Source organism: Benincasa hispida, chromosome 1, assembly GCF_027475165.1.
Source record: "Benincasa hispida cultivar pf3 chromosome 1, pf3_genome.v1.1, whole genome shotgun sequence".
Classification (NCBI taxonomy): Eukaryota; Viridiplantae; Streptophyta; class Magnoliopsida; order Cucurbitales; family Cucurbitaceae; genus Benincasa; species Benincasa hispida.
Window position 1 is genome coordinate 78,034,993 of NC_143478.1, and position 72,089 is coordinate 78,107,081.

Consider the following 72,089-nt stretch of genomic DNA (forward strand, 5'->3'; position numbering starts at 1 on the left):
TAGCCACCTCGGGCTCGCACATTCATAGGACCACAAAGGTCATAATGTAATAACTCAAAAGGCTCTTTGGCTCAATAACCTTTTCTAGTAAAAGGTCTTTTAGTCATCTTACCCTCAAGGCAAGATTTGCACATGGTAAAGAATTATCTTCTAACTCACTCAGAAGTCCATTCTTTACCAATCTCTCAATTCTATTGAGATTGATGTGCCCTAATCGAAGGTGCCAAAGTTGGGCATTTTCTTTTGGAGAAATTCGTTGACGTTTAGTTTAAGTTACGACAGTTTTAAACAACTTTATGTTATGGAGGGAACTAATGGCTAATAGTCTTAGCACATACAAGTTACTTTCCAGATACGCTGTACAAATATTAACACCATCTTTATGAATAAATGCTTTATTCATATTAATCGAAATAGTGTATTTACATTGTAACAAGCACTTTACAGAAATGAGATTCCTCTTAAGTTCAGGAACAATATATACATCATTTAAAACAAGAAACCTACTATGTAAAGATATATGGATCCCTCCCACTGCCATAGCTGAGACGACGTGCCCGGTGTCTACTCGCATCGTCATCTCACCAGCGTCCTACTATCGCCAGGATCTAATCCCCTGAAAAGAAAAACAAACATGATTAGTGGCGCCAAAATCAATTATCCAGACAGAATCATCATTCTCCACTAAACAAGTTTCAAGTACAACTAAATCAAATTTACCTTTATCTGCCTTGGCGACCATCCTTTCCTTCAGCCAGCGAGGACAGTTTCTCTTCCAGTATCCATTCTGGTTGCAGTGGAAACATTTTCCCTTGTCAACTAACGACGGACACCTTCTTGGGGCGACAGGCGGCGGGTTAGTAGACGCCTTCCCTTTCCCCTTACCACCCTTCTTCTTCTCCCCCTTTTCAGAGTTAGAAGTAAAAGGTGCAAACTTCGTTCCTGAGGTCAAACCTCTATGGAACATCCTGAAAGATGAAGCAACATTTGCCTCAGCCTTCTTTCTCTCCTTACTTTTCAGTAAAGATTGGTGGGTCTGCAACTTGTTGAGGAGAGTTGTAAGGGTATATTTCACTTTGTTAAGAGTTACATTACTAACAAAGTGCAAGAAGCTCTCCGGCAATGAATTCAAGATTATGCTAATCTGGGTGACCTCATCGATGGTAGACCTATTCAACTCCGCCACATTGAAGTGGACCATCATGTTAAGCACATGTTCATGAACAGAGGTGCATTCTTCCATTTTGGAGTTGAATATATACTTAAGAGCCTTATGTTTGAGCTATTCAGATGGTTGTCCAAACATCCCCCGCAGGGACTCCATGATCTCATGCGCTGAGACCATGGGCTCATGCTTCTTGGGTAAGACGTCATTAAGACTTGCCAAGATATAGGCTCGGGCCTTCTTATTCGCCCGTGTCTATCGCTCGTATGCCTCTCGAACATTTCAAGTGACATTCGGAGTTGGAATAGGAGAACAAAGCTCTGTAAGGGCGAACATGAATCCTCAATGATTAGTCGGATCATGTGTTTCCATGTCGAAAAATTATCGCCAGTTAGTTTCTCAGTGCTAAGCAAAGCAATTATGGTTGTGGCCATTTTTCAAAACTTGTTGCTAAAAAATAAACAAAACTTTTATTAGATTTTGCTAAACCACATTTTAAGTACCCTAAGTGAAAGACTTCTATGGTTGTGCCCATTTTTTAAAACTTGTTGCAAAACAGTTTCAAGTACCCTAAGTGAAAGACTTCTATTTTGCAAAGCAATTATGGTTGTGGCCATTTTTTAAAACTTGTTGCAAAACAGTTTCAAGTACCCTAAGTGAAAGACTTCTATTTTGCAATGATGCCCCTGCGAGGCAGGACAAATGTCATCGGTGGGGTGATCAGATGCCCCTTCACTAGGATGAGATCTTCTCAACCATTAAGCAGAACCAACTCTTGGAATTGAACCTAATAGCCACCATTTATTTGGTCTAGAACTGTTAATCTTTAACAATTCCGCGTAAGTGTGACCCCTCGATTTCAGTGCCAGAGTCCTGCCCTAATGAGCCCACCGTAGGGAAGAAGCAGATTAGGACAAGACTAAATAACTTTATCCTCTTACAAGAGATCAAATAAAGAAACGCACAAAACTACCATCCTATAGGGGGACACTCCCAGGGTGCCTCGAGGCGATGTGCAGAAACTTTATTCAATCTAACGAGGGAGATCGAGGGATATGTTGTCGCCCTTCCTACTCCCACTTACTATGAACATTCTTTCCATCTACCTTGATATTGACCTACCCAAACACCATCCTTTAGAGGGACACTCCTAGGGTGCCACAAGGCCGAGGGTAGATCTCACGGTGTGGACTATATAAGAGAAATGTGAAAGGTTTAAATGAAGCATCATATGCCCCAAGTACCTCCCACTGAATGTTCTATCTAGGGTTCTTTAACCTAGACAATCCAACTACTGATTTTAGTTTAAGTCATGTTTTTAAGTCTGCTCATAAACAACTTTGTCTATGAAATGAACAAGTTCAAGTAGTCACATTTAAACACTTCAATAGACTGTTCTTAACTTGCATCCATGCATTAAATCTATCTAATTCACCTTTCCCAGTAGGTTCCTAAGTAGAGGTTTTACGTTTCCGTCAACTTAAATACCCCAGCCTAGATAGAACCTGCCTTAGACAAAAGGTCCCTTATAGATAAATTTACTATACTTTAACCTTTTATTAGTCAATTTAATCCTATTAAACTGATTAAAAGATTAAAGCTTAAGGGTTGCTAATCATATTAGAACCATGATCTTAGGTCTATGTCATCCAAGTTTTAAACATTTTAAAACCATGAATTAAACCTAAGTGAGCATGCATGTCTTTCTTATTGCTTTTAGTTCTAATTTCTCTTTAACCCTTAAAAAGAAACAACTAAAACACATTGCGCATAACTAGGTATTTATAACGCTTATAAAGAAACCTATGTGTCATGCTTCATGCAATGTTCGGTCATTACTATACATAACTTTTATATACACGTAATAACCAAGCAAACATGCTTTCCATACACCCTTATACTATAACAATTATAATATAAAGATGATGCATGTCAATGCTTTTTATGCATGCATAAATATAATTCTTATATTATATGATGCATGAACATGCTCTTACATAATTAAATCATGCTTATCTAAATTATAACATTTACAATAAAAAGATGATGCATGACCAATGCATAACCTAAGGTGGGTTTTACTATATGTGCACACCGTATGACATATAAATAACCATACATCTCATGTAATAAACCAAGGATTAATGGACCGGGATGAACCTTTAAAAAACCAGAATGAAATAATTCTATCTATTACATTTTCCATCGAGCAAACTGGTTCTCAGGCGAACCAGGTCTTGAACCGCCAGGAAAAGCTCCATCGTTTAGTAAATGCCGCAGGTAAACAATCACTTAGCGCACACTAGGCGATAACACAAAAAGCTAAACGATCGCTCAGACGACAACGAGGCTGCTAAGCCTGATCGTCTATGCGATCGCTTAACGCAACGAAAGAAAAATGATTTACCATGTGATTTGCTCCGCGATCATTTAGTCAGAAACTAAGCGATGAAGCTTGCTGAGATAAACGATTTTCTAGTGCGTGCGCGTGTTAAACGAAACTCGAGCATCCAATACTCAGCGATCACTTACCCCATAGTCTACATGACCCGATTAATGCTTGATCGTCTTCATCCTCGAAGAACATCAACCTTTGCTCCGAATTTCTTCATGAACAACTCAAGACTCAAACTAACTTTGAATTACAAACTTGATAACAATTAATTATGCCAAAAAACGTAGGGGCCTTTACAATTAACTGAAAATGCAAAAGAATTAATCAAACCGAGCTTTCATCCCAGAAAACTCCATTAATCCGCACATCCACAAACAATTTAACAGTTAAACAGAGAGCAGATATGCACCCACCGCGAATGTATATGCAATTCTTTGCATCAATGAAATTGGAATATCAACAACCGGGCTTTGATACTAATTGAAGGAACTCTTAAACAAGAGTATCCATGAGTGCATGCGGATCTTGCCAATTTCATTATGACCGAATTACCACACATACATTCTAACAAATAGAAATGCATTATCACACTAATTATAGGCATGCTTTAACAAATAAAATACAAAATACTGAGTGAATAACCAGTTGAAGACTATCTTCAATCGAACTCAGTCCGACGGAAGCGAACTCCTCTACACTCCTTATCACCCAGCAAACAGTCGCCTAACAACACCACAGTCGTCTAGACGAACGATAGCGTACGAACTAATAGCAACCAGAGACGACACCACCACTCGAAGCCCTTAGTATTCTCGGAGTGAGAATCCAAAGGGTAGACTTTAATGGACTTGGTAGAGGGAGGAGGAAAAGAGGATCGTGTAGTACGAACAAGCAAGTGGGAGATAATAGATGACTATCGTATAGTCGGGTGCTTGTCGTTGAGAGAAAGGCACACGATCGTGTAGGTTTTATTAAACAATCGTCTAGCAAATAGTAGGTGACCGTTTAGGTCTGCTCAGCGCGCTAAGCAATATTTTAGAAATCGCGTGCGATCTTTTAGTGTGTGGGTATGTGATCATTTAAGCGATAGGCGCTATCGTATAGGCTATCGACGTTAAGCGATTGTGAAGTTTTCACACCGTGAGTGAATTTTTTTTGCCTTTTACAAAATGAAACCAATTTTCATTTTATTCTTCAGTTACAAGAACCGAATTCAATTTTACCACTTTCGTACGATTCGGAGAAATTCTCAGACAATTGTCTCATATTTACCTATTTAATTAAATAATGAATATAATCATATTATATTCTTAATCTATAGTTTAATATCATATATCTACTATAGTAATTTCTCCTCTATTTGATATAAATCATATTTATATCTAATTTCCTCCAAAATAATGTATCTCATACTTTTAGTTAATTATATCATATATAATCGAACTACCTCTTGTCAATTTGAACATTTCAAACCGATCCAAAAACTTATTCTCAACTTTATCCAAGCTACCAAGGGGACCTTATGGACATGTGGCTTGAAGCTTCAACCGTACGTGAATAGCTGACTAAACTCTTTAGCCACGAGATCCGCCATCTATTAACTGCAAGGCATTCTACTAAAGACCAACAACTGAACTCTTCTTACCACAGATATATTTCTGTGTCCATTGGATATAACCAATCATGAGTACGATGACCCTTCACAGATGCTCGTAAGTACAGTTGGGCCAATTTACCATTTTGCTATTGTAGTTACATCTCACTCCTTAAGTACCACTGATTCCTCTGATGAATAATACAACATAGTCCAACTATGTATGAACACCTATTGGGCCAAGAGAAGGTGTGTGGCGTCTGATGCTTGATTTTATGAAGTGAAAATGTGGATGATATGTGTTGATGGAATTGCGTTATGCACTCAAGGTTCCCCAGCGGAATCCAAGTGTAAATTCCTCTGAGTTTCCTGCTAAGTCCAAGGTCGAACACAGGGACTTGTAAAAACAGATTGCGTTGGTAATTTTTATGAAAACCTTACGGTAACCAGATAAATAAATAAGTTGTTGGGTTTGTTATTTGCGTTGATGAAAAATAAATAAATGCGGTGGCTTTGAGAAAATACAGTTGTGTGATAGATGCAATGAATATACGATGAACGGGTTGAGAAAATCTTTAGCTAGCGTTACTTGGGCATGCGTCAGACTATGCGATCATGTTACAACCATACACAGCAAGTCATTTTCCAATGTAAATGTGATGCTCCTAAGTCTAGGACGCATGTGTTGAATGCAAAAGTGTCTATAGAGCTTATTCCTAAGTCTCTACTCTTGTCCTATGCGATGATGCAAAATGCATAAAGGCAAGGTGACCGCATACAATCATATCCTATCTCTAGGATGAATGCGATGCGTTAATAACAAATAATGCTCATTTCGAAGTGCCTATCTCTTGTATTATGCGTTCTAATCTGGCTTTCTCGAGCCTAGATTCTAACCTGACCTTCCCAAGTCTACATCCTGACCTTAGACTACCCTCCCGAGTATCTATAATGAACGAATGAAGCATACATAATACAAGATAACCGCAAAGAATGAAGATTCCCTAGTTGTGCTAGCTAAATGCTTCTTAACCCATTCAACTGATTTAGCTACTCATGCGTGAATAACAGATAGTGAACAGATATAGAGAAGGAAATTCCATTTTTATAAATGAGTTGAGTACAAAATGAATATGGAAGTTAAAGGTAGAGAGACTGGTAGCAATTCTTTGCTGACCGAGGCTTTTACACTGAAATCTCTATTCTGTTCTAAAGATGTTCCTGCTTCTGCAGGAATCGACCCTCTCTCTATCTTTGAAGCTTCCGGCGCTCTCCCAAGCTTACCAGAACGATCTGCCGGCACAACTTCCTCCCTCGCGTCCGCCTTAAAATGAAAGAAAACTAAGAACAAAAGTATGCGAACTGAAGTAAGAAATCTCTAACTGCTGAACCGGTTTTTCGAAGAATGCCCTTGGTATTTATAGAGCATCCATGGTGAAAGGCGGCTTCTCTCTCATGATTGTACAGATGGGACGGCTTTAATTCCTGACTGATGCGCCGAATAATTGTCACCAAAAAACTGAATGTACTTTGTGATCATTATCGGCTGTCAACTTAATTCGGATTCGACTGTCATCAGTTTTATGTCCCATCGCGCTTAATTAGCCTTTCACCCGGATGCACCCACCAAGTTGCGGCGATCCTTCTCAGGTGAATGTTTGCAAGCACGATCAACGCAAAGCCTTGCGGTAAAGTTGCGCTCGACCAATGATTTCCTATGATCGCAATTCTTGCATTACGTTAATGCATATTCTGCACAAAAATACAAAAATCAACAGTTCCAATGTGATGAACGCATGCGACCGCAATATTATGAAAATGATGCTTAATGGACGCAAGTTAACATATTTCATCAACGCAATCCAACATTGTTTAAGAACTTAGCACTATGATGACGTGCATTTCTGCCCGTTATCAGCGCCACATCGTTCAAGCCTTGGAACCAACCCTTAAGGGAGCTATCTATCTACTTGCCTCTACTTCAGAGAATGAGTGAATTCCATCTTATGTAGCTGAGTTCCCTGCTCCCAAATCAGACGAATCCCCAAAGTGGTAGGTTTAAGTTGTCGACTTAGCCACTCGAACCCATGCAAATCATAGGACCACCCTCAATGGCAGGAGTTCCCAACTTAGACAGGATTGAGGTCATGTTACCTATGGTCATCCTAGTGAAGTGAAGTCTTTGTCATAAATGGTGTTATATAACAAGACATTAACACTTCGTGGTTAGGTCTTATACAAACTCTTTGTATAGGACACCCCCGCTCGCATGTCCCCTACACGAATGATCAGGATCAGACCATCTGTGACAAGTCACAACACTTGTGACCATTCCATAAAGCGGGCCGCATTCGTAGCGTTACCAGGATAAGGTTTCCCTTCTTTATCCATATACTACAGACCATTTTGATTATCACTTAAGACATGATTCACTTGTATGTCACCGCATACATGCTTAAGTTATATTCAAATAACCAGGGATTTTAGGTTTATTGGTTTGTGGTAAAGAAAATAAAATATTTAACTGAGAAAAATCAAGAAGTGAAGTAAAATATCATATATTATACATCATAAGCTTTCGTATAAACTGTTTATAAACTACAGGACACGAGACTTTAGGGCATCAACCCCAACAGTGACCTCGTTATTTTTATTTATTTTCTTCACAAATGCCTATTTGCATCCCATAGGTTTAACACCTTTTGGTGTTCGGACTATTGGTCCAAGAACTTGACATTTTGAAAGTGAGTTTAATTCTGCCTCGATTGCTTCTTTCGACTGAAACCAATCTTTTCTATGTCGACATTCTTCAACAGAGTTTCGTTCAAGATTCTCATTTTTCAGATACAATATCAAGATCAACATTATACGCAAAAATGTTGTCAATAATTACATTAGTTCGATTCCATCTTTTTCTTGTCACGACATAGTTTATTGAAATCTCTTTATTATCTTTAGGTATTTCACCTTCCTCACTATTCATGTTGAGAATTTCTTCATGGGTATTTACATCCTCAACCAAGTTTTTTTCACTATTAATTATTTTTCGTGTTCGAGGATTTTTATCTTTGGAACCCACTGGTCTACTACGCTTCTGGCATGTTCCAGACTCATTAGCGACAACTTGTTGTGTTGGGATATCAATTTTTTATGCAACATTTGCAGGTGGTATATGTGACTTGGTTACTTTTTTTTCATCTATAAATGCATCGGTAATTGATTTGTTATATTTTGCAAATATATTATTTTCTGAACTTCAAGTTCACATTGATCTATATGGGGATCTAAATGAGATAATAATGATACATTCCATGTAATTTCTTTTTCCAACTTCTTAATTCCTCCCCCTAATGTTGAAAAATTTGTCTCATTAAAATGACAATCAGCAAATCATGCAGTAAATACATCACCCATCAGGGGTTTAAGATATTTAATAATTGATGGAGAATCATATCCAACATATATTCCTAACCTCCTTTGAGGACCCATCTTAGTGCGTTTTGGTGGAGCAATTGGAACATATACTGCACACCCAAAAATTCTAAAATGGAAAATATTGGGGTCATGACCATAAGCTAATTGTAATGGCGAGTACTTATGGTAAGCTACTGGCCTAATGTATACAAGTGACGCTGCATTATTCTTACTATCAGTCTCAATATGATAACTATTGCAACGTATATCTTTAAAACTTAGAAGATTTTTCTTTGATTGACTAGATAATAATACATTGTCAATTGTAAATTTTGTTCCTCTAGGAAAAATAATATTTGTTTTTCCAAAACCTTCTATCAAGTTTGTAGAACCTAATATTGTATTTACTTTTGCTTTTAGCATTGTCAATTTGGAAAAATATTTTTTATTTGTAATTATTGTGTGTGTAGTTGCACTGTCTGCCAGACATAGATCTTTTTTGCTCATTTTTTAAACACCCAACATATGAAATGATTCATGTTTCTTCATTAAAAGAAAATAATTATAATAAAAAAAACCACTTAAAAAACATGAAGATAGATTAAAAAAAAAAAAACATTAAGTCTAGATATTCTCAAAATCAAAATAAACACTTGAGGTTCCATTAATTACGTCAATCTTCTCTTCAAAAGATTCAAAGAAGTCCGCCACATCCAAATTTGTCATATGGGATGGGTCAAATATATCATTATCCTGGTATGCAAAATTTGCTTCCACATTTTTTCCCTTTTCCTTCAAGGAGGATTGATAGAGGTCAATTAAGTATTTTGACGTACAATAGGTACGTGATCAATACCCAGTCATTCTGCATCAGAAGCATTTATTTTCAACACCTTTTGAACTCTTATCTTGTGGAGTTTTTCCTTTGTGATCATCATTTTGTGTGATTATTTTGAAATTTGAATGATTATAACGGCCACCACGAAAAATAATAATTATTTCTTCCTCTACCACGATCATGACCTCAACCACGACCTCGACCATGATTATTAACATTCACAACATTCACTTTAGGGAATGGTGTTGTTCCAGTTGATTGAGATTCATGGTTTTTCATCAATAACTCGTTATTTTGTTCGACCACGAGAAGACATGAAATTAATTCATAATACTATTTAAAACCTTTCTCTCCATATTGCTGTTGCATGAGCATATTTGAGACATGAAATGTAAAAAATATCTTCTCTAACATATCGACATTAGTAATTTTTTCTTCGCATAACAACAATTTTGAACTAATTTTATATAAGCGGAGTTATAATTACTTACTAATTTAAAATCTTATAACCTCAAGTGCATCCACCCATAACAAGCTTTAGGAAGAATAACTGTTTCTTGATGATCATACCTCTCTTTCAAATTTCTCCAAAAGATACGGGTTCTTTTATTGTAAGATACTATATTTTCAATCCCCCAAGGATATGATGACGAAGAAAAATCATAGCTTTTGTTTTGTCCTAACTGGATACCGTATTTCCTTCTTTAATTGTTTCCCCCAAGATTCATAGCATCCAGGTGGATTTCGGGATCAAGCACCCATGATAAATAATTATTGTCGTTAATATCATGACAACACTATCATAAAATATTGTACTTATGTTAGAAATTTAATAGATATTGAATTTGCAAAATAACATTAAGTTTATTAATTATAACGAAGAGGGAAAAACCGACATATTTTTAGGACCTACCTTGAGCGGAGAAAACGACAGAAATAACATGTTGTGAAATTGAGGAACACAACGGGAACACGAATATTGAGAAAATATAATATAATAATAATAATAATAAATAAATAAAATATATCATAAAATAAAAAAGACTAAAATCATGAAATAACTAAAATTATAAAATTGGATAATGTGTAAAATATTAGAATTTTGAAGTGGAATTCTCACCAATGTATGTGTAATTTTAAGATCCACCAAAAAGTGGTAAGTAGGATGTGGACTTACATGCACACCAAGTATGAATAATTACAAGACACATAGAAAACATGAAGGGTGACACATGGCTTTGGGACAGTAAGCAATGTGTATCTATTTATTATTATAATATTTATAATAAAAAGATAGTTTTAGTAGTTGTACAAAAGAGGGATTCGCTAAATAGAGAAGTTTTGGTCAACTTTTGGAAAGATATAATATAATAAAAGGAACATTGCATTTTAAAGTTCAATGGAAAACAAATCAATATCTTGTTCAATTAACTCTATATCTTTTCAAAATAAATAAATAAATAAATAACATTAATTGAATACTTTGTGTGCTACATGTATTTCAAAAATGTATACCTGAGTTGAATTCGAGGAAAATATATTTATATTTGTTGTTCAAATTTACGAATGATTTTTTTTATTGCTATTGAATGCTCAAGTTATCTTTAGTAAACACAAGCTTTCCCCAATCAAGTGCAAGTATAAACTTTATCAGATGAGTATCATGGTTGAACTCGAGGACTTTTATAGCAATTAATTAATATTGGTCCTAACAATTTTTATAATTTAAGATTAATCAATTTTTTCTTTTGTTAATGTTTAAACGAATAAAATGAAAGACTATCTAAAGACAAATGGAAAGAAAGACAAAGTTAAGTAGAGAGAATGATAATGAGAATGCAATGCGTTGAGAATGCAAGGGGTATGCATTGAATGTGGGAATGGGTATGCATTGATGATGGAAATACAACACACATATAGTAAGCTTGATTTAAATGAATAACAATCAATGGGTAAGGTAGAGTTGAGAAGATTCATTAACATTCACTGAGTTTATACATAAGGATCCATTCACGTCTTTACTTAATAAAGTAAGGTGCCCATTTCGCAGTATATAAGCCACATTAATCTTATTTCTAAGATGCATGCTTAAGTTAAATAAACAAAAAAGTTGTCTTTATTTCTAAAACCACTACTTTTCCTGTTCAATGATTTCCACAATCACTTACTCTCTCAAGTAGTTAGTTATTTATACTTGAACTAGTTGATCATACAGATTCAAGCAATAAAATTATGCATGCATTAAACAAGATGAACTTCTAACTTATGTAAACCTTGTTGGACTATTGATTTATTCTTCCCAATCCATTAAAGACTTAGCAACTCATTGTGGAAAAAAGCAAGTACATAGATGGATGAAAGATGATAAAACTCATGATTTATATTAATAATAAAGTATAAACACACTATCAAAGTCTTGATACAAATTTGAAATAGAACAAGGAAATGGATGAAAGAAGTTTGATTAAAAAGTGGAAATGTCATGGCGCTAGTCACAACCTCCTATTTCCTTTGGCTATTGTGATCAGCTAACTACACTTGTGCTAGTGAATGGAATATGGAACTCTCCCTTGTCTCCCCTCTCTTAAAAAACTGAAGTATTTCTCCTTTAACCTAGAAGGAAGAAGAAATCTCGAGCAGAAAAGGAACTTCATAGAAAAAGTTTAAAGTATGTGATACTTGAGCTATTTATAGTTTCACTTGATAGTTTAGAGCTCTCTCTAATGATTGTTTGACACATTTTACATTAAATTCTATACTCTGCTCCGTCATTTTCTTCGTGCCATCAGTCCATTGGCTCTGTCGCATCCCTTTCACATCAACTTCCAACTTGTGCTATGATTAGACACATCACGTCCTATGCATTTTTCATCTTTTTGCAACATACTTCCTTTCAACGCATGGTTCCCTTTCTAGTGTATGGTTACATTGGTCTAGTCTTCTTATGTGTTTCTATTCTAGCATCAGCTTTCTCGATAACTTCTGATTCTTTTGTATTCCAAATCTTGCGTTTATAGAGGTTAAAACTGTAACATTTCAGGATAAATAGTTTTGCAAGTGTTATATGCAAGGATGATCTTCTTGCATTATTTTTTTTCTTAAGTTAATATATTTTCCACTAAATTTTCATAATTATTCTAATTAAGAAGCAACAATAACTTACATTTTTACAAGTTATCAATATTACATAAAATAAATATTCGAATAATTTAAGAAAAAAATCTAATTGTTTACCTATGGAAAAGATCTATTGGTTAATTTATTTTTTCTTATGTTAATTATACTTAAGTTTAGAGTTTCTAGAATCGCTGAAATTTTGGTTTTTAATACTCTTATTATTTACGAAGTAAATTTATATTGTATTCATTTAAAACATGGATAGCTTTTGACTTTTAAAATTTTGTTACGATAATAAAATACAGATTATTGAAGAAATTTATTAATGAATTAAATCTTTAGGTTTATTCAAAATTGGGAAAGAAATTCACTTGTTGGTGAATTGAGGAGGATTAATTTTAATTTGAGTCATCTGATTATCTTTTTAATTTAAAACTCTAATGTAATAATTTAAACAAAAAATATTGTTATTAATTTTTTTTAATTTTGTGATATCTCTCCCATGTTTAAAAAAAAAAAAATTATTTTTGATTTGGTTGTTTTGATTAATCTCCTAATTTTAAACTTTACTTTAAAAAATAAAAATTTTCTATTTTTTAATTCCATGATAACCCTCCGGACCTTTTATTTTAATATTGCAATTGGAAGAAGTATTTAGTGAAATATGGTAGTTTTAAAAGTATTTAGGGATTTATTGTAATTTTGCAACTTTTTTTAGAAGCTCGCGGGAAGTCAAAAAAAAAAAAAAAAAAAGGAAAGTAGTCAAGTTTTGAAAACTCGAGCCTACATAGGTCGAGACTTCAACGTTTGATAACACCATCTTAGGGCTTCAACTCTCGATCTGCTGGGAATCTTTGACCGCCTGCCCCGAGCTGCTGGAATCTCTGATCGCCTGCCTATCTCGAGACTTGAAGTCTTGACCTATCTCGTCACCTCTACACTGACCACCAACTTTTAATCCTTCCACCGACCTCTTTTAATGGTTTTATCATCTATGGGTCGAGTTTTTAACACTCGACCTATCTATTTTTAAACCCCATCACCCACTTCAGAAATCACTCTTCTCATATCGATATTTTTTCCTCATATTACTCTATGCCTTTACCTCCTTGTGTCTCATATAACTCTCTATTCCTCTCTTCTTCTCTTTCAAATTTTACTTCTCGCAAATTACTTTATCTCTTTCTGCCTCTTTATATCTCAGTTCACCTTTGTTCTTCTTCTTCTCCCAAAAATTGTTACTAAATCCTCTTTTTTTTCCACTTTCTCATCAAATTGTGTGGTTTGTACATTCACTCAACTAAAATTTCATTTTTTAAAATAATTATAAATTTTGTTATTATTCTCATACTATTATATTTTTTCTATAGTTTTTATTGTTGTTTGGGAAACAAAAAACTAAAAAGAGATAATGTTCACTCAATTAAATGTCTAATTTTTTAATTAAAAATAAATTATAGATCCATATTCTCATACTATTCTATTTTTTTTGGGCCAGTTGCATAAATAGAATTCAAGCCCAAAATAATAGAATATGTAGTACAATGATAAAATAATTGCATATATAGATCAAAAAATGGTAAAAGACTAAAAAACCCATGTCTAGACACCATTTTGTTCGCTTCTTCCTGGTTTTATCAAATTAAAAGCTATCACTGATAGCAGCTATCAATGATAACAACTGATTACTGCTATCAGTTGCTATCATTGATAGCTTCTATTAATTGCTATTGATGATAGTTGCTATTAGCGATAGCTTTCAATTTTAGAAAAATTAATACAATCTTGAAATATTAGCTTTAATTTACTATCAATTATTAGTAGCTATCATTGATTCACTTTCATCAATTGGAATCAACATTAAATATTAATACTTAAGGCTATTAGTGGCTATTAATGATAGATTTATAAATAGTGATCAACTTTGAAAGAAGACCAACAACTTTGATTACCATAGTAGTTATCACTAATAATCTTTTATCATGGCTATCATTGTTAGCAGCTATTAGTCGTTATCACTGATAGACTTCCATCAATTAGAATCAACCTTGAAATATTAACACTTAAGGCTATCAATGATAGACTTCTATAACTGGTTATCACATTTGAAAGAAACTCGATATATAGATATCACCTAAGTTTTATCACCGATATCACTAACATCACTCATATTGTGGTTATCAATGATAGTTTCTTTCACTGATAATATCATTAATAAGATGCTATCAATGATCTCATTGAATCATGCTATCAGTGATAGTTCTCTATCACCGATAACGTGCTATCAGTGGTAGCTTCTATCACCGATAACGTGCTATCGGGTAGCTTCTATCATAGATAACATGCTATTAGTATTAGCTTCTATCACTGGTAACATGCTATCAGTAGTAGCTTCTATCAATCATAGCCACTTAACACCTTTTTGCCCCTTTCTTGTCCTTCCCAAACATTTATAAGTCCCTTTTCTTTTCGATGATAGCTTCTACCACTGATAAACATGCTATTAGTGATAACTTCTAGGCATTCCACTTACATTTTAGTTCGAGATTCAACTTTATTAATTAAATTCACTAAGTTGGCTACCAATGATAGATTTCTATAAGTGGCTATTAACTACTAAAGTATAATCAAAGATCAAGCTATCAATGATAGAAAATATTAGTGGCTATTACTAATAGACTTTCATTTGCTATTTATATTTATTATTTGTTATAATAATCAAACTTGATGATTGACTTGTTGGTGTTAAGTCATTTATGAATTGAGTACTTTCAAGTTATGCATACAAGACTTAGCCTCATAATTCTTGTGAAAAAAAAAGGAAGAAGAAAAAATTCAAATAAATGAAAGAAAAATTTAAAAAAAAGTAAAGGAAAGAAAAAAAGGGAAAAAGAAGGAAATGAAAGAAAATAAAAAAAATAAAGGAAAGATGCAAAAATTGGATAAAGGAAAGAATAAAATAAAAAAAAAGAAGAAGCAAAAATCGAGAATGAAAATAAAATGAAAAAATGAAAAAAGGGAGGGAATAAGAAAAAATTGAAGAAAAGAAAGAAAATAAAAAGACTAAAAAAAGGTGTACAACAAGATAAGACAAGGGAGGGCGAAATTGAAAATTAAAAAAAAAAAATCAAAGATTGACAAGTCAACTCATCCATATTTACAAATATTTTAAAGATATAATATATTTTTAGATGTTTTTCTCTTATTCTACTATGTATTACAAATATCCTATATTTTTTGTAGTATTTGTTACCGAGTAACAAATAACAAAGAAAAGAGGGATCATTGTCACTTTGAGGAAAAAAAGTAAAATTGCTATTGAATTTCTGAGTTTAATTTTTATTATTATGTTAGATATACCATTTTAATTCCTCGTATATTGATGTTATTAGTTTTTGAATATTAGTTATATTTTGATGTTAGTAGATCTATCATGTTAACTCTTTTTAATAGTCGTTGAATTCAAGAATATTTATATATTAATGTTAGTAGTTTTTTCTTTGTGGTTAAATATTCTTATTTATATTATGTTAGATCTACCATTGTAGCGACCCCACTTCTTATGACTTAAACTAGACTGTTACTATAGACATGCATTCATATATTTCAAATCGATATTTTTTCATGATTTGGTATAACCAAATAAATACTAAAAAATTAATAGTTTTATCAAAAGTAAATAGATGAAATTTATTTAATAGGGTACCCTAAAAAAATAGAAGAAAATTAAATAACACAATAAATCATCATCCAAAAATGCAAAGTGCAAAAACTGAAAATCCTCTAAATTCAACATTTAACTAAATTTAAAATCATGAAAAATGGAAAAACATGAGCATATGCATAGATTCATCCTGGTGGCTCATTTACGGATTCGACTTATCATTCGTGCATGTGTTCTTACCTTTACTTGAAAAAGAAACATGAGAAAAAGTGAGTATAAAATATTTAGTAAGTAACCCTGCTAAGGGGGTCAGGCTAAACATATATGTCTTTTAGATACCACTCTCTAGTGGGAATGCATAAACCTCTACTTTCCATAGGATGACTATTTAGTGGATAAATGAACCCGTCTATTATAATTAGATGTGCCCACAAACCTCTGGTGAAATCTCATAGAAGATCACAAACATCGGGTGAAGTCTTGAAGTAGATCACAACCTCTAGTGAAATCTCGAAGGAGATTACTAATCTCTGGTCAATCCCAAAGGAAACAAAAACCTCTGGTGAAATCCCGAAGGAGATCACCACATCTGGTGAATCTCGAAGGAAACATAAACCTCTGGTAGGTACATAACTATGGGTATGGGGTAATTATCACTATCAAACATAACATGCACATAAAACATAGTACCACAAATATGCAATTAAACAATACACATACAAACTCGTAGCAAAACATATAAGAATTTAATTCATGCTCGTACTCATAACATGCTTTAAACATATTTAAAAATAAGCTTATTTATCCTCATGCATCTTGATACTAATAGTCTTAGAATCCTTAAATTATTCTTAAATTCTATCGCCTGACACAAAGACAATTCAAGTAATAAGATTACTTACCTCCAAAAATTTGGTCACAAATTTTAGTCCACGTGATTAGTCCTCTAAAAACCTTTGGAAGACTCGAGTCAACCCTATAACATAAATTACAAATTTTATTATCAGGCAGTTTCAAAAATAAGATTACTTACCTCCAAAAATTTGGTCACAAATTTTAGTCCATGCAATTATTCCTCTAAAAATCTTTGGAAGACTTGAGTCAATCCTATAACATAAATTATAAATTTTAATTTAGCACCCATAACCCAAACTAATAAATCTAAAATTTAAAATGATCCTTTGGGATCCAAATCCAATTAACCAAATTGGTCCAAATATCTCTAATTTAACCTACCAAAATTGTGGCTTGGTCCAAAACTAATTCCAAAACTCAATCTTGTTGGCCAACCAAACTCAATCCTTCACAACGCCAGACAAAATTCCTCCAAAGCTCGAATCTATGACCCAAACATAATGAACATTATCAGTTTTAACCCAAAATCAAATGAGTATTTAAGACCTTCAAGGAAAAATCCTAAAAGACTCAAATCTTACCCAAAAACAAATTTTTTAGGTGAAATATGGTAGTGTGGCTAGATGGCAGACAAATGGATGGGGCGTTTCAAATCCGATTCAGATTCGGATAGAAAAGTAAGCGACTAAGACCTCATAGTGCTGGTGGCTGACGGTCGGATGACGCGCGTCTAGTGGAAACTGGAAGAAGGCACGATGGAGTTGGCAATAAACAGAACGAGTGGTTGACGACGGCTGGAGCGCACGAAAAACGGTTGGAGATCAGCATCATTGTGGAATCGACGGAGGAAACCCGAAAAATAACGTGACAATCAGACGGTACAGCTGCTAGGGTTGGGTATCAATGTTGGCGGCGCGAGAAGAAAAACAGACAATTTGTACGGATGACCCATTTTTGGCCTAAAATATCAAATGACCCATTTTTTAAAAATAATATCAATTGACCCTCTGCTGACATCATCACCATACCAAATTACGTAAATTGTGCTTACAAGTGCCTCACGAGGTAAGTCTTGCTCTCATCTGATTAAACACTCCCGCTCTCGCTTGAAATTCCCTAGTTTGATGTGATTGCTCGTCAATGTACGAATGATTTGACAATTTTCACGACGGAAGCCTCAAATCAATAATACCTAAACATAATACAATGGTGATTTCTTTAAACTCTAAACTCCATTACAACGGTGATTACTTCTTTGGTTTTCGACGGTGTTTTATTGAACGAAGATTTTTCGAACGGGGATTTCCAAGACGAGGCTTTTTCATAATGGAACAGGTTTTTCAGAAAGGTGTTTCATTATTTTGAGTCTGTTTAATTATTTTTGTCGTGTTATTTCTGGAAAGGTAGCATTACAAAATTTTGTATTGGAGGAGAGAAAGTGAGAGAAAGCAAGAGTAAGAGAGAGAGCGAGATTAAGAGAGAGAGCGAGATTAAGAGAGGGAGTGAGATTAAGAAAGAGCGAGATTACGAGAGAGAGCGAGATTAAGAGAGAGCGAGAGTACACTTCAATTGCTTGTACAACTTAATGACAAATGTTCTCTTGCTTTGTAGGATGACAGAAAAGTGTCTACTTATTCGATATGGAAGTGAATGGGATGAGAATGAAAGTTCGTATATTGGGGGAAAGTTGACAGGAATCATTGTGTCTATTTCATTGAAGTATGAAGAACTTAAATCTTACATTTACAGGGTTACTAATGTCAGTTCTTCAGAGTTTGATCTTATACTGAGAGTTAAATATAAGCTTGAATATGAAGCCCCTCCACAATACAAAAGCAATGATGATGATGTTCACTTCCTTCTTTTCCGAGAAGACCTTAGTAGACTTCCATTATCTGTAACGCTGAAATCGAATCGGGATGAAAAATATTAGAATAGGGTTTGGAAATGTGAGTTATGATGATACGACTGTGGACAGACAATACGAGGAATCATATTAGTTTTGTTAGGAAGAGGATGATATCCCATTGTCTACCAACACTATACCATCAACATTATCACTAGACAACGACCGCACTAATCCAACAAGATTGAATTCAGAATTGGGCGGTACTTCAGTTGCTAGTAATGAGAAACCATCTAGATTCAATTATATGGATTGTGGTCATCCAAAGCAAAGTTGTGGTCCTTCAGTGGGTTAATGAGTAACCAACAGGATTGAATGAAATGGATAATGATCATGGAGATGTGCATCGTTCTACAGCAGCTTCAGTGGTTCCACCATCTACGTCTTCAAGTCATAGGGCAGAGTTGATTATGCCTGGTACCTCTTCATCTGGGACAAAGGACGTTGAAGTTGGTCAACTATTTTTGAGTAAAAAGGACTTGAAAATGCGATTATCTATTTTGTCCATCAACAAAAATTTTGAATTTAGGGTCAGGAAGTTAACCAAATCTTATTTCACTGTCAAATATATTGGGGAGACTTGTAAGTGGAGCCTTCGTGTGGTGAAAATGGAAGGGTCTGAAATATTTAAGATCACAAAATACTGCAGTTCGCACACATATTCCATTAGAATTTTGAATCAAGACCATAGACAAGCAATTGCTACGGTTGTTGGTCAATTGATTAAAGATAAGTTCACAGGAATATGATGTATTTATAAATCTTGTCATATCATTGAGGATAAGAGGAGAGATTATGGCGTGAACAAAAGTTATGATAAAACGTGGCATGCAAAGGAAGTCACATATGATCTCACTAGAGGTACTCCAGAATACTCATACTTCATACTACATGCTCATGAAGAAGCGTTAAAAAGAGAGAATCCAGGTACAGTCTTTGAGATTGAATTTGAAGATGAGGTGCATTTCAAGTATATGTTTATGGAATTAGGGCCTTGTATTAAAGGTTTCACAAGCTGTCGGCCTGTGATAATTATTGATGGGTCAAGCTTGGAAGGAAAATACAAAGGCACCATGTTAGTTGCGGTTTCTATGGATGGGAACAATCAATTATATCCACTAGCATATGTAATAGTGGACAATGAAACCGATCGATCATGGAAATGGTTTATGTCAAACTTGAAATGCAATATCGGAGAACCCGATAATTTGATGTTTGTGTCTGATCGATGGTATCTATCAACAATGCTATTCGTGCATTTTTTTCCTTGACATTTCATAGATTGTGCACATGGCACATAGAATAAAATCTTGTTACAAACTTTAAGGATAGCACGAACTCCATAGTTTTCGAGACGGTGCTGTCACGAAATATTTGGAAGACATCAGTCTTCAAAGGTGGGTACGGGTTTACCAAATAGAACGAAGATATGACAATATGACGTCCAATAGTGCAGAGTGTTTTAATTCATTAATTAAAGAGTATCGACTATTACCCATAATATGCTTGATTGTACATGTTAGAGGAATGCTCCAATCATGGTTCTATGAATGGAGGAATTATTGGGCATCTCGAATGACATTGCACTCTCACTACTGTGAAACCCGATTTGAAAGTGAGGTCGATAAGGGTAAAAAATATCGGGTTGAGCCTATTGATTGTTATCGGCTCCATGTGCGAGATAATCAATTGGACGGTATTGTCAACCTTCACATGAAGGAATGCATGTGTAAGGAATTTGACTCACTTGGTATCCCATGTTCGCATGCAATTGTTGCTGCCAAGGAACGAAATATACCCATTCAGAGTCTTTGTAGTCGATTTTATACAGTGGACACTCTAATAACTGCATATGCAGAGCTTATGTCACACCACGTACCAGATTACCCTCCTAACCTGGATGGAATGGTGACTGCAGCAGTTACCAATCCTTTTGCTGGCACTTACTGTTAAACCTTGCTCAAACCCTGAATATATACATAATAACTCAGAACTTAACACATTTACATTACAGGGTTTCGCAATATTGTTTATACATAGATAATACAACCTAGTGAGCACCATCAAGAATACTAATCACTAGACAGACACATGTATACTAACTAATACAGGTCTTCAATTACGCTTCCTTCAACCTGTTTCTTTAAGTGGCAGAGCAGCAGCAGAATAGTCCTTTGGGAATTGACCGCCACCTTAAAAAGAAAAACATTTGAAAACATGAACTAGAAGTCCAGTGAGGGATTTAATAAAAATATAAATCTCATGCTTAAAACGGAAAGCTTGAGAACATAAAACTGAAACTAGAGTATACCAAGCAACCGTGTACATAAAACCTTTAAAACCACCATTAACATCATTATTCCTCAGTTGAGAACGAGCATACATCGCCCTAGCTTCCAACATCTGTTATCGGCTAAAAGACCCATACCTCGGTCTCTCATTCAGACCTATCTACATACTCATGGAGTTTTCTATGTACCGTGAACACCTTAGGTACTTTTACTCAGATTTCTTCCTTACCTTTGGTATCCGGCTCACTTAAGCTATCAAGTTCTCGAAAAGCATTTAAAGAATAGTTCTCAAATATAGCATGGAAAACTCTTTAGCGTACCTTCCCTACCTTCAGTATCCCTTTCAGTATATTTAGGAATACTAATGCATGTACTTTGACAATCTTAAGTATTTAAAGCATAGTACATCAAGCTTCATACGGCCTTAGCTTTAACCCTAACGCATGCTTCATACTTTACAAAATAAGTTGGCGTAAATCATGTTGAACTAGCTTGTAAAACTATTAGCATGCGTTAGATATGTGAAACATACTTGGAAAACTCATACATTAGTAACGTCATGCGTCGATAAACATTTATAAGCATTAACAATTCTAAACTATCCTTCTAGCCTAGAAGAAGATATGACTACCTTTATCTTTAGTTGAGAGTGAACTATCAAATCAAACTCTCAATGCCAATCTTAGTCGAGGAGAACCCTTTTGCTCAAACCTTCGATGTCGTATTACCTACGTGCACGTGGTTATAACTGAGTATCGTCATACCTTAGGTACTTGATGAGGATACCTTCTCATTGTCCTTCAGTATCCTTAGGACACCTTCTCATTGTCCTTCAGTATCCGTCATATAACTAGTCATAAACATTTAGTCGAACACTAAAACTTAGTGCTCAAATCATCATACTAGTTCATTCATCATACTGGTTCATCATAAAAATGGAGTTACTTGAACATACTGATAGTATTTGGACAAGATAACATATATAAATCATTTCAATTCCATGGAAAACATGCTTTATTTAGCATGAGAAACAGTTTCCCAAATATGTTGCTTGGCACATCATTTAAACACTTAGCATGAGAAATATGTTCAAAGAAATCATAGTTTCTAAATCATTGAAACAGTAAGTCATCATATAGTCACTCATAGCTCGTTGGCATCTTAACGGATTATACGCCTTTCCTAGCTCCTCTTGGCCTGAAAGAACATAATTCCCAGTTAAACTACTTAGAATTCTTAGTAAAATACCTCAATTAATTCATTTATTAAAGGAACTTTCATCAACAAAGACAACTTTACTGGCGAGATCCCCATGAGCGAGGTCAGTGAGATCCTCTAGAGCGATATCAGCGAGATCCTCTAGAGTGATACTAGCGAGGTCCTCTAGGGCGATACCAACGAGATCCTCTAGAGATAGCGAGATCCTCTAGAGCGAGATCAGCGATACCAGCGATACTCAGCCTAATTTCTAGTGAGATTCAGCCCAATTTCTAGCAAGATTCCCTTATAGAGCGAGATCCTCATCATAAAATTAGTGAGATTTCCTTCATTAGCAAGATCCTCATCACTAAAATCTCGCTATAATCTCCACGGTGAGCTGTTTGCTTGTTCCTCCCAAGCAGCTGTCTTCTTATGCACATATTCTCTGTTACAAATTTTAAAATTCATAACTCAAAATCAAGACCCCTTTTGAAGAAACTTCCTTCTACAAACATGTTTAGAATTGATTAACAACATTACCTTAAAATTTAAGCTCAAAATTCCTCGCCATTTAATCTGAAGATTAAAAAATTCATTGTTGGCCCCAATTTAAGCAGCTACCTACTTGTTTAACAATTTTCAATTTAAACTTCAAAATTATATAACTCGATTTCCAGGCCTCATCTTATTCCATTCTACAAAGTTGTTCATAACTGAGTTAACAATATTACCTCAAATTTTTAGCTCAAAACGCTTTGTAATTCGTCCTGGAGCTTCAATTCTTCACCGATGGCCTAAATTCACCTGAGATACGAACCCTTCATTTTTATTTTGCCCCTCCGGCCTTATTTCGACGAGTTTTCCTTCCAGCAGCCTAGCCATAGAAAGTAGACACACAGAGCTTTGGAATGCCACTAGAATTACACAAATAGCCTAAGTAGTTTGTCCAAACCGACCTAATGAATTCAACCTTTTTACTTATATTACCGCCCAAAATCCAGCATGAACCCTCATCGTGCCACCTTGCCTACTATTGGTGATGAAGGCTAGAATTTAGCAAAACTCCTTTTTCTAACTTCACTCACAATATTACTTCAGCGCTACACCTTATTAGATGGCATGGTCTTATACATATGCTTATTATGCATTCCATCATCAAACATGACTTTCTTTAGCCTTGCCGAGTTTTGTTATACTTTTACACTTAGCTACCCAAGAGCCTATTTCTTCTTGCTTCCTTCTTCTACCCTTCCTAAGGCATGGCTTCATTTAGCTCATTAGAAGACATCACATTACTTACTCTTACTTGAAGTAATTAGGGTTTGGGTTTTACAGCCTATAAATCCACTTGGGCACATATCTGAATGGAAGAGACCTTCTGGATATATAGAAAAGACTATCCTTCCTCCGAAGTTCGTGGCACAAGCCGGACAATAGAGAGTGAGAAGAATACCATCTAGAGGAGAATTTCGTAGACAAATGAAATGTGGTCGGTGTGGGAATTATGGGCATAACCGCCAAAATTGTAGCGAACCGCTCACAACCGTGCGACGTGCTGAAAATGCCAAAAACCGTGACATAAACACCTCTCATCTAGTTTAGTTTATAACTAACTTGTAACGTACATCATCTTGTAACATACTCTCATATTATCTTATAACGGTCTGTTGGTATGTGTTATAAATACCATTGACCAGGCCCCAAAGAAGAGTTTTTCATACTTGTAACATACTTAATCTCGTAACATACTTTCTGTAAACAAAAAACAATAACAAGTTGGAGTATTTCTATAATAACAATCTTCATCTTGTAACATACTTTCTATTTTTTTCATAGTCTTGCTCTCTCTCAAAATCTCGCTCACTCAATGTTCGAAGTTTGAACCTTGAACTTTGATATAATGTTTTATATACCATTGATATAATGAAAAGAGCAGTACCTCAATTATACATGTTTTGATAAAATGTATAATATTGAACTTTAAGCTTCGAACTTTGATAAAATTATTTTATACATGTTTTACATTCGTAAAAAAATACATGTTTTTACATACACAAAAAATACAATAAAAATACATGTTTTATACATATAAAAATACGGAGTGTTCGCCCACAATTGACACACTAACTGCATCTTATATTCACTAATTTTCTCATGAGTGATTACGGACGGATCAACACCAGTCACCAGATGTTCTAGTAATTTTATTGCAAAGATGCCACAATCAAGCGACCCGTGCTGTATGTCGACGTTCATAGGTCATGAGATTTTCCAACAGGATGTGGATAGGTCCGGCTTTAAATGATCCACATCACAGTAGTGAAGTAGGGATGCTACTGTGACAGTCAATGGCTCCAGCCAATTCACCAATTTTGTATGTGTCTTCATCCTCTCATGCTAAGGCAGCCTCTAGTCTCGTCTTATTCTTTATTGGTTTAAATACCCTACCACGAGAATTAAGGCGAATCTGCTAAATAAAATGAGAAGTTAAGCAACGAAATATACCATAGTAAAATGACTCTGCACAACAAAATATATCAAAATTTACCATTACACCAATTGGCAAGATGGTGAACTTGTGCATGCACATGTCAGACCGAATATAAAAGTTTTCTTTCATAAAATGAAATAAAGTATTGTCTGCACAAAAAATTACTATGTTAGTAAAAGTACAAGATATCCAACTATAAAAAAGTCAAGAATAGGAAACTTACATTGCACTTGACCCACGAACTCGAGGAAATCAATTCCTTGAAAATTTGTTTGGCAAGTGATTTAAAGAAATTCTCTTGAACCTCGTTGTCTGTATTCTCATCTGAGATCCAGCCCATCATTTCTGTAAAGATATTGTGTGGAACTTCATGTGCTACGTTGTACACGACAATCGCTCGGGATCGTGACGTAGCGACACTTGGGAGAGGATGCTTAACCACACTTTTCTTCTTTACTTGAGCTGAAGGTGTATATTTATCAATAACTTTCCTCTTACGAGTAGTTCTTCGAGATTCCTACATAAACAGATAACAAAAATTACTCATCAAGAAATATAAAAATATAAACAAAGATTACTGATCAATAAATTACTCCCTAGTGTAACTCCTTCTGTGGTCGTAACAATACCAAAAGTGTCGGCCTCTGGGATGTTAGACATGTCGGCCTCTGTATGTGGCATGGTGAGTAAGTCAGACATGTCGACCTCTATTTGTGGGACGTCGGCCTCTATAGGTTCGACGTCAGTGGGTGATGTTGTGGTGGTATCAGGCTCTAGAGGGGGAATGGGAGTAGGTGAAGTGGTGGTATTTTGAGGCTTTACAGGGGGGATGAAAGTATCAAAGGAAGTCACATCAGTGGAATTGGGATCCCAAGATGGGATGGGTGATCTTGTCGTCTTCTCATTCACCGTGGACCCTTCAATTAGTAAAGTAAAATGATGAGTTCGCAAACATGTAAAAACTAAACACGTAAAGACATAAAATGATAGTAAATGCAAACCTTGCACATAGACCGCAATAGTGATAGGATGGCCGACAATTATCCTTTCATGTCTGTCATGTTTTCCTAAATATTGGATACACAACTATCTAAACTCGATATACGACAATCCAACCTTGATAGCGAGCTGTCAATGGTCCGTAGGTACGAATAAATAGAATCGTTGGGATTGGCTCCCTCCCCGCGGGCAGCATACTCAGGACACTTCTCATCCATAGATCGCTTTCTATAAGAGTCCGCAAGATGGACATTAGGTGGGTTCAACTCGTCCTCATCTCGTAAGTCCCCTACCACATCATGGAACATATCATCACTAGGTGTGTATGTCCCTTCTTCCACCCTTCCACATTTAACATCCTCGTGCTCAGAATGCTCGTGCTCATCCCCTCCCTCCACCCTTCCACATTCATCATTGTTACCTCCACGATGATCATCGTTGTCACTTTCAAAACTACTGCAACTACTCTACCTATTGCCACTTTAAGCACTATCATCATGGGCACCTAGATCAAATATAGGTCGTCTGTCCACTGAGGTATCCCGAAAGTCCCTCTCAGCGTCTGTCATGACAATACCCTCTTTAACCTTTATCTGCATTAACAACTCATAAACTGACAAGTGTCAATTTAACAACCAAATAAACATATTATGTATAAAGTAAATGTATATTGTTAGTCTCGAATATCTCTATCTCGAGTACTTTGAATGACACTAAGTGGGAGCATGACCATCGTAATATGTGAGGCAAAGCCACCTTGCTTCTTCGCTCCGTAATGTTCCCAGCTATCGATGTAGCTAAAATCTCGTACGTCCATACCTAAATAAAATTTAACATATATTAAGAACAATAGTAATGTTAAATCAAAAAACACGATTATTATGTTAAGCAAATTTACCTAGAACACTTGTGGAAATCCACACAAAGAGTACTTCACGACGTAGTTTTTATTTGCTTTCACCTTCGTCTTGTATAGACTACTCTTATCATTCAATGCAGTCTTTAGGGCATCGAGTGTCCTCTCCCAAATAATGGTATCCCAATCAAGACTGTTGTAATATTCTATGTTTTGAACGTCCTTAAAACGTTTGAGGTCCACTGCATTTTTCTGTTTGTTCTTTCCCATCATTGCTAACTCAGTATAGTAGACTAATGTGATCTTCACAGCATTCTCATCATTTTCAAACTCCAACTCCTTGTATTTTTCTTCTAGTAGATGGACATGTAAGGTGTCCTTCGTCACTCAATTACCAAAATACTTGATTGCAAGTTTATACGAGGACTGCTCATTATGATCCACTCGCGTAAGGGATCACCACAAACCAGTCATCAACAAAAAATCATCATTCGAAAATGTGACGACCTTTCCACAAACAGAGAATGACATTGAGTCAGATCTCATCCTCTTCACTTCTCTCTAAAACATATGATGAATAATTGGGCTGTTAAACACCATGTCAACATCTACAAATCGCCCAAAAATTGTTCTCTTGAACATCTCTAACTACCTTGGGGTAAGCTTCTCCTTCACAATCTTATTTGCATTAGCAATGTGGGCCAAGCTCGTTACTTGATCGAAAAATCGGTCGACTACGGGTATTTTAAAACGTGTTGCCATCTTAAATCACTTCTACATGAAATAAAGATTCAATCAGTAAACTCCTTTAGAAAAAAGTTTGTAAAAAAATAACTGGTATCGCTCTCGTTGCTTTCGCTCTTGCTGGTACCGCTCTCTCTGGTATCACTCTCGCTGGTGTCACTCTCTCTAGTAGCGCTCTCTCTGGTGTCGCCCTTTCTGATATCGCTCTCGCTGGTGTCGCTCTTTCTGGTATCACTCTCTCTGGTGTCACTCTCTCTAGTAACTCTCACTTATCTCGCTCACATTTTCTATTTTTACTCGTCTTCAACTATAGAACACATCGAAAACCAGAAAAACAAACAAACAAAAAAAAAATCATAGGTTCACAGTATTTCTAAACCCCAGAACGACCCACCTTTTTGGTGTTGCTCTCTCGACTATCGCTCTCGTCGATTTCACTCTTACTTATCTCGCTCACAAACTCTTTTTACTCGTCTTCAACCATAAAACACATAAAAAAAACCACAGGTTCACAGTATTTCTAAACCCAGAACAACCCACAAAGCCCCATTACTGATCAGTTTAAGACATTTTCAAGTACAGATTGAAAGATTTACCGATCAGATTCGATTTGTTGGCAGCAATGGAATCGTTTGCAAGCCCAAATGATGGATTCTAAAGAATTTTTAGTTTATGAGCGATACGAAGTTGTTACGCTTGGGAAATTTGAATGAAGAGTTTTTAGTTTGGGTTGGTTTTCAGTAAAAAGTTGAAGATGAAGAGGTAAGGGTAATTTACGTAATTTGGTATGACAATGATGTCAACAGATGGTCAATTGACATTATTTTTTAAAAATGGGTCATTTGATATTTTGGGCCCAAAAAAGGGTCATCCGTACAAATTTTCCAAGAAAACGAAGACAGTGGGTCTGACACGTTAGAACAAGAGGGGAGAGAAAAAGAAATTTTATTTTCTTTCTTTCTTTTCTAACTTCCTCTTTTCTTTTCTTTTTCTTTTAAACACTTATAAATAAATCCTAACTAAACCACTTATTTATAGCAACTAAAACCCTTTCCTTTTCCTCCTCCAAATCCAAAATATTTTTACATTTAAAATCCCAAATCCTTTTGGAAAAATAATTCCAAATCAATTATCTCAAATAAATCTATTTAATTCTAATTATCTTCTCCAAATTACTAAATAAAACCAGATCTTCCAATTTTAATTCAATTTTTCGAAATAAATTAAAATTGAAATAATTTGACATAAATCCAAAATTTTCCTTTAATCAAATCCAAATTCCAAAATTCTTCTCTGAGCAAATATTAAATTGAATTATCATTTTACAATAATTCAATTTAATCTCCAAAATTCAAAATAATTCTCAAGTATTACAAATAACCGAAATTAAATTACATAAAAAATGGGGATATCACAACCATGTTAGTGTTTTTTTTTTTTTTTTTTTTTTTTTTGCATTTTAAATAATATTAGATTTTGTTAGTATTAGTTTTATTTTTTTAGTTTTAGTGCATTTTAAAAGTTTAGTATTTTTTTTGTTATTTAATAAATTTTTTATTATATATATTTCTTATAATATTCGATTGATTTAGTATTTAATGTTGATGTTCAAAGTTTTTTTAATTAATTTTTTAATATTTGTTTATATTGTTGTTCGTTTTTATTTGTATTTAAGTTTGATAATTAGTAAAATAATGAGTAATGTATTGCTTTTTTTTTTTTTTTTTTATAAAACGGCGGACAAATGTTTGAGATTTATGTTGTTTACAAATGGTAATGTGATGGATGGTGTTGATGGAGTTGATTATAACTAACCATTTATGTGGGGATTTTAGCATAAATGTGAACAGTGGACTTGTTTTTTAACAATTCGTTGAAATGGTAGGGATGACACTTGGTGTAGATATGAGAGCAAATCAATTAGAAATAGTATATAGATATCCTAATCTAACACCATCAAGATTAGGAAGGTTTGTGTCATTCCCTATTCCTAATGAACAAGTAATGAACTTGATGTTTTCAATCGCGATGCCACTCCCAAATTTAGTGCATTTATATGTTAATGTGAGTCGGTTAGGGTTGGATATAAACTTGAATGCACAACCTTTTAGTCAGTTTGAAGATTGGACTCAATGTATTGACCCTGATCCTGAATCAGTTGCACCACCCTATGACTATGAATATATGGTGGCTAACAATCAATACAAGAATTTTAGAACAGAAACAGACGATGAATTCGAGGAGTTAGTCTCCAATAGGATATCCTATTAGAAGGTAATACTGAACTTCTACTATATGATATTGACCGAAAAACTGGATATTGGTCTGAAAAAGTTACACATTTAGTAGTGTGATAGCACTATCGTGCAAGGTTTATTGCAACAGGGTATCCAAAATTGGGCAATTTGATAAGGATGCAACTCAAAATTACATCAATTGGTACAATACTATTACAAGTGTTGGGTTGTATGTCCTAAAACTCACAGTTTGTAAAGTTAAACATTTTCTATTATCAATAAAGATGTTATTCGACATTTATTCAATAAAGTTGTTACTGAATTTGTGAATTGTACTTATAAAGACTAAAATCCAATAAACTAAAGATCCATGGCTATTATATGAATACTTGAACTTTATGTGGAGACATAAAGATGAATCAAGTTCGAGAAAATAGCCAAAACGGTCTATAGTATACTAATAAGGTTGGATGCCTTATTCTGGTAACACTATCGGATGCGACCCACTCTGTTACAATTTGTTGTAAAGTGCTATAAACGAAGTGATCCTGATTTGTTCATGTACTGACATGAGAAGTGGGGGCATTCTATGCAATGAGTTTGTGTAAGATCGGACCAAGAAATAAGTCACTCTTACTTTATAACGCTATTTACTGTTTAAGACCGACTATTTCGCTTAGATGGCTTAGGTAACTCGATCTTAATCCCGAGCTAACTATGAATTTCTGTTTATTTAGGATTATCCTTTGATCTGCATAGGTGAGCGTAGTCCAACTTCACTGCTCAATAAACCTCTCATTTTGGGGATAAGACCGAATAGATAATTGGGGACATAGTTCTGCAAGATGGAATTCACGCCTACCCGATTTAAGTGATAGGAGGAAGGTTGTTCTCTTAAGTACTGAATCCAAGTCTTAAACAAGGGGCCCCACTCTCTCATTGACTCGAGAGGGAATCAGTTTAGTGATTGGATCACAAACCAATTGTTCATTAACGAATCAGTCGAACTTAAAAAGCAAGATGTAATTTCGGGAGTAAAACAACATTTGGCCTAGCCGTTATTAGGAACAACTTGTGAAGGGTCGACTTACTGATTATGGTTATATCAAGTGGACACAATATATCTACAGTGAGAGGAGTGTAACTACTGGGCTTTAGTGGGGTGACCCGTAGTTAACAAATGAGGTTAATTAGGTGTAAAGAGTTTAGCCAATTAATATTGAATCATTGGAGTCCATGATCTGTAGGTCCATTAGATCCCCTACTAGCTCACAAAAGGATTAGCCTTAGAATAGCGTGATAAGTTAATTTGAATTGTTCAAATTCGAATTAAGGGAATTAGTAATTATATGTAATATAATTTCACGTTTAATTATGGAATTAAAAAAAATTGGAAAATCGATTAATACTTAAATATAATTTTAATATTAATTTTAGGAATATGGATTCATGGTGGTGGAATTGGTGATAAATTAATTTAATATTTAATATTAAATTAATATAATTAATTAAATTATTTAATTAATTATTAATTTTATTAAAAAATTAATCATTGAATTAATTTTTGTAAAATTAATAAAATTTTTAGTTTAAATTAATGAATAAAAATGAGAAATTAGTTTTGATTTTGAAAAGTTTTTAAAAATTAAAAAGGAAAAAGAAATAAGTTTAAAAATTGGAAAATCCCAAAGGTGGGATTTTCCCACTTTCAAGCACCCATCTTATTCATCCTTCCACTATCAATTCCAGCTCAAATTTAAAGGTGGAGTTGGAATTATTTTAGTGATTTAATTTTTGCATGAAGGGTCTGTATAAACATTAGATTTTGAGTGAAAAATCTCATGCAACATATTAGATTTTTGTTCAAACATTTTGCTGAAGAAGAGTTCTTTAGCTACAGAAAAACCAGTGTCCTCCATAAAATTTCCTTTAATTCAACTTGTTTTGAGTCATACAACTCAATTTAAGGTTCCTAGATGATAGTAGGGAAGCTCTAGTGGTGGTTCATGAACATAATTGGAGAAGATTGCGACTGATTATCAAGTTTGAAGAAGATCTTCAAAGGTATGTCTGAAACTTTTTTTATCATTTGATGTCATGCTTACTATAGAGCTAAAATTGATGAATTTGAGTGCTTAATGATTGTTTTCTTCCGCTACACATTTATAGAAACTAACAACAAGGTGCTTCATTACTCGTCCGAGAGCAGCTACAAGTCATTTGGTACATAATTAAATATTGTCTAATTATTTTTAATTTAAATTTATTTTAAATATTGTCTAATTTTTTTTTTATTCACAGAGGTCAAACAATAGTCATCTTCGTGATGTTGCAAATGATCCAAATCAGGTCCTTACTATATGTAGTAATAACGAGAGCTCTATGAAGGAGATACATTATATGTACAATATACTTATTTCTCCTCCACTAATTCCTAGGCGTAGGGGACATGCTCGAGTAAAAGAAGATGAGTTCGATGAGGTTGACCACAATGAGAAAGAATTACCTCCTATGACACAGATGTAGAATCAAACTGGTTTTGCTAGTCCGATGATGATAATGCCACATTTTGGTTTAGGATATTATGATTCTAAGGCCTTCCATCATCTTCGTACATGCATGGACATGAACGTGACCGTGGGGAACATAATGAATATTTATACTATAAAGTGCCTGTAGATGTACAAGTGCCAGTAGAGTAACATCAAGAGGAACCAGAGCAACCTAGAGTTCAAAGTCGACGACAACAACTAGCTCGAAATTGACGACGTCCGCCTTGTAGGACACATTAATTTATTATTATTATTTTTAAATAAATGAAAAACATTAAATTATGTTATTGAATTTGCATTTTATTATTTTCCAATTATGAATCAGAGTTGTAATATGGAAGAATAAAAGATTGAGAATTTTTTCTTCTCTATGATGTTTCTTAGAGTTAATTTTATGTATTATTAAGAAATACAAGGGTAAGATTTTCTTCCTATTAAGAAATAGAACGGTAAATTTGCATAAGATATTTTGTTTAGGGAAGGTAAAAGATTAATATTAAATAAAGAAAAAGAAAATAAAAAAGGGTCAAGTGTTCAAAACTCGACCATGTGTTGGTCGAATTTTGAACACTCGACAAAGAGAGGGTCGAGTATTCAAACTTTGACCTACATCAATATAAAAAAAAAAATTGTACCAGTCAAATCTCAAAACTACAATATTTCTCTATTTACTTTCAAATCTACAATATTTCATTAATTATTTATCAAACCTACAATATTCATCCAATTTTACCTAACCCTCCCTTACTAAAAGAAATATTTATTTTTTAATTTATTTTGAATGTGATGATTTGATCATACATTAGTTTCAAACTTTAACTTAAATTAAGATTACTTTTCTTTGTGATAATCTTCTCGTAGTTTTTTTTTAAAAAAATTTAATCTGAATGATGTGATTGTTCTTTTAAACTCAAACTTTAATCTATTGTTTATTTTTATTTTTTGTATATATATATTTTAGATTTGGAATGATCTTCTCTTGATTTTAAACTTTATTTTAAAAATATTCTTCTTTGTAGGAAGACAGAAACCTTGAAATATTATCTTTGTCAATTTTGGTGCGCATTGGAAAGTGCAAGGAAGAATGCAAAAAGGAATATAGATGGTTGGCGTTCTTAATAAAATCTTTTATTATAAGGAAGAAAGAGAGAGGCTTAGTTGTAAAAAAATTAAAACAATAAATACAGTAGACGACGAAGGATAACAAATGCAAATGAAAAAAAAAAAAAAGTTGAAAGCAAAGAGATACTTGATGCACAAAAAGCTTATGCCAACTTTTATTGGAAAAAAAACTTGGAAGCTCAAAGAAAAAAAACACAAAAAATGGGAATAATGTTGATGTTAACAATTTCGTTTTTTAAAAAAACTTAATGTGTGCACGAAGCTACAAAATATATATAGAGAGAGAATTAAAGCAAAATAATTCAAGATTAAACAAGAAGAAGAAGAAGAAATGCCGGGTTTAATTTAGCCTTTATAGATGAAATTCAGATTTCAAATACTAACTTCATTTTATCTTGAATCAAATTTTTGAATTAGTTAATGTGATGATGGAAAAGAAATAAAAACAAAAAGTTTTTAAATTAAAAAAATCAAATCTAGATTAAAAAAATACAATAATAAATAAAATTGAAGATATTAAAATCATGGATACATCAAGAGTGATTACAAACTACATGGGGTGACATGAAGAGTGGGGTCATCCTGTGCAATGAGTTTGCACAAGATCGGACCAAGAAATAAGTCACTCTTGCTTTATAACGTTGTTTACTGTTAAAAACTGACTATTTCCAAACGATGACCTAGGTAACTTGACCTTAATCCTGAACTAACTATGAACTCCTGTTATTCGAGATTATCCTTAGATTTGCATAGGTGAGATTGGCTCAACAGCGCCGGCTCAATAAGCCTCCCATTTTAAGGGTCAGATGGGATAGATAGCTGGGGACAGGGTGCAAGATGGAATTCGCTCCTACCAGCTTTCAGGGATAGTAAAGAGGTTGTTCCCTTAAGTGCTGACTTTGGGTTTTGAACAAGAGGTCTCACCCTTTCATTGGCCCGAGAGAGACTCGGTTTGATGATCAGATCACAAACCAATTGTTCATTAGAGGATTAGTAGCACTTAAGGAACAAGAGGTAATCTTAGGGGTAATACAACCTTTTGACCTAGTTGTTATTACGAATAACCTCTGAAGGGTTAACTTATAAATCATGGTTATATCGAGTGGATACAATAGGTCTACAGTGAGGGAGGTATAACTCTGGGCTATAGTGGAGTGATCAGTAGTTAACAAATGGAGGTTAATTCGGTGTAAAGAGTTTAGCCAATTAATCTTGGATCATTGGAGCCCAAGATCTGTAAGTCATTAAGTCCCCCTACTAGCTCACAAACGGATTAGCCTTAGAGTAGCGTGATAAGTTGATTTAAAACGTTCAAATTAGAATTAAGGGAATTAATAATTATATGTGATATAATTACACGTTTAATTTTGAAATTAAACAAAATTGGAGAATCGATTAATATTTAAATATGATTTAAATATTAAATTCATGAATGGGGATTCATGATAGTGGATTGGTGATTAATTAATTTGATATTTGATATTAAATTAATTAGAATTAATTAAATTGTTGAATTAATTATTAATTATTAGTTTTATTAGAAAAATTATTTATTGAATTAATTTTTATAAAATTAATAAAAATACAATTTTAATTAAAGAATTAAAATTTTGGAAAAGTTTCAAAACTGAAATAAAAATTGAAAAATAAAAAAATTGAAAAAGTGGGAATTTCCCACTTCTTCAACCTAGCAGCTCATTCATGGTTCCACTATTCATACAGCTCAAATTCTCAAGCTTGAGCTGGAATTCATGCAAAAGGTTTGTTGTTTAATGTCATGCAATATAAACTTCAGTTTTGAAGTGGAAATTGGTGATGCTTTGATGAGATTTTTATTGAAACATTTGTTTGAAGAAAATCCTCATTCTGCTGAAAAATAGAAAACCTTTCTCATCCATTTCCCTAATTTAAGCTTATTTTGCGTCTCACAACTCAATCTAAGGCACCAAGAGAATAATAGGGAAGACTTTGTGGTGGTTTACATCCAGAGAAAGAAAGGATTGCAGCTGGAAATTGTGATTCAAGAGGCACTTCAAAGGTTAGTGTTGAAACTCTATTTTTAGTTTATGAGCATGCTTAGTTTGAAGCCAAAATTAATGAATTAGAATATTTAATGGTCCTTTTTTCTTCCCTTGCTTGTTTCTGTATTCTAACAATTAGTATCAGAGCAACATTTAAGCATTCAATTCGGTTTAATTTTGGCTTGGTGGGTGTTTTTCACAAGTTGTATGAAAAAGATGAATTGATATGATTTTTCTGAGTTTTGGCATTGTTTTCTCTTCAATTATGTTGTAATTCTTGTAATTGACTCTTGTTTGATGGGCCTTAATGTGTGTTTAAGTGTCTGTAATTCGATTGGAGTCATTAGAGTTGCAATTAGGATGTTATTAAAGAAAGAAGTGAAGAAGGTCGAGCAGCAGGAATTGGATTTTCAACCACTGCCCAATACTCGATGCTCGATGCCCCATACTCGATGCATGATGCCATACTCAATGAGCAACTTGATGGTATTTTGTGAAATACTCAATGCACGATACCATTCTCGATGGTACTTGATGCTCATACTCGATGGTATTTTATGAAATACTCGATGCATGATGCCATACTCGATGGTACTCGATGGCATATTCGACGATATTCAGTGAAATACTCGATGCACGATCGCATACTTGTTGCTTGAGAGCATACTCGATGCTTGATGCCATACTCGATGGTACTCGATGCTTGAGGGCATACTCGATGTTTGATGCTATACTTGATGGTACTTGATGGTTTTTGCCCGGTTTAGCATAGTTTTGAGCATTGGAGGTCCAGTTCGAGAGGTTCGGGTCCGGTTCAAGGCGGTTCGAGCGATCCAGAAGTGTTTTGGAGCTAGTTTTTGCTGAATTTTGTAATAATTAGGCCTTTGTTTGCTTGAAAATGCTAAAACTAAAACCATATCAGTTTGTGTTTAATTATTCATGCATGTGATATATGTTATAATTAAATAAATCTTGTATGTGCATAAAGTATTCCATGTAGAGTTAAAATCCCACCATAGGAAGCATGTTACATGCATTGAAAGTATGTTATAAAGTATTATAATATATAGTATGCATGTATAGGGTTTTGAATGTTTTAATATAAATGTTATATTAAATGTTGAATGCTTTTGATGTATGTTATGAATGCTTAACATGTCTAAAATTTTGTAAGTTGTTCTAAAATTGGGCTAGACATTTAAAATCCATAACAAAGATAAGTTGCATGTTCATGTAGGTTAATCACCTATTTTAGTAGTTAAAATAGGTCAACATCTTGTAAAATATAGTTACAAACTCAACCGATATATAATCCTATCTAAGGTTGGGGGTATTTAAGTTGACGGTCTACAGAACACCTCCTACCTGGGGATTATAGCCGAATAATTGAGCATTGCTAACTAGTTTTATGAGCAATACATGAGCGGTATGAGGTTTTAAAACTGATTTATCACCTAAACATCATAGGTTAAATCCAAATATAAATGTTATACTTAGATAAACACCTAAACTTAGGTTGTTTAATTAGTCGGAACAAACTTGAGTAAAGAATATACCTAAACAAAAATTAGGACACTTTAGTGGAAGTTTAATAGCATATATAATATGTTATTAAAACAATTCAGTGGGAATTTAAGAATGCTTCAGTGAGAGATTAATAACGTATACAATAGGTTATTTTTAGCTCTCATGTCCCTAAGAATTCACAATCGAGATTCATGTTTCACTTCGTGTCACCCTGGGAGTGACTTCCATTCGGAAAGTGTTGGCATGAATCTAGATCAGGTGAATAGAGGATGTTGTTCACAGTAAAATCAAAAGTGATGTTTTAATTTTAAATCTCACGTCCTAAGATGTTCACACCGTAAGATTCGTGCAACACTTCATGTCGATTATACCTCTATTGCTCCATTCAAAAGTGTGTGCATGAGATCAAGATCAAGGTGAATGAAAGGAAGTTGTTCAATGTAAAATCAAATATACGATACATTGATTTCAACTTTTACGTCCCTAGAAAGTTCACACTGTGAGGTCCATACAATGCTTTGTGTCTATTATACCTTGATTGCTCCATTCGAAAAGTTTTTGTATGGGTCAAGATCAAAGTGAATGGGGGAAGTAGTTCATAGTAAGTGAGTGAAGGATATGTGTCAATGTGTCCTGCAGTCTCTTTCGTTTGTTTGGACTATGAGATTCCTATGTTGTGCCTGCTTGTCGTTTGTATGTTGGCCTTACAAGTCGTTTAACGATGGCTATCCTCTCAAAGGGTTGTAACATAGGATTCGGAAAACTCAAACTCCAGAAATAGATAGGATTTCTTTGGTCGTTTTCCAACTTTGACTTTCCAATTTGGTAGCATCGTTGGGGCTGACTTATGAGGTCTGAAAATGGAGGGTTACACTTACGGAATTACTAAAGTGTTAGTAAGTTTTGACAAAAAACGGTAGCTAAATGACTATCGGAATATGAGTTATTCTGGAGATAGTATTTAGTCAAGATTGTCTTGCTTTAGTGAAGGAGTATTTGACTGCCCCTCGGTAGCACTTATTCTGACTCACTATAGTATCATTGCAAAAATAATTAATTTTGGGTACATTATTACTTTTCTAAAATATGATTGGGTTTAAAGCAATTCACTGATAAAATTTTTTTATATTTTCAGAATGACGAGTTCTTTAGTACAACTATTGGCTTCTGATAAATTTATTGGGGATAACTATGCTACGTGAAAATCAAACTTAGATACAATATTGGTGATAGATGACCTAAGGTTCATTTTAACAGAGGAGTGTCCTCCCGTTCCTAGCTCAAATGAAAACCAAAATGTTCAGGATGCATACGACAGATGGATTAGGGATAACGAGAAAGCTCGTGCCTATATTTTTGCCAGCATATCTGATGTATTGGCCAAGAAACATGAGAGCATGAGTACTGCCAGGGAGATTATGGAATCTATGCATGGGATGTTTGGACAACTGTCCTTCTCCCTAAGGCATGATGCAGTCAAATATATTTCAACTGTTGTATGAAAGAATGGGCCTCTGTTAGAGAACATGCCTTGGACATGATGGTCCATTTCAACGTGGCAAAAGTAAACGGTGTTGTCATTGATGAGAAGAGCCAAGTTAGTTTTATTCTATAATCTCTTCCGAAGTGTTTCTTGCAGTTTTGTATGAACGCACTGATGAATAAAGTAGAGTATACTTGACTACGTTTCTCAATGAGCTTCAGGCTTACTAGACCATGATGAGAGCAAAAGAACTGGAAGTAGAGGTAAATGTTACTACTGCAGAAAAAAGAGAATCGACCTTTGAAAGGCCTAATATTGCTTCTTCTTTAAAGAATAAGAGTATTCCAGTAAAGAACAAAGGGAAAGGAAAAAAGAAACCTACTGGTAGAAAAAGCAAGGCAAATGCTGTAGATAAAGGAAAATTTTTTCACTGCAGTAAATAAGGGCACTGAAAAAGGAACTGTCCACAATACCTTTCGGAGAAAAAAGCAGAGAAAGCAAGACAAGGAAACTAGTTCCTTGTAAAACTCCAAGTTTTGAACAAGAAAGAATTTCTCAGAACAACCAGTGGGAGATGCAGTTGCTGTTGAAAGATAAACTTGATTGCTTTTGTTATTGTAATGAAAGTTATTTTATCTTTTGTAAAGAACATATTGTATAAACCTTTTGTTATAAATGAAATATTCATTAGCAAAAGTTGTAATTGTTCTACCCTATAGAAACTTTTGTTAGAACCAACCAAGTTAAAAGCCATTTGTAAATATTTAGATATTTAAAAACGACTAGAAATCAATAAAGGCAAATAGTTATTTAACCTAAGTAATAAGTTTAGAACACTCGAAGAGTTCAAGGTGTATAAAACTTATTAGGTAAAATAAATCTAAAATACTTCGATAGGATGAAAGTAGAGAAAATAGAGAGTTTAAGATTTCTAGAGCTATTTTGATAGAACATGAAATCCAGTGAAAACTCTCTACACCTAGTTGCCTTAATTGTTTTGAACATCATTCCAATTTTAAGATATTTTCTAAAACTCCATATGAGACGTGGAGTAATCATAAAAGCTATTTATGATATATGAAAGATGTTTACGTAATTCAAAAATCTATAGAATAGATCGACACATATGTTAGTGTCGAAACCTTAAGTATTGGAATACTGTTTAAATAACATGCCTATCTGTAGGCAACCTAAAAGTACTATATTTTTCAAAAAGGTGAAAATTAAGTGTTTGTGTTGACAAATACCTAATTCTCTGAAAAAATATACGAGATCACCATGTATTATTTGTATTCCATAAAAGCAAGTGTATATCAATAAGAGTGATTGATCAAAGCTGATATTGTAACAAAAGTTGTTTAGACAGGTCAGATATATCTTACTCAAAGAGTTGAGGGTACCTTGATGTAATGGGAGGAATGCATGACAACCTAGCCATTATTTGAGTTTAGTGGAAACCCAAGTCACCAAATCTCGGTGACAGCATCGAGAAACAAAGAGTTGTGAAAATAAGATGCATTCCCTATATGGTTTAATGAGAAATCAATAGTATACTAAAATGTTTACATCAATCCTTTAGGCTAAAGTGTTTGAGGACTACCTAGTGCGACTAGCATTACAAGTTGAATAATCTAGGGAAAGTGGGAGGAAAACCCACGGGTATGTGATACCTAAGGATGAATATGTAATACCTAAAGGTAAATCATGGGTATGTGATGCCCTAATTTATTGTATTTCTCCGTAAAACTCAAAAACTCAGCATTATATATTCATATGTATGTTACCGCTGGAGTTTTAGTCCAAGTGGGAGTTTGTTGGGTTTTATGTCCTAAAACTCGTGGTCTGTAAACAATAAACTCATTCTGTAAATCAATAAAGTTGTTATTGAAGTTTGATTCAATAAAGTTGTATTGAATATATGAATTACTTATTTCATTTTAGAAATAAATCCAATAAACTAAAAGATCCATGATTATTACATAAGTACTTGAACTTTATGTGGAGACATAAGAGTGGATCAGGTTCAAGTAAATAGTCTAAATGATCTATAGTATATGAACAAGGTTGGATGCCTTATTCTGGTAATACTATTGAATGTGACCCACTATGTAGTTGTTACAAGGAATTTTTAAGTGCTACAGACGAAGTGATCTTGATTCGTACATGTAGTGACATGAGGAGTGTGGGCATCCTGTGTAATGAGTTTTCGCAAGATCGAACCAAGACATAAATTACTGTTACTTTATAACGTTGTTTATTGTTAAAGACTGACTATTCCAAAACTATGACCTAGGTAGCTTGACCTTAATCCTGAACTAACTATGAACTCCTGTTTATTCGAGATTATCCTTAGATTTGCATAGGTGAGGTTGGTTCAACAGTGCCGGCTCAATAAGCCTCCTATTTCAGGGGTAAGATTGGGTAGATAGCTGGGGACATAGGGTACAAGATGGAATTCACTCCTACCCATTTTCAGGGATAGTAGAGAGGTTGTTCCTTAAGTGCTGACTCTGGGTCTTGAACAAGGGGCGTCACCCTCTCATTGGCCTGAGAGGGACTCGGTTTAATGATCGAATCATAAACCAATTGTTCATTAAAGGATTAGTGGGACTTAAGGAACAAGAGGTAATTCCGGAGGTAATACAGTCTTTTCACCCAACCATTATTACGATCAACTTGTGAAGGGTTAACTTACTAATCATGGTTATATCGAGTGGACACAATGTATCTACAATGAGGGAAATGCAACTCTGGGCTTTAGTGGAGTGACCCAGTAGTTAACGAATGGGAGCTAATTCGGTGTAAAGAGTTTAGCTAATTAATCTCAGATCGTTGGAGTCCATAATCTATAGGTCCATTAGGTCCCCCTCCTAGCTCACAACTGATTAGCCTTAGAGTAGCTTGATAAGTTGATTTGAAACGTTCAAATTATAATTACCGAAATGAGTAATTATATGTGATATAATTACACGTTTAATTTTGGAATTGAATGAAATTGGAGAATCAATTAATATTTAAATATGATTTAAATATTAAATTCATGAATAGGGATTCATGTAGTGTTATTGGTGATTAATTATTTGATATTTGATATTAAATTAATTAGAATTAATTATTAATTATTAATCTTATTAGAAAAATTAATTATTGAATTAATTTTTGTAAAATTAATAAAAACTCAATTTTAATTAAAGAATTAAAATTGAAAAGTTAATTTTTCATTTTAGTTTTGGAAAAGTTTCAAAATTGAAATAAAAATTGAAAAATTAGAAAATTGGAAAAGTGAGAATTTCCCACATCTTTAACCTAGAGCTCATTCATGGTTCCACTATTCTTACAGCTCAAATTCTCAATCTTGAGTTGGATATCATGCAGAAGGTTTGTTGCTTCATTGTCATGGAATATAAACTTTAGTTTTGAAGTTGAAATCGGTGATGCTTTGATGAGATTTTTGTTGAAAAATCTATTTGAAGAAAGTCGTCATTTTGCTGAAAACCAGAAAACCTTTGTCCTCCATTTTCCCAATTCAAGCTTATTTTGAGTTCCATAACTCAATCTAAGGCACCAAGAGAATAGTAGGGAAGACCTTATGGTGGTTCACATCTACAGGAAAGGAGGATTGTAGTTAGAAATCATGATTCAAAAGGCACTTCAAAGGTTAGTATTGAAACTCTATTTTTAGTTTATGAGCATACTTAGTTTGAGGCCAAAATTAATGAATTAAAATGTTTAATTATCCTTTTTTCTTCTGCTGCTTGTTTCTGTATTCCAACACATATCTGTAGTGAGAAGAGTGCAAGCGTGGATCTTTATTGGAATGTACCCATAGTTAACGAATATTTATTATTTGGTTAATGCGTTTAGCCAATTAATCTCACATCGTTGGAGCTTCTGATTTGCAGGTCCATTAGGTCCCCTTCCTAGCTTGTAAAGGATATTGAAATAATTTTTCAGTTAAATTGAATTTGAAATGTTCAAATTCAGAATTGGAAATTTTTTTAATATATGTTGATACATTTTAATATAAAGTTTAATTTTAGACTTTATTATTAATTTTCGATATGATTCAAAATCAATAAACGAGAGAATGAAATATTTGAAAGGAGTTCAAATATTAATTTTATATGAATAAGATTCATATTGAAAACTATAGGTTAAAAATAATGTGCATTAAATGCGCATTAAAACTATAGGTTAAATAAGAGAAATGTTTTTTAATATGATTCAAATGGGAAATTAAATTAAATATGTGATATTTAATTGGATGATTAATTAATTGAAGAATTTTAAATTTAATTAAATTGATTAAATCAAAACTATAGGTTAAATTTAATGTACATTAGATGCACATTAAAACTATAGGTTATGTGAGAGAAAATCATTTAAATATGATTTTTATGTGAGAGAAAATCATTTAAATATGATTTAAATGATCATTTAATTAAATATGATTTAATTAATAAATTTAGTTTAATTTAATTAGATTTTATTTAATTTAAACTAAATAAATTAACTCCCTATTGTAGGGAAGTTACGAGAAAACTTGTGATCAATCCCACGTTTTTCTCTTACTCTCTCACCATTCTTCTCTCTCTAACAAAAGGGTTTTGTTTTGCAGAGGAAGAGGAAAGGCTCTGAAGATCTCTCTGTGTGTTTTCTTTTTCCGGTGAAAAGAAAGAAAAATCGTTATGTGATATTCCCAAATCCCAAAAGAGAGAATCCCACAATTCCCTATAGCATCAGTTTCCTACAAAAATAGGGAGGTTTCCAAGTGGTGGTGCCGAAACCCAATTCAACAGAGAAATTCTACAGAATATTCAAAAGGTTTGCAAGGTAGGGTTTATTCTCCTGTATAATTAGTCTTTTTGGGAATTGCATGCTTAATCAATATTACTTTTTATTCCAATGCAAAATTGTTTTGTTTTTAAATGCATATTTGAATGGTTCTGTGCTTTGGCTTCCGTTATACTTTAGGGTTTTCACCCCTTCAATTGGTATTAGATTAGAATAATTACTTAGTTTATTTTAAAATAGTTTTGGTTTAGTGACTGGATCACAAACCAGTTGTTCATTAGAGGATCAGTAGGAACTTGATGAACAAGACGGAATCTCGGAGGTAAAACAGACATTTGACCCAGCCATTATTATGAACAATCTGTGAAGGATCGACTTACTAATTATGGTTAAATCATGTGAACATAATATATCTAAGGGGAGTGTAACTATGGGCTTTAGTGGAGTGATCCATTAGTTAACGAATGAAGGTTAATTCAGTATAATGAGTTTAGCCAATTAATCATAGATCTTTGGAGCCCATGATCTGTAGGTCCGCGAGGTCCCCCTACTAGCTCGTAAATGGATTAGCTTTAGAGTAGCGTGATAAGTTAATTTGAAACATTCAAATTAGAATTAAAGAAATTAGTAATTATATGAGATATAATTACACGTTTAATATTAAGAACTAAATGAAATTGGAGAATTAATATTTAAATATGATATTTGAAAGTGGATTTGTGTAAAATTAATTTAATATTTGATATTAAATTAATTAGAATTATTTAAATTGTGTAAATAATTATTTATTAATTTTATTAAAAAATTAGTTTATGAAATTAATTTGTAAAATTAATAAATTTTTATTTTTGAAATCAAATGTGATTTTAAAATCAAATTGGAAAAGTAAAAAAACACATAAATGGAATTATGAGATTTTCCATTACACATTCAAGTTGCTCACACAAAACCCATAAACTAAGGCTTCAATTACTCCAAGCATGAACTACATCTCATGCAACCATCTTCTTTGCATGATAGTCTGCAATATATTGAGAAGATTAGAGTGAAATTGAGGCAATGTAATTAATAAAATTTTGCTAAAAATTCGTGTTGAAGAAGGAGTTCTTCAAGTGGGTTGCTGTTGTGAGCTCTTACCAAAGTTCCCTTAATTCAAGCTTATTTTAAGTCCTACGACTCAATCTAGAGCTCCAAGAGAATAATGGGGAAGATCTTGAGGTGGTCTACAATAAGATTTGGAGAAGTTTGCAGTTGGAAATCGAGATTTCAAGAGTTCTACAAAGGTATGACTTGAAACCCATTTATTTCTGCAATAGCATGCTTTAGTTTCTGCCAAAATTAATGAATTACAGTACTTATTGATTCTTGTTGCTTTCACTGCATGCTGATACATTCTAACAGCTGATATCAGAGCAGTTGTATAAGCATTCAATTCGGTTTAATCTTGGTGCGGTGGGTGTTTTTCATGAGTTATATGAAACTGGTGTACTATATGGTTTTCTGAGATTTGGGATTTTATCTCTCTCTAATTTCTCGATTAAATTTGTAATTGGCTCTTGATTCATGAGCTTATATGTGTTCTTAAGAGTCCATAATTTATTTGGAGTCATTAAAGTTGAAATTAAGATGTAATTGAAGAAACAAGTGAAGAAGGCCAAGTTGCAGATTCCAGTTTTTCCAGCCTCTGCTCAAATATCGTCGTTGAGGTTTATATACTAGACGATCGTCTAGCTACGAACGCTTACGATGTGAAGAAAAGCTAGACGATTGTATAGCTACGGGCGTTGGGTGTTGACGTGTTGTACCTGCAGGAGCTAAACGACGTGTTGAGGCGCTATGAGATAACATTACACGATCGTGTAGCTTTGTGTGGGAGCTAAATGATGCGTTGAAGTGCTGTACGATCGCACTACACGATCGTTTAGCTTTGTGCAGCAACTAAACGATGCGTTGAAGTGCTATGCGATAACGCTACACGATCGTGTAGCTATGCATGCGCTAAATGATCAACAAGAGGCGCTATACGATGGCGTTGAGCGATCGTGTAACTCTACCTGACGCTAAACGATGGCACTGTACGATAGATGGAAGACACTACTGGATCGTGTAGCTCTGCTCGACACAAGACGATCGTGCTAGACGATAGACACCAGTGCTACATGATGAAGCCTTAGCGAGATTTTGAGCTTGGACCGAGAACAGCCGGTTCGACCGATTTTCTTAAGGTCTTGTCTGGTTCAGACTTTGCTGGTCCAGTTTGGACTTTTCCAGTTCGGTTTGGAGCGGTTCGAGTGGGTCGAAAGCGGCTTTGAAGCTATTTTGTAATAATTAGACTTTTGTTTGCTTGTTTGTGTCAAAACTAAAACCATATCAGTTTGTGTTTAATTATTTATGCATTTGATGTATGTTATAATTAAATAAATCTTGTATGTGCATACAATATGCCATGTAGATTTAAAATCCACCGTAGGAAGCATGTTACATGCATTGAAAGTATGTTATAAAATGTTATAATATATAATATGCATGTTAGGGTTTCTTGTATTTAATATAATTGTTATATTAAATATTGAATGCCTTTGATGTATGTTGTGGATGTTTAACACGTCTAAAATTTTGTAAATTGTTATAAAATCGGGTTAGACGTTTAAAATTCATAACAAAGAACAGTTGCATGTTCACATAGGTTAACCACTCGTTTTAATAGTTAAAATTATAAAACTCGGGTTATAAACTCAACCAGTATATAATCTTGTCTAAGGCTGGGGTTACTTAAGTTGACGGTCTACGAAACACCTCCTACCTGGGGATTATGGCCAAATTATTGAGCGTTGTTAACCGGTTTTATAAGCATACGTGAGCGGTGTGAGTTAATAAATCGGTTTATCACCTAGACATCGTAGGTTAAAATCCAATTATAAGCGTTATACTTGGATAAACCACATAAACTTAGGATAGTTTGTTTAGCCAAAATGAACCTAAGTATAAATACCCAATTAATAGAACACTTCAATAAGAGTTTAATAACTTCTATATGATAAAGTTATTAGAACACTTCAGTGGGAGATTAATAATTACGATACGTTATTTTTAGCTCTCACGTCCCTAAGAGTTCATAATCCAGATTTAAGCGGTATTTTGTGCCACCCTGGAAGTGACCTCCATTCGGAAAGTATTTTTTAGCATAAATCTAGATTTTGGTGAATAAGGGGAAGTAGTTCAAACATAAGTCTATATATGATATATAGATTTCAACTACCACGTCTCCACATAGTTCACATCATGAGATTCATATGATATTTCGTGTCATCCTGGAAGTGACCTCCATTCAGAAAGTGTTTGTATGAGTCAATAACAAGGTGAACGGAGGAAGTAGTTTATAGTAAGTGAGTGAAGGATATGTGTCAACATATCCTGTGGTCTCTTCTGTTAGTTTGGACTGTGAGATTCCTATGTTGCTCTTGCTAGTTTGCTTTAGGCGGCCCTTTGCTAGTCGTTTAACGACGGCTATCCCCTCGGAGGGTTGTAATATAGGATTCAGAACAACTCAAACTCCAGAAATGGATAGGATTTCTTAGTTCCATTCCCAACCTTGACTCTCCATTTTGGTAGCATAGTTGGGGCCGACCTCTGACGTTTGAAAATGGAGGGTTACACTTGTAGAATTATTAGAGTGTTAGTAATTTCTAATCGAAAACGGCAACAAAACGACTATAGGAATAAGAGTTATTCTGGAGATAATGTTTGGTCAAAATTGTTTGCTATAGTGAAGGAGTATCTGGCTGCCGCTCGGTAGCACGTATTCTGATTCACTATGGTATCGTTGCAAATAAATAATGGTTATAGGGTACATTATTACCATTTTTGCTAAAACTTGATTTTGGATTTAGTTACAATTTGCTAATTAGAATTTCTTTAAATTTTATCAGCATGTCGAATTCTTCTAGAATACTCTTTTTCGAATTAGATAACAGTAAAATCAAATCAACAAATAAATTACTAGCAGTTGATAACACCAAAAGAGTTTTAATAGAGGATTGTTCTTTATCTCCCAACTCATCTAAAATTTTGAATAATATAGATGAGAATGCAAAATTCAAACAACAAGATAAATATGATTTACTTGTTATCGAAGCATGTTTAGTGGAAAACTATAAAACCTGGATAATTGATTCAGATGCCGCTAATCATGTTTGTACTCTCTCACAGGAAACAAGTTCCTGGAGACAGTTGACAAAGGGCGAAACAATCTTTAAGGTAGGAACCGAGAAGGTTGTTTCAGCCAAAACAATGGGAGATATGAAGTTATTTATAGGAGATAAGTACATTTATTTAAAAAATGTGTATTACATTCATTCTATGAAAATGAATCTAATATCTATCTCTTGTTTGTTAGAACAAAGTTATAAAGTTTATTTCGAAAATGATGAAGTGTTCATCAATACTAAAAGTAAACAAATTTGTTCTGCAAAATTAGTAAATAACTTGTATATGTTAAAACTGACTGAGGTTAAAGCCGTACTGAACGTAGAGATGTTTAAATTGCTGAGACTCATAAGAAAAGGAAAATTTCTCCAAATGCCTATCTTTGGCACTTGAGACCGAGTCACATATATCTCAACAGGATTAAGAGACTGGTTAAGAACGGTCATCTAAATAAGTTAGAAGACAGCTTATTACCACCTTGTGAATCTTGTCTTGAAGGTAAAATGATAAAAAGATCTTTTTCTGGGAAAGGTCTTAGAGCCAAAGAACCCTTAGAATTGATACACTCAGATTTTTGTGGTCCTCTAAATGTTAGAGCTAAAGGAGGGTATGAATATTTCACCAGCTTTATAGATGATTATTCCAGGTATGGGCATATTTACTTAATGCACCAAAAGTTTGAAACTTTTGAAAAGTTCAAAGAGTATAAGGCTAAGGTTGAAAACCAATTAGGTAAAAAGATTAAAACACTTCGATTAGATCAAGGTGGTGAGTATATGGACTTGGAATTCTAGAACTATTTGATAGAACATGGAATCCAGTCTCAACTAATAGTCCCTGGAACACCTCAGCAAAACAGTGTGGCAGAAAGGAGAAACAGAACCTTGTTGGACATGATTCGTTCCATGATGAGTTATCCTCAGTTACCAAATTCTGTTTGGGGACATGCAGTTGGAACTGCAGTGTATATTTTGAACATGGTTCCTTCGAAAAGTGTTTCCAAAACTCCTTACGAGCTCTTGAGAGAACGTAAAGAAAATTTACATCACTTCAAAATTTTGGGTTTCCCAACACATGTGTTGGTGCAAAATCCTAAAAAGTTGGAACACTGTTAAAAAGTGTGCCTATTTGTAGGCTACCCGAAAGAAATGAAAGGTGGTTTCTTTTATGATCCTCAGGAAGACAAGGTATTTGTATCGACAAATGCAACCTTCCAGGAGGAAGACCATATGAAGAATCATCAACCTCGTAGTAAGCTAGTAATAGAAGAAATTTCCAGAGAAACGACAAATGTATCAACAAGAGTTGTTGATAGAGTAGGTCTATCAACAAGAGTTATTGATGAAACTGGTACTTCACATCCTTATCAAGAGTTGAGAATGCTTTGTCGTAGTGGGAAGGTTATGCAATAGCCTGACCGATACATGGGTTTGACTGAAACTCAAGTCATCATACCAAATGATGGCTTAAAGGATCCATTTTCTTTCAACCAAGCAATGAATGATATGGATAAGAACCAATGGATTCAAGCCATGGATCTTGAAATGGAATCTATGTATTTCAATTCTTTCTAGGATCTTGTAGATCAACCTGAAGGGGTAAAACCCATTAGTTGCAAATGGATCTATAAGAGAAAACGAGACCAAGCTGGTAAGGTACAGACCTACAAAGCAAGACTTGTGGCAAAAGGGTTTACCCAAAGAGAGGGGGTAGACTATGAAGAAACTTTCTCTTCAGTTGCCATGATAAAGTCAATTAGGATACTCTTGTCCACAGCCACATTTTATGATTATGAAATATGGCAAATAGATATCAAGACAGCTTTTCTGAATGGCTATCTTGAAGAGAGTATCTATATGTCTCAACTAGAAGGGTTTATTCAACAAGATCAAGAGCAAAAGGTTTGCAAACTTAATTGATCCATTTATAGGTTGAAACAAGCATCTAGATCCTGAAATATGAGATTTGAAACTGCAATCAAATCTTATGGCTTTGAACAAAATATTGACGAACCCTGTGTATATAAGAAAATCGTTAACAAAACTGTTGCTTTTCTGGTGTTGTATGTTGATGATATTCTACTCATAGGGAATGAAGTAGAATTTCTAGCTGATGTTAAGAGATGGCTGACTTCATAATTCCAAATGAAAGATTTGGGAAAAGCACAGTATGTTCTTAGGATCCAAATAGTTCGGAATCGCAAGAATAGAACATTGCCATTATCTCAAGCATCTTATATAGACAAGATGTTGTATAGGTATAAAATGCAAAATTCCAAGAAAGATTGTTACCTTTCAGACATGGAATTCACCTGTCTAAGGAACAAAGTCATAAAACATCTTAAGAGGTTGAGGTCATGAATCGAATTCCATATGCATTAGTAGTAGGGAGTTTAATATATGCAATCTTGTGTACTTGTCCAGATATATGCTATGTCGTTGGAATAGTTAGTAGATTTCAGTCCAGTCATGGATATGTACATTAGACTGCTGTTAAGAACATTCTCAAGTATCTTCGAAGAACGAGAGATTATATACTTGTATATGGTGCTAAGGATCTGATCCTTACTGGATACACTGATTCAGACTTCCAAACCAATATTGATTCTAGGAAATCAACTTCGGGGTCAGTATTCACTCTGAATGGAGGAGCAGTTGTGTGAAGAAGCATCAAGCAGAGTTGTATTGTTGACTCTACAATGGAAGTAGAGTATGTAGCTGCAAGTAAAGCAGCAAAAGAAGCAGTATGGCTCAGAAAGTTCCTGACTGATCTGGAAGTAGTTCCTAATATGCACCTGTCTGTTACTCTCTATTGTGACAACAATGGAGCAGTTGAAAATTCAAAGGAACCTCAAAGCCATAAAAGAGGAAAGCATATCGAGCGAAAGTACCATCTCATCACGGAGATTGTACACAGAGGAGACGTAATTGTCACGCAGATAACTTCATAAGACAATTTAGCCGATCCATTTATAAAGGCCCTCTCAGCTAAAGTGTTTGAGGTTCACCTAGTAGGACTACATCTACGAGTTTTTCATCACTAGAGCAAGTGGAAGAATTTATGGGTATTAAAATGCCCTAGTTTATTGTATTTGTACGTTTTTGTTCTCTCCGTGTAAACTCAACATTGTATATATTTGTATATATTGATCCACTGGAGTTTTAGTCCAACTGGGAGTATTGTTGGATTTTATGTCCTAAAACTCGCAGTTTGTAAAAAGATAAACATTTTCTATAGTCATTAAACTGATTATTGATTTTATAAATTGTATACATAAAAGTCTAAATCCAATAAACTAAGATCTATGACTATTAAAGTGTTTATTGATCCTTGTTGCTTCCGCTGGAAATCGAGATTTCAAGAGTTCTACAAATGTATGACTTGAAACCCATTTATTTCTACAATAGCATGCTTTAGTTATGCCAAAATTAATGAATTAAAGTGTTTATTGATCCTTGTTGCTTCCGCTGCATGTTGATACATTCTTACATTTGAGTCTTGAACTGTATGTAGAGAAATATAGGGATCAATGTTCAAGATACAGTCTAAAGGGTCTATAGCGTAGGGATAAGATTGGGTACCTTATCCTGGTAACACTATGGATACGACCCACTATGTATTTGATACAAATTCAATGATCCAACACGTTCATGTAGGAGACATGCGAGTGGGGCTATCCTGTGCAATGAGTTTGCACAAGACCGGACCGTGAAATAGTAACCATTAGATGTAACTCTGTTAATTAGTTAGGTTTCTATTCCTATAGGATGACCTGGACGACTTAGTCTGACTCCTGAGTATATTATGAACTCTGTTTCATGAGGGATTGTCCTTTTATTTGTATGGGTGAGAGTGGCCAGTTCACCGATTCAATATGCCTACCATTGGAGATAAGACCGAGCGAGTAGCTGGGAACATAATTATACAAGATGAATTTCATTCATTCTTGACTTCAGGGTAAGTAGATGAGTGTCCCCTTAAGTGGTGTCTTCGGGACTTGAACAAAGGGTTGTACCCTCTCATTGGCCCGAGAGAGGATTATGTTTAATGGTTGGACCATGAACAGGTTCTTCATTAGAGAAGCATTGGTATTTAAGGATGTAGAGATAACCCAAGGGCAAAACGGTAATTTGATGGAGCTGGTGTTACGAACACTTGTGAAGGACTAACTTGTTGTTATTGGTCTATATCTTGGACACATAAACATATATGTAGTGAGAAGAGTGCAGGTGTGGGTCTTTAGTGGAGTGTACCTGCAGTTAACAAATATTGATTAATTTGGTTAATGAGTTTAGTCAATTAATCTCACATCGTTGGAGCTTCTGATCTGCAAGTCCATTAGGTCCCCTTCCTACCTTGTAAAGGGTATTGAGGTAATTTGTCATTAAATTGAATTTGAAATGTTCAAATTCAGAATTGGTAATTTTTTTCTAATATATGTTGATACATTTTAATATAAAGTTTAATTTTAGATTTTATTATTAATTTTGGATATGATTCAAAATCAATAAATGAGAGAATGAAATATTTGAAAGGAGTTCAAATATTAACTTAATATGGATAAGATTAATACTGAAAACTATAGGTTAAAAATAATATGCATTGGATGCGCATTAAAACTATAGGTTAAATAAAAGAAATGTTTTTTAATATGATTCAAATGGGAAATTAAATTAAATATATGATATTTAATTGGATGATTAATTAATTGAAGAATTAATTAATTAATTTTGAATTTAATTAAATTTATTGAATCAAAACTATAGATTAAATTTAATATATATTAGATGCACATTAAAACTACAGGTAATATGGGAAAATCAATTAAATATGATTTAATTAAATTTAGAAGAATGTTGAAGCAACAAAAGATAATCCTAATTTTCAGTGAATTTAAAATCTCACGAACCCTAAAAAAGACATACGTACACATATCGAGAAGTTTAGGGGTAGTTAACCAATTTGACCAAACACATTTACTTCTTTTATAGTACCACATAACATTAATATATTAAACCTTATTTTCCTATATATCATATCACACCAAATTAAGGTCTTCTTTTTACATTTAAATCATAGGTAGAGAACAATGATTCAACCTCACAAATACTCCTAAAATTATAAATATATACAGATGAAATAATTAGATATATATTGTAACTTTTCAAAATAATTAGGAAAATATTGTAGTTTTGAAAATAATTAAGAAAATATTATAGTTTTGGTGATTTGAGAGTGTGAAAATATAATAGATTGAGTATCTATAATGGACCTTTTGGCTAAGGTTGGTTCTGGCTAGGCTGGAGTACTTAAGTCGATGGAATCGTCGTACACCTACCTGGGAACTTACCTGGAAAGGTGAATTAGATAGATTTGTTACATGCATGCAAATTTGATGAAAGTCTGTTAAAGTGTTTAATAAGACTTGAATCAAACTTGTTTAATCATAAAAAACAAGTGTTGTTTTTTAGCAAATTAAACAATCACTTAGTTAAAATCAGTAGCCAGATTTTCAAAGTTAATGAATCCCTAAGTACAACATTTAGTGGGAGGTAATTGGGGTATATGATACTTCACTTTACCTCTATACATTTCTCCCTAAAAAGTTCACACCGTGAGATCTATCCTTGGCCTCGAGGCACCCTGGGAGTGTCCCTCTAAAGGATGGAATTTAGATAGGTCAATACCAAGGTGAATGGAGAGAGTGTTCATAGTAAGTGGGAACGGCACGTGTGACAACATATCCCTCGGTCTCTCTCATTAGGTTGGATAAAGTTTTCGTGCATCGCCTCGAGGCACCCTAAGAGTATCCCCTTAAAGGATGGTTGTATTTGCATAACTCTTTATCTGTTCCCCAGAAATGGATAGCGTTGCTTTAGTCTCTTGCCTAATCTACTTTTTCCTTACGGTGGGCACATCAGGGCATGACTCTAGAGCCTAAAATGAGGGGTTACACTTACACGAAATTGTTAAGGTTGTTAACAAATTCTGGACCGAACAATGGTAACTGTTAGATTTAGTTACAAAGAGTTGTTTCTGTCTTATGGTTGAGATTGTCTCATTCTAGTGAAAGGGCACTTGATCATCCTACGGTGACTTTAGTCCTACCTCACTCAAGCATCATTACAAAATAGATGTCAATTAGGGTACAATATAACTATTTTGCTAAAACTTAATTGGTGTTAAAAGTGGTAATGCAAGTAGACCTATTAAGTCTATTTTTTTGTCAGCAACTTTATTATTGTGGCTACCGCTACTCTTGCTTTATTAGTCGCCGATAAACTGACTAGCGAGAACTACGCTAGTTGGAAGAATACAATTAACACGATCCTTATCATCGATGACTTAAGGTTTGTCCTCATGGAGGATTGTTCTCCTATTCCACCTTCCAACGCCACTCGAAATGTTCAAGAGACGTACAAGTGCTGGACATGGGTGAACGAGAAGGCCCGAGCGTTTATCTTGGCCAGCCTTAACAACGTTTTGGCCAAGAAGTATGAGCCCATGATCATTACAGGCGAGATCATGGAGACCTTGAGGGGAATGTCCGGACAACCGTTCGCGCAGTCCAGGAACGACGCTCTTAAGGTCATCTTCAACTCCAAAATGAAGAAGGGTACATTTGTTCATGAACATGTTCTGAACATGATGGTCGACTTTAATATGGCAGAGATGAACGGGTCGAGCATCGATGAGGCCAGTTAGGTTAGCATAATTTTGGAGTCCTTACCAGAAAGCTTCCTTCTCTTCGTAAGCATTACAACCTTACAACTCTAGTCAACGAGTTGCAAACATTCCAATCCTTGCTGAAAAGCAAGGAGAAGAAGGTTGGTGAGGCAAACATTGCTTCATCATCCAAAAAGTTTCATAAAGGTTCGACCTCTGGAACTAAGTCTGCACCTTCTTCTTCCAGCACTAGCAAGTGGAAGAAGAAGGGTTGTAAAAGGAAGGTGCCTGCTAACCCACAACCTGCCGCTTCACGAGGTAGGCAATCAGTGCGGGTTGATAAAGGAAAATATTTCCATTACAACCAGGATGGTTACTGGAAGTGGAACTATCCACGTTATTTGGCTAAGAAGAAGAAGGTCAAATAAGGTAAATATGATATACTGGTTGTGGAGACTTGTTTAGTGGAGAATGATGATTCTGCTTGGATTATTGACTCTGGGGCCACTAACCATGTTTGTTCTTCATTTCAAGGAATTAGTTCCTGACAACAACTTGATGTTGGTGAGATGACAATGTGAGTTGGAATCAGACACGTCGTTTCAACTGTGGCAGTGGGAGTTCACTAGTTGGATTTACATAATAGGTTTATCATTTTGAATGATGTGTATGTAGTTCCCGAGTTAAAGAGGAACTTAATTTCTATAAAGTCTTTGCTTGAATATAATTATACACTTAATTTTTGTGTTAATAAAATTTTTATTAAGAAAAATCATGTTGATATGTGTTCGGCTCAACTGAAAAATAATTTGTATGTGCTAAGGCCGTTAGCAACAAATTTCCTTCATAACATAGAGATGTTTAAAACTATCGTAACTCAAAACAAACAACTTAAAGTTTCTCCTAAAGAAAATGCCCAACTTTACCACCTACGTTTAATGCACATAATCTCAATAGGTTGAGAGGTTGATAAAGAATGGACTTTTAAACGAGTTAGAAGAAAATTCATTACCTGTGTGCGAGTCATGCCTTGAAGGTAAAATGTCTAAAAGACATTTTACTGGAAAAGGTTATAGGGCCAAATTGCCTTTAGAGTTACTGCATTCAGATCTTTGTGGTTCGATGAATGTGCGAGCCTGGTGAGGCTATGAATACTTCATCACTTTTACTGATGATTATTCGCGGTATGGGTATGTTTATTTAATGCAACATAATCCTGAATCCATTGAAAAGTTCAAAGAGTTCAAGGCTAAAGTTGAAAACGCATTAAGTAAAATGATTAAAACGCTTCGATCTGATCGAGGTGGAGAGTTTTTGGATTCAGAGTTCCAGAACTATATGATAGAACGTGGAATAGTTTCCCAACCCTCAGCACCTGGTACACCTCAGCAGAATGGTGTATCAGAGAGGAGAAAACGAACCCTGTTCAACATGGTTCGATCGATGATGAGTTATGCTTCCTTACCGGACTCGTTTTGAGGTTTTGCAGTAGAGACTGTAGCTTACATCCTGAACTGCGTTCCCTTCAAGAGTGTTGCCAGAACACCTTTGGAGTTGGGAACAGTCGTAAAGCTAGTTTACGTCACTTTCGTATTTGAGGTTGCCCAACACATGTGCTTGAGGCTAATCCTAAGAAACTGGAACCACGTTCGAGGCTGTGTCTATTTGTAGGCTACCTCAAAGTGACACGACAGGGTTATTTTTATGATCCTAAGGAAAACATACAAACACTACTTTTCTTGAGGATGATCATATAAGGGAGCACAGTACTAGAAGCAAAACCATGTTGAATGAGTTTTCCAAAGAAACTATTGAAACATCAACAAGAGTTTTTTACGAGCCTGCTACCTCAACAAGAGTTGTTGATTCAGTTCATCTAGTAGGTCAAATCCACCTCAAGTGTTGAAGGAATCTCGACGTAGTGGGAGGGGTTGCAAACCCACTTATTCACTATATGGGTTTAACTAAAATCTTGGCTATGGTAGCTGATAGCGAGATTGAGGATCCGTTGTTTTACAAGAAGGCAATGGAGGATGTTGACAAAGATGAATGGGTCAAAGCCATGGATCTCAAAATGGAGTCTATGTACTTCAACTCAGTTTGGGATCTTGTAAATTGACCTGATGGGGTTAAACCTATAGGTTGTAAATGGATGTACAAGAGGAAACGGGGTGCTGATAGGAAGGTGCAATCCTTCAAGGGTAGACTGGTGGCAAAGTGTTATACCCAGGTAGAGGGAGTCGACTATGAGGAGACTTTCTTGCCTGTTGCCATGCTGAAGTCTATCCACATCCTCCTATCCATTGCCTCATATTATGACTATGAGATATGGAAAATGGATGTCAAGACTATTTTTCTAAATGGAAATCTTGAGGAGACAAATTTATATGGTGCAAATCAAGGGATTCATAGCCCAAGGTCAAGAGCAAAAGGTTTGCAAGCTGAATTGGTCCATTTATGGACTGAAATAGGCATCTCGATCTTAGAACATAAGTTTGATACTGCGATCAAATCTTATGGCTTTGACCAAATCGTTGATGAGCCTTGTGTCTACAAGAAAATCATCAACAATTCAATAGTTTTACTAGTATTGTATGTAGACGATATCCTACTCATTGGGAATGACGTAGGCTTACTGACTTCAATTAAGAACTAGCCAGTGACCCAATTCCAAATAAAAGATTTGGGATTGGCTCAGTTTGTTCTTGGGATTTAGATCTTTCGGGATCGAAAGACAAAGTACTAGCACTGTCTCAGGCATTGTACATTGACAAGATATTGATCAAGTACTCGATGCAAAACTCCAAGAGGGGTCTATTGACTTTTTGGCATGGAGTTACATAGTTTAAGGAACAGTGTCCTAAGACATGTCTAGAGGTTGAGAAAATGAAACGGGTTCCCTATGCATCTGTCGTCGACAGTTTGATATATGCTATGTTATGTACTAGACCTATCATCTGCTACGCAGTGGGGATAGTCAGTAGATATCAATCTAATCCAGGATAGGGTCACTAGACAGCCGTCAAGAGCATCCTCAAATATCTTCGAAGAACGAGGGACTACATGCTTGTGTATGGTTCTCAGGATTTGATCCCCACAGTATACATGTGAAGGAACTCTTATACAAGAGTACCTCTGAGCGGAAATGGATTGTTTCAAATACATTGTTACAGAATTACCACATTTACGTTCTAAAAAAACAAATATGCATTATACAACAAACTACCGACATGCTTTTAGAACTAAATACAAGAGAAGAGATATTACCAATTAAAGAACCTTTCTTCACCGAAATCTCGATCTTGAACAGGGACTGATCCTTCCACTCTTGCTGGAACGTCCAAGCAATCGTTCACCAAATCATAGGTCGTCTACCCACGAACGACCTCCATACGAACACAGCAACAATGGGGATGACACCATCACTTAGAACCCTCGGTATTCTCGGTGTGAGAATCCAGGAGGTGTGGGCTCTGTTGGATTTGGTAGAGGGAAGGAGGAAAGGAAGATTGTATACAACGACCAAGCAAGTGGGAGAATATCGAGTCTATCGAATAGGCAATGCTTGATCATCTAGGAGAAGGTACACGATCATGTAGTAAATAGGCTGCGATCGTATACACAATCGTTTAGTAATCGCTTGAGCGCGCGATCATTTAGGAAAGAGCTAAACGACCGTTTAGCAAATCCTATGCGATCGTTTTGAAAGAAACGCACGTGTATACGATCGTGTAGAAACTTTAAGCTATCGTATAGTGTCTCAGTTTGCTATGCGATGAGCTGTATATTCTCTGTGAGCGAATTATATGATCTCTTGCAAAATGAAAATGATTTTCATTTTATTCTTCAGTTATGAAAACTGAATGAAATCTCCCACTATCACACGGTTATGGAGAAAACGCCGACACAATTATCCTATAATTGTCCAATTAAAAATAATAAATATAATCATATTGTATTATTAAGCTATGATTTAATATCACATATAAACCATAGTGTTTTCTATTCCACTAGATATAAATCATATTTATATCAATTTTCCCCTAAATTAATCAATCATATCAAATATAGTTAACCAGTTCAATCATATCATATATAATCAAACTCCCTCTTGTCAATTTGAATAATTCAAACTGACCTAAAAACTGATTCTCAACTTGAATCCATTGAGTTGCCAAGGGGACCTTATGGACCTATGGCTCGAAGCTCCAACGGTACGTGAATAGCTGACTAAACTCTTTAGGCACAAGACCCACCATCCGTTAACTGCTAGACATTCCACTAAAGACCGACAACTAAACTCTTCTTATCACAGATATATTTCTATTTCCGTCGGATATAACCAATCAATAGTACGATAACCCTTCACAGATGCTCGTAAATACAGTTGGGCCAATTTACCATTTTGCCCTTGTAGTTGCATCTAACTCCTTAAGTACCACTGATCCCTCTAATGAACAATACAACATAGTCCTACTATGTGTTGACACCACTCGGGCCATGAGAAGGTGTGTGGCGCCACATCGTTCAAGCCCCAGGATCAATCCTTAGAGGATTAATCTATCTCTTTACCCCTGCTTTGGGGAATGAGTCAATTTCATTTTGTGTAGCTGAGTTCCCAGCTCCCAAATTAGACAAATCCTCAAAGTGGTAGGTTCGAGTCGGCGACCTAGCCACTTACATCCATGCAAATCAAAGGACTGCCCACAAAGGCAGGAGTTCCCAACTCACTCAGGATTGAGGTCATGTTACCTATGGTCATCCTAGTGAAGTGAAGTCTCTATCATGAATGGCGTTATATAAGGAGACGTTAATAGTTTGTGGTCAGGTCTTATACAAACTCTTTGTATAGGATGCCCTCGCTCGCATGTCTCGACATGAATGATCAGGATCAGTCCATCTGTAGCAAGTCACAACACTTGTAACTATTCTACAAAGAGGGCCGCATCCGTAGTGTTACCAGGATAAGGTTTCCCTCATATATCCATATACTAGAGACCATTTTGGTTATCACTTAAGACATAATCCACTTGTATGTCTCTACATACATGCTTAAGTTACAAATGACAACCAGGGATTTTAGTTTATTGGTTTGTGGTATAGAAAATAAAACATCCAATGTTCATAGATAATAAGTGAAGAAAATATCATATATTATACATCACAAGCGTTTGTTCAAAACTGTGTTTACAAACTACAAGACACGAAAATTTAAGGCATCATCCCCAACAATCTCCCACTTGTTCTAAGGCGAGTGGGGTGTACATACATTTAGTACAAAACAATCTAGGGCACTAAAGCTCAATACAAAAAATATCTCCCACTTGCCCTAGTCTAGCCGCGGGCGGTCCTGTAGATCGTTGTTCTGAAGGTGACCCTCAAACATTATAGCCGTGAGAGCCTTCGTAAATGGGTCAGCAACGTTGTGCTCCAATGTGATCTTTGTGACTATCATGTCCCTTCGATGCACAATCTCGCAGATGAGGTGATACTTCCGCTCTATGTGTTTACCACACTTCTGACTTCTAGGCTCCTTGGAGTTTGCCACAACACCACTATTGTCATAATAGAGGGTGATGGACCTAAACATGTCTGGAACAACTTCCAGGTCTGTCAAGAACTTCCTGAGCCAAACGACCTTCTTAACAGCTTCGCAAGTACTCGACCTCCATCGTGGAGTCGGCGATGCACCCCTGCTTAGTGCTTCGCCACACTACTCTTCCTCCGTTAAGAGTAAAAACTGACCCTGAAATGGACTTCCAAGAGTCCTTATCAGTCTGAAAGTCAGAATCCGTGTATCCAGTAAGGATCAAATCCCTTGTTCCATACACGAGCATGTAGTCCCTCGTTCTCCGGAGATACTTGAGAACATTCTTAACTGCGATCTAGTGACCCTGACCTGGGTAGACTGATACCTACTGACTATTCCCATAACATAGCAGATGTCTGGCCTAGTACAGAGCATTGTGTACATCAAACTGCCAATGACAGACGCATATGGGCCCCGTCTCATCTCCTCAACCTCTTGAAGCGTCTTAGGAAACATTTTCTTAGACAAAGTAACTCCATGCCTAAACGCTAGTAGGCCCCTTTTGGAGTGCATCGAGTACTTGAGCAACATCTTGTCAATGTATGATGCCTGAGACAGTGCTAGCACTTTGTTCTTACGATCCCGAAAGATCTGTATACCCAGAACAAACTGAGCCTCTCCCAAATCTTTCATTTGGAATTGGGTAGCTAGCCAGTTCTTAACTACAGTCAGTAGTTCTACATCATTCCCAATGAGTAGGATATTGTCTACATACAACACTAGGAAAACTACCAAACCGTTGATGAACTTCTTGTAGACACAAGGCTCGTCAACATTTTGATCAAAGTCATACAATTTGATCATAGTATCAAACTGAATATTCCAAGATCGAGATGCCTGTTTCAGCCCATAAATGGACTGATTCAGTTTGCAAACTTTTTGCTCTTGACCTTGGGCAATGAATCCCTCAGGCTACACCATATAAATGGTCTTCTCAAGATTGTCATTCAAAAAGGCCGTCTTGACGTCCATTTACCAAACCTCATAATCATAATAAGCGGTAATAGACAAGAGGATACAGATCGACTTCAACATTGTAATGGTGAGAAAGTCTTCTCATAGTCGACTACCTCCACCTGGGTATAATGCTTTGCCACAAATCGAGCCTTGAAGGTTTACACCTTCCCACAACACCCCGTTTCCTCTTGTAGATCCACTTGCAACCTATAGGACTTACCCCATCGGGCTAATCTATAAGATCCTATATTGAGTTGAAGTACATTGACTCCATCTCGAGATCCATGGCTTTGACTCATTCATCCCGGTCAACATCCTTCATTGCCTTCTGATAAGACAACGAATCCTCAATGCACCATCGGCTACCATAGCCAGGATTTTCGGGAAACACAGATAACAAACGGGTGGGTTTGCAACCCTCCTATTACGTCGAGGTTCCCTCAACTCTTAAGGTGGAACCGACCTACAAGATGAACTACCATCATCAACTCTTGTTGATGAAGTAGGCCCTTCAACAACTCTTGTTGAAGTTTCAGTAGTTTCGTTGGAAAGCTCACGTAACATGACCTTATTATGTGGACTGTGCTCCCTAATATGATTCTCTTCCAGGAAGGTAGCGTTCGTGGAAACAAATACTCTGTTTTTTGACGGATCATAAAAGTAACCCCCTCGTGTACCTTAGGGTAGCCTACAAAGAGGCACAACCTCGACCGTGGTCCCAATTTCTTTGGATTAGTCTCAAGCACATGTGCTGGGCAACCCTATATGCGAAAGTGATGTAAACTAGCTTTATGTCTATTCCAAAACTCTAGAGGTGTTCTCGCAACACTCTTAGAAGGAACACAGTTGAGTATATATACTGCAGTCTCCAATCCCAAAACGAGTACGGTAAGGAAGCGTAACTCATCATCGAATGAACCATGTCCAACAAGATTCTGTTTCTTCTTTCCGCTACACTATTCTGCTGAGGTGTACCCGATTCTGAGAGTTGGGAAATGATTCCATATTCTATCAAATAGTCCTGGAACCTCGAATCCAAAAACTCTCCACCTCGATCCAATCGAAGTGTCTTAATAAGTCTATCCAATGCATTTTCAACTTCAACCTTGAACTTTCTGAACTTTTCAAAGGATTCAGACTTCTGTTGCATCAAATAAACATACTCATACCTAGAGTAATCATTAGTAAAACTGATAAAATACTCATAGCCTCCCTAGGCTCGCACATTCATAGGGCCACAGAGGTCAGAATGCATTAACTCTAGAGGCTCTTTGGCTCGATAACCTTTTCCAATAAAAGGTATTTTAGTCATATTACCCTCAAGGCAAGATTCGCACATCGGTAAAGAATTTTCCTCTAACTCACTTAGAAGTCCATTATTCACTAACCTCTTTATCCTATTGAGATTGATGTGCTCTAATCAAAGGTGCCAAAGTTGGGCATTTTCTTTTGGAGAAACACATTGACGCTCCTCATTTGCCCAGTCCAACGCTTGTACGCCTCCCGAACATCACGAGCGGCGTTAGGTGCTGGAATAGGAGGACGCTCCTTCATAAGGGCGAACATAAGATCCTCGATGGTTAGTATAATCGTGATCATATGTTTGCAACTAGCGTAATTGTCGCCAGTTAACTTATCGGCGCTAAGCAAAGCGATTATGGTTGTAGCCATTTAAAAACGTTGCTGAAAAACGAACAAACTTTTATAAGTCTTTTGTTAAACCATATTTTAACACCAGATAATTTTAGCAAAATAGTTACTAAGTACCCTAAGTGAAAAGACTTCTATTTCGCAATGATGCCCCAGCGAGGCAGGAAAAACGTCACCGGTGGGGTGATCAGATGCCCTTTCATTAGGATGAAACATTCTCAACCATTAGGCAGAACCAACTCTTGGAACTGAACCTAACAACCACCATTTGTTTGGTCTAAAGTTGTTAACCGTTAACAATTTTGCATAAGTGTGACCCCTCGTTTTTGGCCCTAGAGTGCCACCCTGATGCGTCCACCGTAAGGAAAAAGCAGATGAGGACAAGAGACTAAGTAACCTTATCCTATACAGGAGATCAAATAAATAAACGTGCAAAACTATCATCCTATAGGGGGACACTCCCAAGGTGCCTTGAGGCGATGCACAAAAACTTTATTCAACCTAGCGAGAGAGACCGTGGGATATGCTATCGCACTTCCCACTCCCACTTACTATGAACATTCTCTCCATCCACCTTGATATTGACCTACCCAAACACTATCCATTAGGGGGACACTTCTAAGATGCCACGAGGCCGAGGATAGATCTCACGGTGTGGACAATAAAGAGAGAAATTTGAGAGGTTTAAATGAAGCATCAGATGTCCCAAGTACCTCCCACTGAATGTTCTACCTAGGGGTTCATTAACTTAGACAATCCGACTAATGATTTTAATCTAACTTAGACAATCCGTCTTTGAAATTAAACAAGTTCAAGTAGTCACATTAAACTCTTCAATGGACTGTCCTTAAGCTTGCATGCATGCATTAAATCTATCTAATTCACCTTTCCAGGTAGGTTTCTAGGTAGGGGTGTTCCGTTTTCGTCACCTTAAATACCCTAGCCTAGACAAAACACGCCTTACACAAAAGGTCCCTTATAGACAGATTTGCTACACCTTAACCTTTTATTAGACAATTTAATCGTATTAAACTGATTAAAAGATTAAAGACTAAGGTTGCTAATCATATTAGAACCGTGATTTTAGGTCTATCTCCACCAAGTTTTAAAACACTTTTAAAACCATGATTTGAACCTAAGTTAGCATGCATGTCTTTCTTATAGATTTTAGTTCTAATTTCCTTATAACCATCATAAAAGAAACAACTAAAACCATACATTGCCACACAATTAGGTATTTATAACTCTTATAAATTTAACCTATGTGTCACGCTTCATGCAATGTTCGTTCATTACTATACATAACTTTTATATACAAGTAACGAACCAAGCACACATGCTTTCCATACACCCTTATACTATAACACTTATAATATAAAGATGATGCATGTTAATGCTTTATGCATGTATAAATATAAATCTTATATTATATGATGCATGAGCATGCTCTTACGTAATTTAAATCATGCTTCTCTAAATCATAACACTTATAATAAAGAGATGATGCATGACCAATGCATAACCTAAGGTGAGATATTTCTATATGGCATACCATATGACATATAATTAAAACATACATCCTATGTACATTCACAAAGAATTAATGGACTGGGATGAACCGCCTCTAAAATCGAAAGTAAAAACTCTATCTATTACATTTTTCCATCGAGCAAACCGGTTCACAGACGAACTAGGTCTTGAATCGCCGTTTAGTAAACGCAACCAGGTATACGATTGTTTAGCGCACAAGACAAAGACATTAGGCGCTAAACGATCGTTTAGACGACAACAAAGTTGCGAAGCCCGATTGTCTAGACGATCACTTAACAATCACTTACGTAAATGATTTACTCCGTGATCGTATAGTCAGAAACTAAGCGATGAAGCTTGCTGAGCTACACGATCGTCTAGTCCGTGTGCGTCAACCGGCTCCCGAGTATCCGATACTCTACGATCATCTACTCCATCGTTTACACAACCCAACCAACGCTTGGTCGTCTTCATCCTCGAAGAACAACAACCCTTGCTACGAAGCTTCTTCATGAACGACTCAAACAACTTTGAAAATACAGACTCGATAGTAGTTAATATGCCTAAAACGCAGGGGCCCTTACAATTAACTTCGAAATGTAAAAGAATTTAAACAATCCAGAGGCTTCATCCCAAAAACTTCATTAATCCAACATCTACAAACTATTTAACGCTTAAACAGAGAGTAGACATGCTTTTACCCACTGAGAAAGTAAATACAATTCTTTGCATCAATGAATTTGAATATCAGAACTTGGCTATGATACCAATTGAAGGAACTCTTATACAAGAGTACCTCTTAGTAGAAGTAGATCGTTCCAAATACATTGTGACAGAATTATCACATTTACATTCTAATAGAACAAATATGCATTATACAACAAATTATAGGCATACTTTTAGAACTAAATACAAGAGAAGAGATACGTATCAATTGAAGAACCTTTCTTCACCGAAATGTCGCTCTCGAACAGGGGCTGCTTCTCTCACTAAACAATCAGGGGTGCATCGCTTCAAGATTCTCAGAAAACGTCGTGTGTTCAGGGGGGACTCCTGATTTTCAGACTGATAAGGATTCTCAGAAATCCACTTCAGGATTAGTGTTCACTCTTAACTGAGAGGCTATAGTTTGGTGAAGCACCAAGCAGGGGTGCATCGCTGACTCCACCATGGAGGCCAAGTATGTAGCAGCTTGTGAAGCTGTTAAGAAGGCCTTTGGCTCAGGAAATTCCTGACCGATCTGAAAGTTGTTCCAGACATGTCTAGACCCATCATCCTTTATTGTGATAATAGTGGTGCTGTGGCGAATTCCTGTGAGCCTCGGAGTCATAAGCGCGACAAGCACATTGAGTGGAAATACCATCTCATCCGAGAGATTGTGCATCGAGGGGACGTTATTGTCACAAAGATAGCTTCGTAGCACAATGGTGCTGATCCGTTTACGAAGACCCTCACAGCTACAGTGTTTGAGGGTCACTTGCAGAGTATGGGTCTATGGGACAGACCATGACTGTGATGGAATACGAGACATACGCAGTGGAATTGAGACTAAATTACACTCTAATTGCTTCTAAATTAAAGGATAATAGCATGCAATTGAAGGAAAAACAGTGAATTAAAAGTGTAGATATGCTACCTTTGAAGCTCCTGAAAGCCGCTTCTCCTCGTTGAATCACGACCCGAACTCTTTTGGACCACCACTAGAGTTGACCTACTATCCTCTAAACTCAAAACCGAGTTGTGAGACCTGGTGGATGAAGAGAACCGAGAGAGAGAAAAGAGATGAAAATAAGGAATGGAATTTTGAGTAGGTTTTTGTGTTTCCTTTTTTCTTCACAAAGTTGTAATTTTCCAGCCCAAATATCAGAAAACTAATTTTCAAAATGGCAAAGGTCTTTTAACTAAATTGAAAAGCCCAATTTATAGAAAAAAGGCATGCAACAATTGCATGAAAAAACTTCACAAACCAACACCTAGAATCCACTCACTTAGTGGGCTTAATGTCTCCACTATAAGCCAACACCTAGCCCACTATTTTGTTAATGGAATTATCCAACAAAAGTTTGGATTTTCCCACTAACTATAGTCAAAGGGCAAAATAGTCATTTGGTCAAAGTCAAACTTTGACCAAAAAATCAACATTTTGACTTTTTATGATTTTTTTCGTGTTGCCTAATTTTGACCTCCTGAGCATGAATCCGCATTCATTTTCTCGAAATTCAAATCACATTTGAATATAAGGTCGGTCAAAGTTTTGACTTTTCAAAGTAAAAAGTCAACTCTTTGACTTTTTACAACTTTGACCATTTCCATCATTTTTGTGCTTCCGAATATAAACGTATTCATATTCTTGATATTTAAATCACATTTAAACATTAAAGCTATATCTCTAAGCTAAAAAAAAACCCGACCACTATATCACATATACTTGTCGGTTTCTCTCTCTCTACCTAATTCGAACAATTCAAATTATTCTATCATACTGTTCTAAGTTTATTCCATATGAGCTTGTAGGGGAACCTAATGGACCTATAGATCATAGGCTCCAACGATCCAAGATTAGCTAGCTAAACTCTTTAGACGAAGCTAATCAACATTCGTTAACTAACGGATCATTCCACTAAAGTCTCGTAGTTGCACTCCCCTCATATAGTTATATTTGTGTCCATTTGATATAACCATGATGAGTAAGTTAATCCTTCACATGTTGTTCGTAATCTTGGCTGGGTCATAAAAACTGTTTTACCTCTAAGATTACATCTTGTTCCTTAAGTTCCACTGATCCTCTAATGAATAATTGGTTTAAGGTCCAACCTATAAACTGAATCCCTCTCGGGCCAAGGAGAGGGTGGGGCTCCTTGTTCAAGACCTGGATTCAGTACTAAAGGGAACAACCTATCTACTGTCCCTATAATGGGTAGGAGTGAATTCTGTTTTGCACCCTATGTTCCCAACTATCCACCCGATCTTACCCCTGAAATGGGAGGCTTATTAGGCCAGCGATATTGAGCTGCCCTCACCTATGCAGATCTAACGACAATTCTGAGTGAACAGGAGTTCATAGTTAGCTCAGGATTAAGATTAAGTTATCTAGGTCATCAATTAACGAAATAGTCAGTTTTATACATAAAACGGTATTTAGAACGTAAAAAGTGACTATTTCATGGTCCAGTCTTATGTAAACTATTTACATAGGATACCCTTACTCACATATATCTATATGAACGATTCAGGATCACATCGTTTGTACTATCTACAAAGTGGGCCGCATCCATAGTTTCCCCAGAATAAGGCGCCCAACCTTATTCATATACTATAGACCATTTTGGCTATATATTTGAACTTGATCCACATTTATGTCACTACATAAAGTTCAAATTACATTAAATAGCCTCGGAACCTTAGTTTATTGGATTCAAGATTACAATTTCAATAACAACTTTATCGAAAAACAAAACAGAATATATTTATTAATTTACAAACTACGAGTTTTAGGACATAAAATCCAACAAACTCCCACTTGGACTAAAACTCCTAGTGGAGTATCACAATGTTGAATTTAAGTGAGAAACATATGAGTACAATAAACATATGAATACAATAAACTAGGGCATATACCAAAAAATTCTCCCACTTGTCCTAGTTTACAAACTTCGTAGACCTAGACTCTGTAGGTGACCTTCAAACACTTTAGCCGTGAGGGCCTTTGTAAAAGGATCAACAATGTTTTACTCAGAAGATATCTGGGTCACTACAACGTCTCCACGATGTTTCTTTATTTGATCTCCTATATAGGATAAGGTTACTTAGTCTTTTGTCCTAATCTTCTTCTTCCCTACGGTGGGCGCATTAGGGCGGGACTCTGGGGCCGAAAACGAGGGATTACACTTATGCGGAATTGTTAAGGGTTAACAGTTCTGGATCGAATAAATGGTGAATGTTAGGTTCAGTTCCAAGAGTTGGTTCTGTCTAATGGTTGAGAATGTCTTATCCTAGTGAAGGGGCACTTGATCACCCCACCGGTGACTTTTGTACTGTCTGGACATCATTGCAAAATAGATGTCTTTTCATTTAGGGTACATAGGAACTATTTTGCTAAAACTAAAATTGGTGTTAAAATGTGGTTTAGCAAAAGACTTATAAAAGTTTGTTCGTTTTTCAGCAATGCTTTTAAATTGGCTACAGCCACAATTTCTTTGCTAAGCGCTGAAAAATTAATTGGCGAAAAATACGCTAGTTGGAAACATATGCTCACAATAATACTAATCATCGAGGATCTTATGTTCGTCTTTATAGAGGAGCGTCCTCCTATTCCAGCTCTAAAATTCGCTCGAAATGTTCGGGAGGCATACGAGCGATGGACACGGGCGAACGAGAAACCCCACACTTATATTTTGGCTAGTCTTAGTGACGTGTTGGCTAAGAAGCATGAGCCCATGGTCTCAGCGCGTGAGATCATGGAGTCCCTGCGGGGGATGTTAGGACAACCATCTGGACAGTTCAAGCATGAGGCTCTGAAATACATCTTCAACTCCAAAATAGAGGACGGCATCTCTGTTCATGAACACGTGCTTAACATGATGGTCCACTTCAATGTCGTAGAGATGAATGGGTCTAGAAACGATGAGGGTAGTTAACGGATGGTAGACCTCGTGGCTAAAGAGTTTAGTCAGCTATTCACATACCGTTGAAGCTTTGAGCCACAAGTCCATAAGGTCCCCTTGGTAACTCAATGTATTCAAGTTGAGAATCAGCTTTTGGTTCAATTTTAAATGTTCAAATTGACAAGAGGGAGTTCGATTATATATGATATGATTGAACTGGTTAATTATATATGATATGATCGACTTTATGTATGAGATACATTAATTGGAGAAAAATGGATATAAATATGATTTATATCTAGTGGAGGAGAAAATACTATGGTTTATATGTGATATTAAACTATAGGTTAATGAATATAGTATGATTATATTTATTATTTTAATTTGACAATTATAGGATAATTGTGTCCGCCGTTTTCTTCGTAACTGTGTGTTAGTGAGAGGTTTCAATCAAGTCTCATAACTAAAGAATAAAACGAAAATCGTTTTCATTTTGCAAAAGTTCAAGTAATTCGCTCACGCATAGTGTATACTATCCATCGCTTAGCTAACTGAGAGACTATACGATAGCTTAAAGTTGCTTCACGATCGTATACACGTGCGCCGCTTTCCTAAACGATCGCCTACATTTTACTAAAGGATCGTCTAGTGCCAAGCATTTACTAAACAATCGTATAGACGATCACAACCTATTTACTACACGATCGTGTACTTTCTTCTAAACGATCAAGCACATTCTATACGATAGACCCTGCCCTTCTCCCACTTGCTTGGTCGTTATATAGGATCTTCATATCCTCCTTCCCTCTACTAAATTCCAACAGAGCCCACTCTTTGGATTCTCACACTGAGAATACCGAGGGTTCCAAGTGGTGGTGTCATCCCCATCGTTCTTCTGTTTCTGTGGAGGTCGTTCTGAGTAGACGATCGGTGGTGTTGGTGAATGATTGCTTAGACGTTTCGGCAAGAACGAGAGAAGTCTCTGTTTGAGAGAATGAGTCTTGCTGAAGGAGAGTTGATGGCAGGAAATTAGAAGTCAACTTATTGAACAACTAAAATCCCATGGATGCGGTATGCGATGCATGTTCCTAAGATATGCGTTGATAGTAATGCATCGATGGTAATGCGTTGGACTGATAATGCGTTAATGAATGTATGCGATGACCATGCGTCCTGCCACAAGTTTTCTTATGCTCATGCCAAGTATAACGCAAACGCAAGTTTCTCAGGTTATCTGAGGTCGAACACAGGGACTTGTAGCTATATGATTGCGATGATGTACATGAGGCAGTTTAAATAAAAGAATGGAGGGGATGTTGCTAAGTTAATCCTACTCCTACTCCTATCTAACAAACAACGCAATGAGAATAGGCATGAAAGGTAGAGATGCGACAAACCTTGACCTGAAATAAATGTGTGGGAAAATAGATAAAATGCGAAGATGATTTCATTGCAATCCTTAAAAGTGACTGCAAGGGCAACCTTAGTCAACGTAAGCCAATGCGATCATGCTACACTCATGCACAACAAATCATTTTCCAATGGAAATGCGGTGCTCCTAAACCTAGGATGCATGTGTTGAATGCAAAAGTGTCCATAGAGCTTATTCCTAAGTCTCTACTCTTTTCCTATGCGATGATGCAAAATGCACACAATGCTGCAGTGACCGCACTCAATCGTATCCTATCTCTAGGATGCATGCGATGGGTTAATAGAAAACAGTGCTTATTCCTAAGCTCTTATCTCTGGTATTATGTGTTCTAATCTGACTCTCCCGAGCCTAGATTCTGACCTGACCTTCCCAAGCCTACATTCTTTCCTTAGACTACCCTTCCGAGTATCCCTAATGGATGAATGAAGCATATATACTACAAGACAATCACATGAACTTTGCTGACCTAAGATTGTTACTATCCCTAGTGAACAATACATACCTTGCTTAATGCGACCAACCACTTACCCTCTCGGGCAGCTGATTATTGCTGAGTTTACTCATAGACAAGTAATGCGTTAGCCTATAGACAGGTGTTACAGCAGCTTCACACTAAGCAAATAAGATTACTCACACACTCATGCAACACACATCTTTCGGTGGGTTGCTACATGCTTCATATTCCTAATCTGCATGACTAAGTATGCAATACCCAAGAACTCCCACTAAGCGTTGCAATGAAAGTAAAGATGCTAAGCAAAGAAGATGGAGATGGAGTCGAAGGAACAAAGAAATGCATTGAAAAAAAGATTATATTAATTTCTTAATTCCAAAATGTCATACAATACAATATAAGAAAGAAAGGAAAAAGGAAATGACCAGCTGGGAGCAAAGACTTGCTCCATGTGCGTCAAGGCTGTCGATGGTGCCGTGGATGGGCAGAGGAGCTGACTCTCTCGAGATCTAGCTCTGGTCGAAGGCTCCAGTCGTCACTCAGAATGGAGGAAGGAGATGAAGAACTCTCAGCCATCTTCTCACGCATTTGTCTGGGTCGCAAGGATCCACCCTAGGTGAACCTCAGGCAAAAACCTTGGATTCAACCTTAGGTGAAAACCCTAGATGATTTTGAATTTCTGCTCACCGGCTTCTATTTATAGAGCTTGGGTCTCCGACAACATTAATTGGACTGCTCTGAGTCTGACGTTCGGCGCGTTTGTCCTTTCTGAACCTCTGCCACCAACGGCATGGTAGGTGAAATATCAGCATCAGCTTTGGATTTTCTTGAGGTAGATGCGTTGATGCATTCATTCCACCTACCTTGCATTGATCCCATTAGTTTGCATTGTTGCACAACCGCAATCATTCAATGAGCGCATTCGCTTAATGCCGCAACTCTACACGATGACCGCAATCGCCTGACGAGCGCAATTCCTATGCGATGAATGCATGTGGCTGATCACCACAACACCCATGCGTTGATCGATGCATTTGCCTTCGCGATGGAGTGATTCTCCGCATGCGGTCGTCTATGCGGTAGTTCGACTTGCACGTTTGCATCCATTTCCTGCATTGGCTACAAAAATAGAACATTGAATGCATAATTAATGAAAAATAATGGGTTAGCTGAGATTCGACATGCTGATCGACGCAAGGTCATTTTTTCGTGAATTCCTATCATGATCGCCACATATTCTGCCTAACAACCTTTATAATTCTAAGTAAAAGGTTTAAGATGACATGCATTTCTGCATGTCATCGAGAGTCTTCAACTGGTATGTATTCATTCTCTTATTCTTTGTTCTAAGCATGTTGGTAATTTGTAGTATAATACATATCTTGTCTGTTAGAATGTAAATGTGGTAATTCTATCACAATGTATTTGGAACGATCCGCTTCCACTTAGAGGTACTCTTGTATAAGAGTTCCTTCACTAACAAGAACAGTTATGCATCATCGAGTAAATTACAGCATGCTTTCTTCTTAAAACCAACTAGAATCAAGTGACATACCTTTGAAGAACTCTTCTTCATGTATTCCCTTGATCAACACTAGTCTAATATCCAAGCACACTTGATCATGAGCACGAACGCAACGAACAACCTGTGCAACTCACGAACTATCAGATCCTCGACCCTTGAACAGAAACACTTGACACTACCACTCGGTTGCATTAGTATTCTTAGTGTGAG